Below are 72,089 nucleotides of genomic sequence, written 5' to 3'. Positions count from 1 at the left end.
AACGGATATGAGTGTTCGACTCTTTGATCAAACCATTAAGCACCCAGTTGGAATTGCTGACAACCTACCCGTTCAAGTAGGCAATTTAACCTTTCTAGTCGAATTCATTGTCATTGACATAGAAGAGGACCCAAACATTCCTCTAATTTTAGGTCGACCATTCTTTGCGTCCACCGGGGCGTTATTTGATGTAGGAAATGGAAGAATGACACTTAGTAGTGGTGACAAATCGATCACCTCTATGATTCGAAAGACTAAATCTCCACCAACCAAAACCGTTGAACCAGCAAAAACGATTGGTAAGAACCATGTTGTTTTACCAACTCCAACGGTAATACTTAGCAATAATGAAACGCCTAAGTGTGGGGAAAATGAAGTAACACCTAATGATGACATGATAACAAAGAACCCCGTTGTTGATACGAAATTAAATGATCCCGTAATTAATAGTTCAATGAAGAAACTTATTAAACGGATTCGCGATGCTAAAACCAAGGGGAACTTTAAGTTATGTAACCGGTTAGTATCCAATCTATCACCTAAAGAAAAGGAGAAACTAGTTGAAATTGTGGATATTACACAGGAATCCGACCAATGGCTTAAAGAAAAAGTCACGGATATGCAAGTTGATTATGGACCAAGAGAAATTGACGATGAAGTTAATCACAATTTCAACACCACAGCTACCTAAGTGTGGGGAGATTCGAATGTTCTAAAAAGATAATGCTGTCTAAAGTTATTTGTTCTGTTCTCGTGTAGTTCCGAGAATGGAATTCTATTGGTCTTTTCCGCTAGCAGACACTAAAGAACTAGTTTTCTCCCCCCATTCTGATTTTTTTTTTTTATTTTGTAGGTTTTAAATGAAATTAATATGCTTTTTAAATTTAAGTTTTGTGTGAATTTAAAAACAAAATTTACTTTATTTCATTAAGTAAAAAAATGATTTCTAAAATTCGTCGTGAGTTGAAGATTAGGTAGTTGAACCGAAATTGCTTTACCCGAGGGCGGGACGAAAAATTTTGTTATCATTATTTTTAATTTTATTGATTTAAAGTATGCCAAAAAAAATACTATGTTTTATAAATTTTTGAACGTGGGGTTATATACCCAACTTCAAAAATATGTATATATATGTTTGTATTTTATATTATGTACAAAACAGGGTAGAACAACACACTTTCAAAGACTAACATTAAGTTCAGCAATAGCTACTGATTTTGACGACAAGAAGCAAAATATCAAATGTGATGTAAAATAATATGCTTACAAACTGGGTATTTTTAATCACTTTTCTACACTAATCACCCTCATGAATTTATAATTATAGTCTGATTTCATGCAAATGAGGGCATTGCATGATCTCAAGTGTGGGGAAGGGTTATAAATTCTCTCGGGTTTGCACTTAGTCTATTTGCCAAATTTTGTGAAAATTTGAAAAAATTTTCAACTAAATGAATTTAAAATCATGTTTATATATATTTATGAACGGTGAAAACTAGGTGATAATACCGAAATTATCGTTACCTCGAAAAAGACATAAATTGAGAAACAACCTAAAATGCTTGAATTCATTTAAAATGGAATAAAGGAGAATAAAAAGGCAAAGAAAGAAACTAAGTGTGGGGAGAATGTACCAAGTTATTCAATTAAAAACTATCTATCACATATTTTTGTACAAGATTATTGCAGGTACTTTTGTTTTGGATGATACTAATCAGTTTTACCCGATTTACTATAATACTTTTGAAAGAAAGATGGATCTACACGATGAATCAATTCCATCATTAAAAGGAAGTAAAGTCTTCCGAAAAAGACACGCGCTTCTTGATTTAGGTCATGAAGTTGTCGTCCAGACCAGCTGTAGGTTGACGAAAAATCTAGAAAAGTCATCTCTAAAATCAGCAGGAAATCCACGGACCTCAGCATCAAACAGGGTCGCCAAGTGGTCAGATTTATCCTAACCATGAGAAGGATTTATCTCGTACAATGGGGAGGCACCGTGCAAATTAGCTTGATAAGACTAATGAATCAGATCCCCAGAAAAGGATAATCTCCTTAAAGATTAAAAATCAGCTTTTAAGACTGATGATACTCAATCCTAGAGATTGACCTTAAAGATTGAGAATTCAAACTCATGGAATTCAATGATATCTAAACTCGAGCTTGAACGAGAAAATATTTTGATCAAAATTGCAAACCGATTTGTTTTCTGAAAATCCATTTTCAATGCGTTCATTACAATTGAACGTAAAATCCTAGGAATTCACCTGGAATTCATTAGGTCACCTGAACTAAATCGGGTGTCAACCGTAAGAACGGTGGTTGCATAGCATGGTCGGAGACAGGACCTTGTGCCAGACCGAAAAATCATAGGATGATCTTTACTATCGCTCCTACCAAGGATAGTTCTAGCATCCGACACGTTAATAAGACCATAATCATCTGCATGTCACGGGACATTGCCTTAACAGTTTCTTGTTCATCGCTTTCCTTTACAACCGGACGGTAGTTTACCGAAAGGTAATATACGGAACAAGTAAACTGGATGTGTGCTTTTCGATACCGGGATAGCAGTGGATTACACGAACCTAAAAGTTTTAGCCAAAATATTGATCCACAAATATATTTTGCAACACCGATGATGGATCAAATCAGAAAACTTATCTAGGGTAAAAGCTAGAATGAATTTTCAAAAGATCAAATGTTTTCATAAAGATCCAATTTCCTTAATGGATCTAAATTTTTATAGTCATGTGGGACTGTAAACCATATCGTTACTACCATTGTTCATACCGCCATATCAAAATCACTGATGTACAAAGTGTGAAGAATAAAGAAGTGATTCTAGTATTTCAAGACTATATTGCTTGAGGACAAGCAACGCTCAAGTGTGGGGATATTGATAAGGCTAAAAAGGAACATATATTTCATAGCATTATCCCCCAAGAAAGACAAGATTTTAGTTGCAATTGTTCCATTTTCAAGTGATATTCGTTTATATTAAATAAGTGCGAAGACAAAAGGCAGATTCGACAAATTGAAGACAAAAAGGTCCAAAAAGCTCAAAAGTACAAGATACAATTAAAAAGGTTCAAATTATTGATGAAGAACGTCTAAAAATGACAAGAGTACAAGTTACAAAACGCAAAGTACAAGATATTAAATTGTACGAAAGGACGTTCGAAAATCCGGAACCAGGACATGAACCAACTCTCAACGCTCGACGCAACGGTGTAAAAATTACGAGTCAACTATGCACAAGAATAAAATATAATATTTAAATAATTCATAATAAGAATAATATTAAATAATAAAAAGTTGTTAATTGAGCATAGTTCAGGGGTCGTAAATGAAAATTTCAATTCTAATTTCGCCTATAAGATCGATGATTTACGATCAAAGTAGAGAGACCCTTTTCGATATTTTTTCTATCTTTTTCTTATTTTTCTATCTATCAATATCAATATCTATAATTTATATCTATAATTCTCTATCATAATGTTAATGTAATCAGATATAACAATAATCTTAATTTTAATTTTAAATTATGATAATAATAAGATTTATGATAGAGATCGTTTGAGTGTGTAAGTCGAAATTCTGTCCGTGTAACGCTACGCTATTTTTAATCATTGTAAGTTATGTTCAACCTTTTTACATTAATGTCTCGTAGCTAAGTTATTATTATGCTTATTTAAAACGAAGTAATCATGATGTTGGGCTAATTACTAAAATTGGGTAATTGGGCTTTGTACCATAATTAAGGTTTGGGCAAAAGACCGACGCTTGTGGAAATTGAACTATTGACTATTAATAGATGGGGGGTATTATCTAATTGAGTGACAACTCATTGGAGTCTGTCGAACCTATCTTCAAATTAATTAACCTAATAATTAATAATGATTATGGTTGTCCTATTTAGTGATGTTCATATGGAATCTGTTATAATCATTTAATTAATCAATTGGGTTGGGTAATTGATTATTCATTCTGATCAAGTGGATGAATTAATATTCATAAACTAATTAAAACAGGGGTGGATTACATACAGTGATAACTGGTGTAATTGTTGACAGAAGTGATAACTGCGTCACAGTTTAAATCCTTAATCAGTTGGAATATTTGACTTCGGGTATAAGGGTAATTTGACGAGGATACTCGCACTTTATATTTATGACCGATGGACTATTATGGACAAAAAACCAGATAGATGTATCAAATAAACCAGGACAAAGGACAATTAACCCATGGTAATAAATTAAAATCAACACGTCAAACATCATGATTACGGAAGTTTAAATAAGCATAATTCTTTTATTATATTTCTCATCGTATCTTTATTTACTGTCATTTTATTACTCGCAATTTTATTTACTGTCATTTTATTTATTGTCATTATTTTACGCACTTTAATTATCGTCATTTATCTTTACGCTTAAAATATAGAATCGACAAACCGGTCATTAAACGGTAAAACCCCCCTTTTATAATAATATTACTACTTATATAATTATATATATTTTGTATAAATATAGTTAAAAATATAGTAAGTATCACCAGCTCCCTGTGGAACGAACCGGACTTACTAAAAACTACACTACTCTACGATTAGGTACACTGCCTATAGTGTTGTAGCAAGGTTTAGGTATATCCCATCCGTAAATTAATAAAACTTGTGTCATATTTTGTAGTATTTTGTATTAAAAATAATACTATTTCGTACCCTCATGCTACATCATCATGTTGTAATTGTGATAATGGAATAGGTACATTCCATCGGCGAGTTGCAGATTATTCGGTAGCATTCATCAAGACGACAAGGTGAGTGTTAATATCCTATGTGCATATGTATGTGTAGGATGGGTGCGGGTCGGGTGCATATGTATGTGTATATGTTAATATCCTATGTGCATATGTTAATATCCTATGTGCATATGTATGTGTAGGACTTGTGTAATAGGTCCAACTGACACGGTTGTGCATTTTGGTTAACCACCGTTGGCGAGTTGCACACTTGTGTGTACGCTATCACATGGATTGTGATTTGGAGTTATAACCCCTACGGCGTAGGTTGTGGTGTGGGAAATGAATATCGGTTTGCACGTATTCATAATATTTTGGGTAGTGAATCTCGAGTAGTGCGGATTCATGATGACTCGGGTTGTTCGGTCATCTTGTTGATGAGGTAGTGAATCTCGGGTTGTTCGAATTCACTAAGGCTCGGGTAGTTCGGCCAACCTCGGTTGTTGAATTGGTGAAGAAGTGAATATCGGGTTGTGCGAATTCACTAAGGCTCAGGTTGTTCGGCCAACTTTCGTATGTTTGAGGTTAAGGGGTTAACCTTGTAGTTTTGGCTACCATATGTGTATGCTTATGTACTATTATTGTTGTAATTAATCTTGTGGTTTGGCTTGGTGGTACGTTAGGTATAACTTTGCTTAGTTATGCTTGGATTGCGGTATGTGATTACTATTTATGTGTTGGCGATGCGCATTTATTTTATGCATATATATGTATGTAGTATATTCTCACTCACTAAGCTTTAGCTTACCCTCTCGTTGTTGACTTTTTTTATAGATTTGCATGGATGCGGTGGATCGGGTAAGCATGGGACTAGTGGGCTCGCATAGTTGCTTTAGAAGATCTTGCTTTTGGATTGATTAGGATTGGGTAGCGTATCCCCAATCTCCATGCTCGGTCTTTATTTTGAGTTAAAAATCATGTGGTTGAAAACTTGTATTTTGTACGAAAGTCGTAAAACGGCCGATGTGGGCCCGGTCTCATAAAACTCATTTTATTATTGGAACGTGTGAGTTTTAACTAGTATTAATCGTTGTGTAAACTGTTTCGTCTAAAAATTTCGGGAAGTCGAAGATCATTAAACGAAAAATGAAAAATCCGGACAGAACTGAATTTGCCTTGTGCGCGCCGCGCACATTGAGGGTTGCGCGCCGCGCACCCTAACTGTATAATGGGTTGGGTTGTTACAGTTTGATACAAAATTAACCGGTTTGGTTTCAAAAGCAAGGAACCTAGGTTATGAGCTTGAAGAGGTAGACTTAGTGAAAAGGTTACTTGATTCTATGCCTATGTCATTTTTCAAAATTGTGGCTTCAATTGAGCAATGTTTCGAGTTGGATGAGATGCTATTTGATGAAGCGGTTGGAAGGTTGAAGGCGTATGCAGAACGAATCAAAGGAACCGATTAGATGGATGGCATTCAGGTTGGTTTGTTGTTGGTAAGTCAAGAGAAGACACACGGGTGTAAAAATGTGGCAGCGGGTGTTCAAACCGAGATGATTATGAACGTGGCCGAAAAAGAGGTCGGGTTTCCGGGAAGGGTCGAGATGGTGGTGAATGGGTCCGGGATAAGAGCCGCATTAAATGTTATTGGTGTGGTGAACTTGGTCACTATCAAAGCGAATGTCCTACATGGGAGATGAAAGCAAATTTGGTTGAGGAAGAACCTGCACTACTATGATTAACCAATTAGGGTGGAGATTGTTAGAAATAATTATTATATCATGTGTTAAATAAATGTGCATGGTTATGGGTTTAGTTTGATATCTTAGTTAGTATTTTAATTAAGGTTTAATAATGGCTTTGTATAATTAAATGATACTGAGTATTTTGAATCTATCATTTGAAATAGTATTTAACTAGTAAAATGGGCCCACGCGTTGCGGCGGGGTGTTTTGGTTGCGTATTCATAGTTAACGGAGCGTATTATAGGGGTGTATATGTATTGAATATAGTCTGAGGTATTGAGCATTTTTTTAGAAGGGTCTGTTTCGGGTATAGTTAGTCCCGTTGTATTCGTAAGATTTTTTTAAGTTGAAAGGTGGGTTCAAAAAATTTTTACGCGAGTTGAGCGGAAAGATATGTCCCGTTGAAAATATAGGTGAAATGTGTTCAAGATTTTTAATTAAAATAATAAGTTTACATTTTGTACCCCTGGTTTAGGGGTTGAACTTGAAAATTGGTCAAAGTTGGAGGGGTGTTTGGTTTTTGCTCCGCGATCGTGGGGTGTTTACCCCTTGTATCTCCGCGAGAGGGTGTTTTTTTTCACTGTTGTCGTTTTGACCGGAATTTGGTGGGGGGTTGGGGTAAAGCGACCAAAAACCTGGTGGCTATTAGTATGTAGTGGTAATGATGACCGAGTAGTAAGGAGAGTGGGTATTGACTATCGTTTGTTGATTTGGTAGTAGTATGAGCTATTTTTACGCAAACGTGTGTAATGGGTATTGCTATATATTTAGCCAGTAGGTGATGAAATAAAATACAGCTCCTTTTGATTATTTAATTTTCCTTTCCATTCAATTGCATACAACAAAACAGCCCTAATATTCTTTTTGTATATAATTTACACATGATTTAATAAGGGACTTTATCCTACATAATATGTGTTTTAGGGTAATCGATAATTTCTAACGGTGTTGCTTGCAGGGTTTGACCAGAAGCTACCTCGTTTTAGTTTTTTAGGTTTATTTGAAATCAACGAAAGCCCATGACTTCCCTCATCACATATGGTGTTTTTCTAGCTTTTTCTCACACCCCATTACATAAGGACCAAATCTCACAAGTGTCATCATTAAATTCTTATTTTTCTAACCACGAAATAAAATCAAAGTCCCCCGCTCAAATTCAGGTTTTGGAAGTTAAGAGTTGATGCAAAAGCAGTCACACTTACCGAAGGTAATTCATCAACTTTAACACCAATTGATGATAACCCAAAGTTTATTTTATACCTACAACTCATAGGATAAACTAGTATTGGTCGGGTTCGCGCTTCACCGTGGAGCCCAAATATATGTGATTTATTTTTCTGTTAACGATATTCCTTAGGGTTGCGGTTGGAAAAATTCAAAATGTTATATAAATCAAATGTTGTCCACGTTTCCTCATAGAGTGAAATAAAGTTTTTTTGCAATTAAAAATTCTTTAAGCACTTTCAAATAGTGTATGCAATTTCAAATAATGACAATGCAGTTTTAATAATTACTATGCAATTTTACTTAATAATAATTGCATTTCGAACAATAGCTATGAAATTTTAAGAATTGATAATGCAAATTCGAATTATGACTATATAATATCAACATGCAATATCAAATTATGACTATCTAAATTCAAATAATGGCTATGAAATTTTAAGTAATGACATAATGCTTATGCTATTTATTATTTATTTTTAAGTGATCATTCAGATTGAAACTGTATAGTCATTACTCGAAATTGCGTACCCATTATTCGAAATTGTATAACCATTATTTAATATTACATAGCTATTATTCGAAATTATATACACAATATTTGAATTTGCGTAACCATTATTGAAAATTTTAAACTCATTGCATATTTATTTCATTGTCATTATAGGGTTGTTGTTCGCAAAATCTTATTAACAATAATAATATGTAACAGTTTCATTATATTTATACACATATTTATATTTTCGGTCCATGCGATTGCATATTGATTTCATTGTTATAGGGCTTTCGTTAATAATAATAATAATAATAATAATAATAATAATAATAATAATAATAAGGCAGGTGAAGTTACAAAAAATACTCTCTTTGAATAAAAAATTCGAGTCTACAGGCCAATGTTCTCAATTGATTGAAGTCGTATTAAATTAATAGCTCTTGTAATCCGATCTCTTCTTCTTCTTATCTCCGGCAACACCGCCGGCTTCCTTCGGTAGCTTCTTTCCGGCCTTTGGCTTCTTCTCCGCCGGTGTTTTCTCCGCCGCAGATTTCTTCTCTTCGACAGGTTTCTTCTCCGCTGGCTTCTTCTCTGCCTTTGGTGCCATTGAATTGAATTGGAATTGAAAGATTGGGAATTCTAGGGTTTCAAATTTGGGAATTATTGAAATTGAAATATGATTTGTATGATAATGTCTGATCGAGACGCTTGAGCTTATGCTTCCTTTTTTTCCAAATCAGCTGGTGGATTCAACAGATCAACATCGTTTGGTAGAGTCTGCGTTATTTAGGTTCATTTTATATTATTGATCGTTTACTCTAATCACGTGCAAATCATTGAAGAAAAATGGAAAGAATCAGTAATTGTTGATTTACACTTTCCTTTTTTCAAAGTGCCCACCAACTGTTTGTGTTTTTGTCTCATAGACTTTGAAGAGCTTGTTGATTAATTACTTGGTCTTAAACCACAAGCAACCACTGTCATGTTTTGTGTGCATCAATAAGCATCAATCATTTTCTAATTGATAGAAATCAGTGAGTTTGCACGTGGATGCATCATTAATATATTCATTTCGGTTCCTAAAATTTGTGTCCATCTCTAAATGAGTTTTGTTCAATGATTCTTTGTCGCTAGAATTGCCTAGTACTGAGTTGTTGTACATTCTCGGCTTGTCTATCAAGTATGGGATGGCTCATCCTTTTTTGGGGTTCGATGAATTGCTCCAGTGGAATTTATTGAATGTTGCGTGTAGCTATGTCGCATGCCGCTGTGAAGTTTCATTGTCCCTTTGTGGGTCTTAGTGGCTGTCAAAATGGGAGTGGAAATGGGCTTGTAAGAAGTTCTCTTATCAAGCATCTTCTTGATCGTCATTGTTGTATCGATGCGCGAGATATCACTCGACATTCTCTTACTTCTAATTTGGCTGTTTATACTGAGGCTGATGTTACTTTTAGACGTATGGGGATTTGGTTATGTGGTGTTTGCTACAAAACACACACGGTACGTGCTAAGTGCCGTCATGGTAGGGGCCCGGATGTGCCGCCCCCCGATGAGGGAAATGGTGTTGTTCGTTTTGTGCTTCATAATTTCACCAAGCCACAAGCTCCCTCTTCTCCTGCTCGACTTAGTCTTGTGGATGGTTCGGTGCGAGATCATAACGATGGTTTTGACGTGGCTCTCCTTGATCGTTTGTTCTCTAAGGGGTTTCGCACGGTTAAGTCTATCCCTCCCAAGTGTCGTTTGGGGTTTTCTCGGGTTTTGAAAGGTGCTCTTGATAAGGTGATCTCTAAGCCTGATGACATTTCTACTTGGGTCTCTTTGTTGGTGTTACCCCTTTGTACCCTTAAAACCTTTCGGCCACGGAGTAGTCGTGAGTCTCGGTCTTCGATAAAGCGTCGGCATCAGGAAGAGAATATTTCCAGTGCTATTCGCTCTTGGGGGACAGCGGGTGGTAGTTTACAGCTTGTGGGAGAGTCTTTGGCAGAGGATTCTCCTATTTTGTCAGTGGTTGATGATGAGGGCCTTGATTTGGAACAGCGTAATATCAAACAGTGTCGTAGGAAGATTTGCGATGGCCATTACACCGCTGCAGCTCGTGTTCTTTCTTCATCAGGCGTTGCTCCTTATAATGATGCCACACTTGCGGATTTACAGTCTAAGCACCCTTCCTCTATAGCTCCATCATTGCCTGATATGCCGGTTGATCACATTCATCTCGTTACGACTTCTGCTGTTGTTTTGGGTCAGATTAAAAGTTTTCCTCGTGGCACATCATGTGGTAGGGATGGTTTGCGTGCTCAACACCTTATGGATTGCTTGAGTGGTGCTGCTGTGGCAGTCTCAGATGAGTTGGTTGACTCAATTACCGGGGTGGTTAATCTCTTTCTAGCTGGAAGGTGCCCTATGGAATTAGGAGAGTATATAGCTAGTGCTCCCCTCACACCACTTGTCAAGCCCGGTGGTGGTATTCGTCCTATAGCTGTGGGTACTGTTTGGCGACGTCTTGTTTCGAAGGTTGGCGCTGCTATGGTTGGCCAGTCATTGGGAAGTTACTTCGATGGTCTTCAATTTGGTGTTGGTGTTTCTTCAGGTGGTGAGGCCATTCTTCATGCTGTGAATCGGTTGATTGAGGATCGTGGTTCTGATGTTGGCCTTTCGATGTTATTAGTTGATTTTCAGAATGCATTCAATCTAGTTGATCGTACGGTCATGTTATGTGAAGTTCGTCGCCTTTGTCCGAGCATTTCTCAGTGGGTTGAATTTTGCTACTCTAATCCAGCCAGATTGTATTATGGGGACCACACCTTATGGTCTTCTCAGGGGGTGCAACAAGGTGATCCCCTTGGTCCGCTACTTTTTGCTTTGGTCTTACAACCCTTGGTTTCTAAAATCAGAGATAATTTTGAGGTATGTCTTCAGGCGTGGTATTTGGATGATGGCACTATTATTGGGGACACTTTGGTGGTGGGGAAGGTTTTGGATTTGATTATGGAGGACGGGCCTCGTTTTGGGCTACATCTCAACGTTGAAAAAACTGAAATTTTCTGGCCTACGGAGGACCCTCAAAGCAGGCTCGTAGGTGTCTTTCCTCCTAATATTGCTCGACCTTTAAATGGTGTTAAGTTGCTTGGGGCACCCGCTAGTTCCGATCCTGGGTTTATTGGTGATCTTGTGATGCAAAGGGTGACCAAGTCCATTGCGCTTATGGATAAGGTTGCTATGCTTGGTGATCCTCAGTGTGAGTTGTTGTTGCTTAGGGCATGTACTGGAGTTTCTAAACTCTACTTTTCCTTGCGTACTTGTCCTCCTAGTATATTTGAGGCGGCTCAACGCGCTTTCGATGGAGCCCTTCGATCTTCCTTGGAGCGTATTGTTACTGCTTCAGGGCCTGGGTTTGGTGATTGGCAGTGGCGGCTTGCCACCTTGCCATTTGCTTTTGGAGGGCTTGGTGTTTATTCTGCGGGAGATGTTCGTCATTATGCTTTCCTTGCATCTCGATTACAGTCTGCTGGGTTGCAGACCAAGCTCCTACGTCTTGCTGGTATTGTTGGTCTTGGTCGTGCTTTCGAAGATGCTTTGGGTCTGTTTAATCAAACGGTTGGGTTTGATTTTTTGGGTAATCAGAGTGAGGTCGCTGCCCCAATACTCATGAAGAAATTGGCAGATGTTTATTTCACAAAGGTTACCGCTTCTGCAGAATCCACTTTTTCCTTATCTCCACGACAATCGGCATTGTGGAAATCACAACAGGGGGATCACACCTCTGCTTGGCTAAGGGCAGTCCCTATTTTGGGGTTGGGTCAGACGATGAACGCAAAGACTTACCGATGTGTGTTGTGTTACCGGTTGGGTGTTCCTTTGTTCTCTGTCTCGACGGCATGCTCTGCCTGTTCACGGGTTTTTCATGGGGATACTTTCGGGGATCACGCGGTGTCTTGTGCTGGTATGGTGGGTATTAAGCATCGACATAATGTTGTTCGGGATTCCCTTGTTGATGTTTGTTATCGATCTGGGATTTCAGCGAGAAAGGAGGTTGACATTGGGTTGTCTGGAGGGAACGACAGGGCCCTCAGACCTGCAGATGTGTTACTTTATTCCTGGGATCGTGGTCGTGATGTTTGTGTTGACCTGACAGGGTCTTCTCCTTTGACACAGTCTGGGCTTTCTAACTTCGTCCCTGGACGTGCTGTGGTTGATGCGGCTCGTCGGAAGCGGGTCAAGTACGAATCTAGCTGTCAGGCGATTGGTTATGGTTTCATTCCTTTCTCATTTTCTTCGCTTGGGGAATTAGAGAAGGAGGCTGTTTCTTTGCTAAAGCGGGTTCAGAAGATTTCGATGGCGCAAGATATTGGTGCCGGTGCTGCTGCTCATATTTTTACTAGGATAGGTTTTGCTATTGCTAGAGGTGTGGGGGCCCAGATTGTCTCTAGGCTTCCCACTAATTTTTTGTAAGTTTTAAAACTTTTAAGTTAATATAATAATAATAATAATAATAATAATAATAATAATAATAATAATAATAATAATAATAATAATAATGTGTAAGAGTTTCGTTCATATTTATAAATATATATACATTTGGATCCCTGCAATTTTTGTTGTTTAAAAAATTTATTCCCTAAAAAAAAGTTAGTAATTTAGTTTTGAAAAAAAAAAGGTTAGTAATTCATTTTTAGTTTCATTTTGCACATCCCTAAACAACCAATCAAATTTAAATATGATACCTGAATTAGAGATATGTATAGTAATTTAGGGTAAGCAATAAGGGAGTGTTAGATGATAAGTGAGGCCCAACCCAATTGTGGGTTTAGATCTATTAGGGTTTCTATGTATCATTATAAACCATATTGATAAATAGAAACTCTAACGGACTTGAACTCACAATGGGGTTGGGCTTCACTTCTAATCTAACAAGGAATACCCTAATTTATTTATTAAGAAGCATTTAGGCATAGTTGTTTCAAATGATGATAACTTCTATGCTGCCTTCAACTCATCTGTATTTAGTGATGGATCTTTTGAAGACACTTATGTTGTGTATATATTTTAAGAAGCATTCAGCCGAGTACTCCCTCAAATGCTCAAACTGAATACTCCCCGAGTAGCAACTTTTACAACAACTAAACCAACTTGGATCAATCATCTTCAAATTTCGGATTTCTATTCGGTAATTTCTTCGTTCTTTCTAGCATAAGATGTTTAATTTTTTATTTCATTGGAGTGGATAATATCCTTAGTCAGCTACATTGATCCTATCATTATGGATAAAATTCGGATGTATAACTACTTATTATAGCCAAGAGTCCATTATTTGGCCATGTTAGGTTCTTTTGTTCCGGTTTGAGTTTTGGACTTCATTTAAATCCACATTTAAAATCCCGTATTCAATCCTCTTAGTCGTTTAAGCAATCCATTCATTGACAAGTGGTGCATATTGTGAATGGTGATTTCATTACTAAGTTGTAATTACGCAATAAAGGATAGAGTATTTTTCACAATTTCAATCATTAACAAGTGGTGTACACACGATTCTAATTGATATTGCAACAACCTATAGTCATTTTACTATATACAAAAAACAAACAAAATGCTAAAAAAGTTGATAAACAACTTATATGAATAGTTTGTACAAGTCTATAGATATAGCTGCTATAAATGGTTATTTATAACAGATAAAATACGATACAAAGTATATCGGAACAAAAGCAAACTTGATTCTTGCAGCTTCTGTAGGAGCCTGTCCTGCCATCATTACTCGAGTTAGTACTTCATAAATTTATATTTTGAACTATAAACTCTAAGTTGCACTACCAAAACTTCCAGCATGGAATAGTTATTAAATGTGTATAACTCTCTAACTACGTAGGCCATAGTGTAGCCTCTGGATACGGCATCACGGATGCAAACAAGTGCATTTCGGAGATCAAAGGGGCTTTGGGCAAACTCTTCATTTGATGGACTTGGTGTATCCATACTTTGAACTCTGCAAATCAGATCAATCACCTGCTAAATATGTACTTTTGGATTTTGTTATTGAACTATTATTGTTAAATTTTTCATGTGAATATAATAAAATCCGGGTGTTTTACTACTTGATCACAACCAGTGGCTGTACCAGGATTTCAAGTCACCGGGGGCAAAAAAAAAAAAAATTAAAAACCGTGGCAATTTTTTGGGCAAAATATGGAGATTTTGGGGCAAAAAATGGAGGTTTTGAAGCAAATTATGGAGGTTTTGGGGCAAAATTTTAACATTTGTGGACAAACTTTGAAGGTTTTGGGATAAAATTTGGAGATTTTTGGGCAAAATTTAAAGGTTTTGGAGCAAAATATGTAGGTTTTGGGGCCAAAAAAAAATTCACTGGGGCAAAGTCGAAAAATCCAAAAATTTTACACTGAAAATTGCAAATCTACTGGGGGCGGCTGCCCCCGCCCGTCCCCTTTAAAAACCGCCCCTGATCACAACACTTTTGCAATTGTTTGCTAACATATTAGGTAGCAATGTATCAACGTAAACCATTATTGAGTACTTGTGACTGGTGAGCATGTCATTAGTATTTATGATCCAAATATTTTCAGCAGGATGTTGATGCATTAATCTCAAGTTCTATCATTGTAATACATTATATTTGTTTTGTCGTTTACATTTCAGTCATGTATGAACAATGTTGGTTGATATATTTTGTTTGATATGATTAACCAATGTCGAGAAATGGTTTAGAGCTGTTTGGTTGGCAGCTCAGACCATCGACTGATGGTAGGGACCATCGGTCGAGGGACAAAGACCATCGGCCGAAGGTCAAAGACCTACGACCGATGGTCACTGCAGACTTATATAAATACGGTTGTTGGGTTCCTTTGATAGTTTAAGAACCCTACACCATGTGGCCGACCTATTCCGATTCTGCAATCGTCCTAAACCATATCCCAACCGAATCCACACCCTAAGGCGTCGATTTCATCAATAATTCGTTGGTTTCATTGATCCCGAAGCGTTACGTATTTGACTCGACCTAGATTAGTGTTTTCCGCCTCTAATCCTAGTATAACGATTAATCTAAGATCCCTATAGAGTCTACACAAATCAATAATTTGTACATTACTAAACTGTTAGGCTATGAATATTTACGTTTAATGTAGTGACCCGAACTTTTCCATGTTTATATATATATTAAAGAGTTGTAATCACTTACATCCATTAATTTGCTTGAAAACCAAGGGACCAATGAGAGCGCGACATGTGGCGCGAAAATCACATGTGATTGAAAAAAAAAATTCAAAAATATTTTTTTTCGAATTTTTTTTCGAAATTTTTTTTTCAAAAGTTTTTTACGAATTTTTTTTACAATCGCATGTGATTCTGCATGTCAATCACATGTGATTATGCATGTCAAATCCAATCACATGTGATTGTATATAATTCAATCACATGTGATTGTGCAGGTAATCACATGTGATTGTAAAGAAAAATTTGAATAAAAAAATTCGTAAAAAAAAATTTTCGATAATTTTTTTTCAATCACGTGATTTTCGTGCCACATGTCACGCTCTCATTGGTCCCTTGAATCTCAACTTAATTTATGGATTCAAATGAATATTCCTCATATATTAAATGAAATTGTTATTTACATGATTAACTGTTTCCAATATGTTAAGCAATCAAACTTGTTAAGACTTGATTAATTGAAATAGGTTTCATATAGACAATTGACCACCCAAGTTGACCGGTGATTCACGAACGTTAAAACTTGTAAAAACTATATGATGACATATATATGATTATATATATAGTTAACATGATATTATGATAAGTAAGTATCTTATTAGGTATTTTAACAATGAGTTATATACATAAAATTGAGTTTATTGAATTAAGAAACTCAAAACGATATGTATAACGATTATCGTTATAACAACGTCTTACTAAATACATATGAATCATATTAAGATATTGATACACTATGTTTAATCATGATAAATGATAAGTAAACATGTCATTAAATGTATTAACAATGAACTACATATGTAAAAACAAGACTACTAACTTAATGATTTTGAAACGAGACATATATGTAACGATTACCGTTGTAACAACATTTAACTGTATATATATCATACTAAGATATATTAATATATCATAATATCATGATAAGGTAATAATTTAACATCTCTTTAGATATAATAAACAATGGGTTAACAACATTTAACAAGTTCGTTAACCTAAAGGTTTCAAAACAACATTTACATATAACGATTAACGATAACTTAACGACTCAGTTAAAATGTATATACATGTAGTGTTTTAATATGTATTCATACACTTTTTAAAGACTTCAAGACACTTATCAAAATACTTCTACTTAACAAAAATGCTTACAATTACATCCTCGTTCAGTTTCATCAACAATTCTACTCGTATGCACCCGTATACGTACTCGTACAATACACAGCTTTTAGATGTATGCACTATTGGTATATACACTCCAATGATCAGCAATGATCAGCTCTTAGAAGCTCATGTGAGTCACCTAATACATGTGTGAAACATCATTTGGCAACTCATGAAATATCTCATAAAATTACAAAAATATTAGTAATCTTTCATGACTTATTTACATGTAAACAAAATTACACATCCTTTATATCTAATCCATATACCAACGACCAAAAACACCTACAAACACTTTCATTCTTCAATTTTCTTCATCTAATTGATCTCTCTCAAGTTCTATCTTCAACTTCTAAGTGTTCTTCATAAATTCCATAAGTTCTAGTTTCATAAAATCAAGAATACTTCCAAGTTTGCTAGCTTACTTCCAATCTTGTAAAGTGATCATTCAACCTCAAGAAATCTTTCTTATTTACAGTAAGATATCTTTCTAATACAAGGTAATACTCATATTCAAACTTTGATTCAATTTCTATAACTATAACAATCTTATTTCGAGTGGAAATCTTACTTGAACTTGTTTTCGTGTCATGATTCTGCTTCAAGAACTTTCAAGCCATCCAAGGATCCTTTGAAGCTAGATCTATTTTTCTCATTTCCAGTAGGTTTATCCACAAAACCTGAGGTAGTAATGATGTTCATAACATCATTCGATTCATATATATAAAACTACCTTATTCGAAGGTTTACACTTGAAATCACTAGAACATAGTTTAGTTAATTCTAAACTTGCTCACAAACAAAAGTTAATCCTTCTAACTTGACTTTTAAAATCCACTAAACACATGTTCTATATCTATATGATATGCTAACTTAATGATTTAAAACCTGGAAACACGAAAAACACCGTAAAACCGGACATACGCCGTCGTAGTAACATCGCGGGCTGTTTTGGATTTGATAATTAAAAACTATGATAAACTTTGATTTAAAAGTTGTTCTTCTGGGAAAATGATTTTTCTTATGAACATGAAACTATATCCAAAAATCATGGTTAAACTCAAAGTGGAAGTATGTTTTTCAAAATCGTCATCAAGACGTCATTCTTTCGACTTAAATGACTACCACTTACAAAAACAACTTGTAACTTATATTTTTGACTATAAACCTATACTTTTTCTGTTTAGATTCATAAAATAGAGTTCAATATGAAACCATAGCAATTTGATTCACTCAAAATGGATTTAAAACGAAGAAGTTATGGGTAAAACAAGATTGGATATTTTTTTATTGTTGTAGCTACGGGAAATATTGTAACAAATCTATATTAATCATATCCTAGCTAACTTATATTGTATTATACATGTATTCTAATATATTATGTAATCTTGGGATACCATAGACACGTATGCAAATGTTTTGACATATCATATCGACCCATCTATATATATTATTTGGAACAACCATAGACACTCTATATGCAGTAATGTTGGAGTTAGCTATACAGGGTTGAGGTTGATTCCAAAAATATATATACTTTGAGTTGTGATCTAGCCTGAGACGTGTATACACTGGGTCGTGGATTGGGTCAAGATAATATATATCAATTTATTTTCTGTACATCTAACTATGGACAACTAGTTGTAGGTTATTAACGAGGACAGCTGACTTAATAAACTTAAAACATTAAAACGTATTAAAAATGTTGTAAATATATTTTGAACATACTTTGATATATATGTACATATTTGTTATAGGTTCGTGAATCGACCAGTGGCCAAGTCTTACTCCCGACGAAGTAAAAAATATGTGAAAGTGAATTATAGTCCCACTTTTAAAATCTAATATTTTGGGATGAGAATACATGCAGTTTTATAAATGTTTTACGAAATAGACACAAGTAAAAGAAACTACATTATATGGGTGAATGATCGAAGCCGAATATGCCCCTTTTGCTTGGTAACCTAAGAATTAGTAAACCGATCTACTAATTGACGCGAATCCTAAAGATAGATCTATTGGGCCTAATGAACCCCATCCAAAGTACCGGATGCTTTAGTACTTCGAATTCATTTTTATCATGTTCGAAGGATTTCCCGGAATGATAGGGGATATTCTTATATGCATCTTGTTAATGTCGGTTACCAGGTGTTCACCATATGAAGATTTTTATCTCTATGTATGGGATGTATATTGAAATATGAAATCTTGTGGTCTATTATTATGATTTCATAATATATAGGTTAAACCTATAACCCACCAACATTTTTGTTGACGTTTTAAGCATATTTATTCTCAGGTGATTATTAAGAGCTTCCGCTGTTGCATACTAAAATAAGGACAAGATTTGGAGTCCATGCTTGTATGATATTATGTAAAAACTGTATTCCAGAAACTTATTTTTGATGTAATATATTCTTATTGTAAACCATTATGTAATGGTCGTGTGTAAATGGTATATTTTAGATTATCATTATTTGATAATCTACGTAATGCTTTTTAAACCTTTATAGATAAAATAAAGGTTATGGTTGTTTTAAAAATGAATGCAGTCTTTGAAAAATGTCTCATATAGAGGTCAAAACCTCGCAACGAAATCAATTATTATGGAACGTTTATAATCAATATGAACGGGACATTTCAGTTGGTATCCGAGCATTGGTCTTAGAGAACCAGAAATTTGCATTAGTGTGTCTTATCGAGTTTGTTAGGATATATTAGTGAGTCTGGACTTCGACCGTGTTTTCTTTAAAAACGACTGCTTAACACTTTTGTTGGAAACTATATATTATTAACATGTAAATATTATGTGATATATTAACCTCTTAATGTGTTTGATATTGTGTGATAGATGTCTATCACTAGTACAAATCTCATCGATTCACCTAATAATAATGAAGAGTCGAATATATTTTGGAAAGATTCATAAATTCCCGAAGAGGAACCGGAAGAAGAGGAACCGGAAGAGGAGGAACCGGAAGAAGAGGACGTTCCGGAGGAAGAAATATTGATACCTATATTAAATCGTTTAAATAAAAGAAAATCCTCAACCAAAGGACCAAAGTTAATAATGGTCAATGGTGTTTCCGCCGAGGAAGCAAAATATTGGGAAGATTACCAATTTTTCGATGAATCGAATCCCGATGAGGGTTCCGATGATGTTATAGAAATTACCTCGACCCAATTTAATAAAGCGAAAGAAAATAATAAGGGAAAAGGTATAAAAATAGAGAAACCAGATTCCAACCCCGATGAACTTTATATGTATCGGCAACATCCGTATTTCCTAAAATGTAACAATGACCCGGGAACCTCTAAACCACCAGGTTTTTCTAAACCATTGTGGAAAATGACGGCTCGTATTAGAGGAACACCATATATTCCTAGAAAATTAGGAAAACGAACCAAGTCCGAAGAAGAAGAAACCAGTAATTCAGATTAGAGGGTGGTAATCATGTTGTGTATTATATGTATTGTAGTGTGCTTGTACTTTTATGTTCTATGTAAAAATTGCTTGTATTGTTTGTTAATTATATTTTACGAATCTAATCCTTGTCTATTTTACAGTATAAAAACAAAATGGACGTTAAGGGTAGACAACCGAATATTTTAGAAGATCTACCAGAGGATATGATTGAGGAAATCTTGTCTAGAGTCGGTCAGAATTCATCAGCACAATTAATTATGGCATAATTAACTTGTCAAACATTTGAAAGACTTTCCAAAAATGCCTTAGTTTATAAAAGTCTTTCCTTTGATAGGTGGGGTATATCACATTGGGGAGACCGTAAGTTACGCCGTGTTTTCTTTAAAGCATTAAATGCGGGGAACTCAAATGCAATTTTATGCTACGGGTTAAGAATCTATTTTGACTCAACATATCCCAACATAGGATTTCGTGAATTATAAAGAGCTTCTAACATGCAATATAAAGAAGCATGTTATGCTCACGGGTTAGTGATGTTCGCTTCTTACCAAAGTGAGAAAAAGAACATCGGATTGCAACTTTTAAATAAAACCTTCCCACAAGTGACGGATTCAATAGTTGGGGTGAGAAACAAGGTTTTTAGATTATTACAGGGCTGTTGGACATTACGAAACCCTCGTCCTTTTGACGACATTACAACATGCTGCCTAGCCAATGGTCATAACGGTTATTTTCCACAAGACCAAGGATGGGAAGTCGTCTTAGTAAAACCAGAATGCATGACTTGTTTATGGACTTATGAATTGCGTGTCTTTATTTCCTTTGCTGAACAACTTGCGTATTAACAAGATTTATCTTCAAAACTGTCGTGTATCAAAGTGTACTATATTTCATGTTATATGTAATATAGCGATGTTGTAAGTTTGAAGAATATTTATATGTGATATATTATTATAATCAGTTTTTCATATGGAATTGTAGTAGTTGAATTGTATATTAGCTACTAAGTATGAACTTAACGGGTAGGTAGTACCCGAATTTAAACTTATAAAACGCTAATATGAAGAAAAAACTTTTATAAATGAGTTCATATTATGCTACGAAATACTATTGACTACTCTTAATATTCTGTATGATTAACTCGATTCAGTTGGCTATTTTGAAGGAAATGGAACCAACTACTCGACACACCATGAATATGAGAGAAGAGGAATTTCGTACCTTTCTTGCTGCAAACATAGCCGCAGCACAGGCTGCGCTACATACCAACAATAACTCTGAATCTAGCAATGCAGCTAACGGCGCAAGAAATCGTGTAGGATGCTCCTACAAAGAATTCACTGCCTGCAAACCTTTGGAATTTGATGGAACCGAAGGACCAATTGGATTGAAACGGTGGACCGAGAAAGTCGAATCGGTGTTTGCCATAAGTAAGTGTACTGAAGAGGACAAAGTTAAGTATGCTACGCATACCTTCATAGGTACTGCGTTAACGTGGTGGAACACCTATCTTGAACAGGTAGGACAAAATGCTGCTTACGCACTACCTTGGTCGGCATTCAATCAATTGATGAACGAGCAGTACTGCCCTAGAAACGAAGTCAATAAACTCAAGGCAGAACTTAGAGAGTTACGAACACAAGGGTTCGACGTTACCACATATGAATGACGATTCACAGAGTTGTGTCTATTGTGTCCGGGAGCATTCGAAGATGAAGAAGAGAAGATCGACGCGTTTGTAAAAGGGTTACCAGTATGGATTCAATAAGATGTGAGTTCACACGAGCCCGCTTCTATACAGAAGGCAAGTCGAATGGCTCATAAACTCATTAATCAGATTGAGGGAAGAATTAAAGAGCAGGCGGCAGAAGAAGCCAACATGAAACAACTCAAGAGGAAGTGGGAGGAAAACGGTGACAAGAGTCACCAGTACAACAACAACCACAATTACAACCACAATCGCAACAACTATCCCAACAACCGCAACAACAATCGCAACAATAACCGCAATCCTAACAATAACTACAACAAACATTCCAACAACAACAACAACTACAACAACCGTTTCAACAACAATAATAACCCCAACAACAACCTCAATAACAACAACGGTAACAAAAACCAAAAACAGCCATGTCATAGATGTGAAGAAAATCATCAGGGGTTTTGCACAATATTTTGCAACAGGTGTAAAAGAAATGGTCATAGCACGACAAAGTGTGAGGTCTACGGACCAAAGTTTAACAGAACTAAAGGAACAAATAATGTCGGAACAAGTAATGCCGAAATGAATAGTGTCGGAGCAAGTAATACCAACGCTGTTTGTTATAAATGTGGAAAACCGGGTCACATTATTAGAAATTTCCCGAATCAGGGGAATACTAATGGGTAGGGCCATGGAAGAGTTTTCAATATTAATGCGGCAGAAGCACATGAAGACCCGGAGCTTGTTACGGGTACGTTTCTTATTGACGATAAATCTGCTTATGTTTTATTTGATTCGGGTGCGGATAGAAGCTATATGAGTAGAGAATTTTGTGCTAAATTAAGTTTCCCATTGACGCCTTTGGATAGTAAATTTTTACTCGAATTAGCAAACGGTAAATTAATTTCAGCAGATAATATATGTCGGGATAGAGAAATTAAACTGGGTGATGAAACGTTTAAGATTGATTTAATACCAGTTGAGTTAGGGAGTTTTGATGTAATAATTGGCATGGACTGGTTAGAGAAGGTAAGAGCAGAGGTCGTTTGTTACAAAAATGCGATTCGCATTATGCGTGAAAAAAGAAAACCTTTAATGGTGTACGGAGAAAAGAACAGCGCGAAGTTAAATTTTATTAGTAGTTTGAAGGCGCAAAAACTAATAAGAAAAGGTTGTTACGTCATTCTAGCGCACATCGAGGAAGTTAAACCTGAAGAAAAGAACATCAGTGATGTTCCCGTCGCAAAAGAATTTTTCGATGTATTTCTAAATGAATTACCGGGATTACCCCTACATCGATCCGTTGAATTTCAAATAGACCTTGTACCAGGAGCTACACCAATAGCTCGTGCTCCATACAGACTCGCACCCAGCGAAATGAAAGAATTACAAAGTCAGTTACAGGAACTTTTAATGCGTGGTTTCATTCGACCAAGTACATCACCATGGAGAGCTCCTGTTCTATTTGTCAAGAAGAAAGATGGTACATTCAGGTTATGTATCGACTACCGAGAGTTAAACAAACTTACCATCAAGAACCGTTACCCATTACCGAGAATCGACGACTTATTTGATCAACTACAAGGCTCGTCGGTTTATTCGAAGATCAATTTACGTTCTGGATATCACCAAATGCGGGTGAAAGAGGATGACATTCTGAAGACTTCTTTTAGGACGCGTTACGATCATTACGAGTTTATGGTTATGCCGTTTGGATTGACTAACGCACCAGCTGTGTTCATGTACCTCATGAACCGAGTGTGTGGGCCATATCTTGACAATTTTGTCATTGTTTTCATCGATGACATACTTATTTACTTGAAGAATGATCAAGAGCACGAAGAACATTTGAGAAAAGTGCTAGAGTTGCTGAGAAAAGAAAAACTGTACGCTAAGTTTTCAAAGTATGCATTTTGGTTGGAAGAAGTTCAATTCCTCGGTCATATAGTGAACAAAGAAGGTATTCAGGTGGATCCAACAAAGATTGAAATCGTTGAAAAGTGGGAAACCCCGAAAACTCCGAAACACATACGCCAATTTTTAGGGCTAGCTGGTTATTACAGGAGATTCATCCAAGATTTTTCCAAAATAGCAAAACCCTTGACTGCATTAACGCATAAAGGGAGGAAATTTGAATGGAAGGATGAACAAGAAAAAGCGTTTCAATTGTTGAAGAAAAAGTTAACTACGGCACCTATATTGTAATTACCTGAAGGGAATGATGATTTTGTGATATATTGTGACGCCTCAAAGCAAGGTCTCGGTTGTGTATTAATGCAACGAACAAAAGTAATTGCTTATGCGTCTAGACAATTGAAGATTCACGAGCAGAATTATACGACGCATGATTTGGAATTAGGCGCGGTTGTTTTTGCATTAAAGACTTGGAGGCACTACTTATATGGGGTCAAAAGTATTATATATACCGACCACAAAAATCTTCAACACATATTTAATCAGAAACAACTGAACATGAGGCAGCGCAGATGGATTGAATTGTTGAATGATTACGACTTTGAGATTCGTTATCACCCGGGGAAGGCAAATGTGGTAGCCGACGCCTTGAGCAAAAAGGATAGAGAACCCATTCGAGTAAAAGCTATGAATATAATGATACACAATAACCTTACTACTCAAATAAAGGAGGCGCAACAAGGAGTTTTAAAAGAGGGAAATTTAAAGGATGAAATACCCAAAGGATCGGAGAAGCATCTTAATATTCGGGAAGACGTTACCCAGTATAGGGCTGAAAGGATTTGGGTACCAAAATTTGGAGATATGAGAGAAATGGTACTTAGAGAAGCTCATAAAACCAGATACTCAATACATCCTGGAACGGGGAAGATGTACAAGGATCTCAAGGAACATTTTTGGTGGCCGGGTATGAAAGCCGATGTTGCTAAATACGTAGGAGAATTTTGACGTGTTCTAAGGTCAAAGCTAAGCATCAGAAACCATCAGGTCTACTTCAACAACCTGAAATTCCGGAATGGAAATGGGAAAACATTACCATGGATTTCATCACTAAATTGCCAAGGACTGTAAGTGGTTTTGATACTATTTGGGTAATAGTTGATCGTCTCACTAAATCAGCACACTTCCTGTCAATAAGAGAAGATGACAAGATGGAGAAGTTAGCCGACTGTATTTGAAGGAAGTCGTCTCCAGACATGGAATACCAATCTCTATTATCTCTGATAGGGATGGCAGATTTATTTCAAGATTCTGGCAGACATTACAGCAAGCATTAGGAACTCGTCTAGACATGAGTACTGCCTATCATCCACAAACTGATGGGCAGAGCGAAAGGACAATACAAACACCTGAAGACATGCTACGAGCATGTGTTATTGATTTCGAAAACAGTTGGGATCGACACCTTCCGTTAGCAGAATTTTCCTACAACAATAGTTACCATTCAAGCATTGAGATGGCGCCGTTTGAAGCACTCTATGGTAGAAAGTGCAGGTCTCCGATTTGTTGGAGTGAAGTGGGGGATAGACAGATTACGGGTTCGGAAATAATATAAGAAACTACCGAGAAGATCATCCAAATTCAACAACGGTTGAAAACCGCCCAAAGTAGACAAAAGAGCTACACTGACATTAAAAGAAAAGATATAGAATTTGAAATTGGAGAGATGGTCATGCTTAAAGTTGCACCTTGGAAAGGCGTTGTTCGATTTGGTAAACGAAGGAAATTAAACCCAAGGTATATTGGACCATTCAAGGTTATTGATCGCGTCGGACCAGTAGCTTACCGACTTGAATTACCACAACAACTCGCGGCTGTACATAACACTTTCCACGTCTCAAATTTGAAGAAATTTTTTACTAAAGAAGATCTCACTATTCCGTTAGACGAAATCCAAATCAACGAAAAACTTCAATTCGTCAAAGAACCCGTCGAAATAATGGATCGTGAAGTTAAAAAACTTAAGCAAAACAAGATACCAATTGTTAAAGTTCGATGGAATGCTCGTAGAGGACCCGAGTTCACCTGGGAACGAGAAGATCAGATGAAGAAGAAGAAATACCCGCACTTATATCCAGAAGATACGTCAACACCTCCAACTGCTTAAAATTTCGGGACGAAATTTATTTAACGGGTAGGTACTGGAGTGACCCGAGCTTTTCCATGTTTATATATATTAAATAAAATTATTATTTACATGATTAAGTGTTTCCAACATGTTAAGCAATCAAACTTGTTAAGACTTGATTAATTGAAATAGGTTTCATATAGATAATTGACCACCCAAGTTGACCGGTGATTCACGAACGTTAAAACTTGTAAAAACTATATGATGACATATATATGATTATTTATATAGTTAACATGATATTATGATAAGTAAGTATCTCATTAGATATTTTAACAATGAGTTATATACATAAAATTGAGTTTATTGAATTAAGAAACTCAAAACGATATATATAACGATTATCGTTATAACAACGTCTTACTAAATACATATGAATCATATTAATATATTTATACACTATGTTTAATCATGATAAATGATAAGTAAACATGACATTAAGTGTATTAACAATGAACTACATATGTAAAAACAAGACTACTAACTTAAAAATTTCGAAACGAGACATATATGTAACGATTATCGTTGTAACAACATTTAACTGTATATATATCATACTAAGATATATTAATATATCATAATATCATGATAATTTAATAATTTAACATCTCTTTAGATATAATAAACAATGGGTTAACAACATTTAACAAGTTCGTTAACCTAAAGGTTTCAAAACAACATTTACATGTAACGACTAACGATGACTTAACGACTCAGTTAAAATGTATATACATGTAGTGTTTTAATATGTATTCATACACTTTTGAAAGACTTTAGGACACTTATCAAAATACTTCTACTTAACAAAAATTCTTACAATTACATCCAAGTTCAGTTTCATCAACAATTCTACTCGTATGCACCCGTATACGTACTCGTACAATACACAACTTTTAGATGTATGTACTATTAGTATATACACTCTAATTATTAGCTCTTAGCAGCCCATATGAGTCACCTAATACATGTGTGAACCATCATTTGGCAACTAGCATGAAATATCTCATAAAATTACAAAAATATTAGTAATCTTTCATGACTTATTTACATGTAAACAAAATTACACATCCTTTATATCTAATCCATATACCAACGACCAAAAACACCTACAAACACTTTCATTCTTCAATTTTCTTCATCTAATTGTTCTCTCGCAAGTTCTATCTTCAAGTTCTAAGTGTTCTTCATAAATTCCATAAGTTCTAGTTTCATAAAATCAAGAATACTTCCAAGTTTGCTAGCTTACTTCCAATCTTGTCAAGTGATCATCCAACCTCAAGAAATATTTCTTATTTACAGTAAGATATCTTTCTAATACAAGGTAATACTCATATTCAAACTTTGATTCAATTTCTATAACTATAAAAATCTTATTTCGAGTGGAAATCTTACTTGAACTTGTTTTCGTGTCATGATTCTGCTTCAAGAACTTTCAAGCCATCCAAGGATCCTTTGAAGCTAGATCTATTTTTCTCATTTCTAGTAGGTTTATCCACAAAACCTGAGGTAGTAATTATATTCATAACATCATTCGATTCATATATATAAAACTACCTTATTCGAAGGTTTAAACTTGAAATCACTAGAACATAGTTTAGTTAATTCTAAACTTGTTCACAAACAAAAGTTAATCCTTCTAACTTGACTTTTAAAATTAACTAAACACATGTTATATATCTATATGATATGCTAACTTAATGATTTAAAACCTGGAAACACGAAAAACACCGTAAAACTGGACATACGCCGTCGTAGTAACACCGCGGGCTGTTTTGGGTTTGATAATTAAAAAATATGATAAACTTTGATTTAAAAGTTGTTCTTCAGGGAAAATGATTTTTCTTATGAACATGAAACTATATCCAAAAATCATGGTTAAACTCAAAGTGGAAGTATGTTTTTCAAAATAGTCATCAAGACGTCGTTCTTTCAACTGAAATGACTACCTCTTACAAAAATGACTTGTAACTTATATTTCTGACTATAAACCTATACTTTTTCTGTTTAGATTCATAAAATAGAGTTCAATATGAAACCATAACAATTTGATTCACTCAAAACGGATTTAAAACGAAGAAGTTATGGGTAAAACAAGATTGGATATTTTTTGATTGTTGTAGCTACGGGAAATATTGTAACAAATCTATATTAATCATATCCTAGCTAACTTTTATTGTATTATACATGTATTCTAATATATTATGTAATCTTGGGATACCATAGGCACGTATGCAAATGTTTTGACATATCATATCGACCCATCTATATATATTATTTGGAACAACCATAGACACTCTATATGCAGTAATGTTGGAGTTAGCTATACAGGGTTGAGGTTGATTCCAAAAATATATATACTTTGAGTTGTGATCTAGCCTGAGACGTGTATACACTGGGTCATGGATTGGGTCAAGATAATATATATCAATTTATTTTCTGTACATCTAATTATGGACAACTAGTTGTAGGTTACTAATGAGGACAGCTGACTTAATAAACTTTAAACATTAAAACGTATTAAAAATGTTGTAAATATATTTTGAACATACTTTGATATATATGTACATATTTGTTATAGGTTCGTGAATCGACCAGTGGCCAAGTCTTACTCCCGACGAAGTAAAAATCTGTGAAAGTGAGTTATAGTCCCACTTTTAAAATCTAATATTTTGGGATGAGAATACATGCAGTTTTATAAATGTTTTACGAAATAGACACAAGTAAATGAAACTACATTATATGGGTGAATGATCGAAGCCGAATATTCCCCTTTTGCTTGGTAACCTAAGAATTAGTAAACCGATCTACTAATTGACGCGAATCCTAAAGATAGATCTATTGGGCCTAACGAACCCCATCCAAAGTACCGGATGCTTTAGTACTTCGAATTCGTTCTTATCATGTCCGAAGGATTTCTCGGAATGATAGGGGATATTCTTATATGCATCTTGTTAATGTCGGTTACCAGGTGTTCACCATATGAATGATTTTTATTTCATTGTATGGGATGTATATTGAAATATGAAATCTTGTGGTCTATTATTATGATCTAATAATATATATGTTAAACCTATAACCCACCAACATTCTTGGGGACGTTTAAAGCATGTTTATTCTCAGGTGATTATTAAGAGCTTCCGCCGTTGCATACTAAAATAAGGACAAGATTTGGAGTCCATGCTTGTATGATATTATGTAAAAACTGCATTCAAGAAACTTATTTTTGATGTAATATATTCTTATTGTAAACCATTATGTAGCTTTTTAAATCTTTATAGATAAAATAAAGGTTATGGTTGTTTTAAAAATGAATGCAGTCTTTGAAAAACGTCTCATATAGAGGTCAAAACCTCGCAACGAAATCAATTAATATGGAACGTTTATAATCAATATGAACGGGACATTTCACTTAATACTTCACATACAACACATAAAAACATTCGATGTGAAGCGTAGGCCTCAGTACTAGTTTCACCCAAAACAGGAGCATCAATAAACTCTTTTAATTTGACACCAACGTCTAGGACTTGATCCACCGAATTATCAATATCAAAATCATCTATATTACCAAATTTTAAACCCGAACCAGGAGCATTTATGTCCTCCCTAACAGCTACAGTAGTAGCCACTTCAGCTTCAACTATAGTACCACGAATACCAATTGACTCCTCGGCAACTAGAGCGACTTGCACTTTATCGATTTGATTCTTATAAAATGGGTGCATAACGATCCTATATGAAATAGCCAAAAGATAGGGAGGAAAAGTGTGGTTTAACCAATTGGCAACTACGATCCAAGGATTCACCTCGTTTACCCATATAGTTGTGTTCCAGAAACGCTCATCATCTGAATCCACTTCTGAAACGACCCCAAATCCGTTTACCAAAAACGAAGCACATTTTTTTTATATAAGTTAGGTCCCATTAAAGCTTTCATAATACATAACAATTTCCAACTCTGTTTTAACCAAAAACATAATATCGTAATGATACATTTAACAATTTATAATTACTCTTGGTATACAAATGACATATTACAAAAGCATTTGCAATAATGACTCAATCACACAATTTATTGGTTAATACTCAATAACTCAACCCGATACCAAGAGCATAATCCCGGGGACTACCAAATCCCCAATCCGCATCCAATTATCCAAAAGCTAATCCTCCAAGCTTAAGCAACGTCTATCAACCCTAGTCTAGCAACTAAGTAACTCCGCATCAACGATACCTATAAAAAGGTAAACAACGAGAGGGGTAAGCATAAAGCTTAGTGAATGCAATAATTATACATATACATATATAATGTACCTACTTGCATACACTTACACACATACCGCATACATGCTAGCAATATAATTAGCATACCGTCTCAAGTATAAAGCTAATAACCTCCAATACCGCAACTAGCATAACCAATAGCATATACGCCAAACAATATAATATGCTACACTACAAATCATACAAAAACCACATGGTTAACTATACTCGCGTCATGGAGCTACCGGCTCCGTGGTTCACACCATACGCATTGTCATGATGCTACCGGCTCCGTGGTTCACATCACAACTCGAGTCACACTCACGTTAAGGCGCTACCGGCTCCGTGGTTCACACCTCGACAACTCGTGCTATAGTGCTACCGGCTCCGTGGTTCACACTACAACACATATACCATAGTGCTACCTGCTCCGTGGTTCACACTACAATACACGTACCAAGATGCCACCTGCTCCGTGGTTCACATCAATACTTGAGTCATACTCACGCTAAGGCGCTACCGGCTCCGTGGTTCACACCTTAACAACTCGTGCTATAGTGCTACCGGCTACGTGGTTCACACTACAACACACGTACAATGATGCTACCTGCTTCGTGGTTCACATCATCGCACACTCGCACATACTATGGAACTTCCGGCTCTATGGATCATGCCATAGCATACAAATAAATACACTATATACATACATGCATAATTATTCCACTCACCTTGGAATGCCCGCACAAGTAGTGTATTACGATCTCCGTCCTCATATCCGAGCCAATAGTTACATATATCGCACATAGGCACAATATACACATAAATATACATTCTCTAAAAGAGAATCCAACACAATTATCCCTTAGCCGAGGGATCACACATTGCTCGCCAAAACTCGCCCATTTAACACCTAATGGACACTAACCAATTACCACTTCGGGTGGTAATTCAAACCTACTCTACAAAGTACAATTTAACCGAATTTATACTTTACACCAAACCCCAACACGTGTAATATTTAACTATTTTGCGTTTGACCACGTTTGACTTATGTTAAAATATCATTTTAACCCAAGATTACTTCTCGCGAGTAATTACACCTAAAAACATAATTTAACACTTAACAAAAGCGTTTAGCATCCATTTAATCCAAATTAGTGTCATCATCAATTTTGACCCAATTCAAAATCAACCCATTTTGACATAAGTCCCAAAAACGCCCAAAATCACTAACGGCTAGTGATTATATTTCCAAAACACCAATTAACACCTAAATCAAGTATTTACATACTTGATTCACCAAAACTTAACTCAAAACTCATATTGACACCAAACCAAGTCAACACCCATTTTGACTAGCAAACTTTGTTCTTAAGAATATCAAAATCACTAACAACCTTTCAATCTAGTAATTTAACACCCAAACCATGACAAATACTTCCAAATTTGTCATCAAACCCTAAACCCACAATAATCGGGTTCACATACACTAACAATACCCAAAACCCCCAAATTTCACAAGAAGTGGGTTCTACAACTCATCACTAACATAAACCATAACCCAAACAAGAATCAAACAATGAAAATCGGAGTTAGAACTTACCACCATTACCAAAATGTAGCTAGGAACGAGATGGACAACTTTAACACTAGCACTTTGGTGAGATTTCCACTTCTTCTTCTCCAAATCAAGCTTTCTCACTCTAAAAGTCACCCTCTCTCTCTCTAAAATAAGATGGGAGCGTTTTGTGAGGGTAAGAAATGAGCTAGAGATAAGGCTTGATCAGTTTTGAGGCTAAAAACACGTCCTTAAAGTGAACGGACCAAAACACCCTTCAAAAACACCTTAAAAACGAGTTCAAAAAGGTCATTCAGCACTTCTGTCGCATTTCGCGACTACCTGTCGCATTTCGCGACACCTCAAACGTGATACACCCTACCAAAATGCGACGCGACAAGTGTGCTCTAAACGCGATAACTGTAGTTCTCAGCTTCCATTTAAAAGTTCAGGGACTGAGGTTGACAGATTCTGATTCTGATGTAAATTCTGAAAATGCATAAGTGTTAGGTTGACTTTCAGTGGCACTTCCTGATGCACACTTTTACTGACACTTCTGATGTATAAAATTCAGGGTGTTACAACTCTCCCCCACTTAAATTGGATCACGTTCCCGTGATCTCCGTCACTTAACAAACTGGACTCACACTCTATGGTCCTCCGACACCCATCCAACTCGATGTCCACAACGATTTCCATTAACTCGAATATCTTCCCACACGCTAATAATCACTAGCGTGCATTACCGCAACAAACGGTATCTCATACACCCGACGTCCAAATGCCCACTTAGGAAAAATACGGAAAACACCATTATCCCTTCAAGTTCTCTCGGCTACAACTCGCAACGAGCTACAACCATAACTACATCACCAACGCGATCTACTAGGTCCATTACGCTGTGAATCAAGTCTTGCATTAATCCAAATCGAGAAGGATCCACGCCGCGTTAAACTCCATACTTCATTGCTTCATAAACACATTACTCAACAGGTCAATTACGAATGTTCTCTGAATCAAGAACAAACTTCCTCGTCTCCACCACCGGGTCATTCCTTCAATGAAGAAATTTAGGTATGACCAATAATCACACTAGGGACACAAACTTTCCTATCAATCGATCCGCACACGACCATCAGTCTCTGGATTAATCCAAGACGACAATAATACACCACGAGTTAAACAAATCATCAACACTCGACACAGGGTTTCTCCTCCAAACTCTATAACATAACCACACAAGACGGCCCCCTAGTACTAGCATGGAAGCTATTCGTATACTAGAATCCCGTCAACAACGAATTATCATCACAAAAAATTCGCAATTCGCCACACGACCCACAAAATATTCACCAACGCCGGGTGAATCCTCCTACCTAGACCGTCCATTAAGGATGGCCTCGACATTTCAATGCAACCAACGGGTCACATCACTAGGGAACACACCCTCGCACACAAACAACATCCGCGTGTCTCGACATGAGACAATCAGAACCGGCGCTCCCCGCCTCACAATCATCCACAAAGTGGAATAATCCACTGAAAATCCTAACGATCACATTTCCCGACAGGGAAAATACAGTATTCACCACCATATCGAACTCGTACTCACTGGATAGTACTATCCGTGTTTCACACCAAACCATTTTAACATCACGAGAGCACTCGCAACGACAGTTTCATTCTCTCACTTTCGTGATCTCAAACTTCGCACCTGGTCTCACACTACCCTTTGGGTACTACACGACCACCCTACATAAGAAATCTTTACACTTCACTTGATCAAACACCACTATAGCTTCCTCGGGCGGTAGTAAAAACTCCTCCACTTAGGATTCAGTTCCACATTCTCACCGCCAAGATGATAACACCCCGAGGAATTGTCATTCCACGAAGCACATGACCATTCTCATCATCGGTCATATACTCCAAATCACCACGAATTCACTTCAGGCTCTCAGAGCCGACATACACATTCACTTGAAATGTCGTACATGCGACGACATCGCACCTTCATACCACAAATCACAATCAACTGCCTTAATCGTTCACAAAGCGAACTCCACCAAAGTCCCACATAAGTCTCTATGCCTAAGCATATGCCACTCTGCTTAATTAGTCGTGCACGTCAGTTGAGATCACCCGACCCTCTACGCAACGAACCTCTATCAACAATTGCCCACTCTCATGGAGAAGAGTGACCAATCCGACACAATAATTGCATCGACCGCAATATCAATACTTCATCATAAAATTCGTCCTAATCGAACATTAAGTCCGTCACCGGCTCACCGGTCATCTTTACCTGTCTATCACTTAAGAACAACAAGATTCGCTCATCCGTCACTTCATAATAAGTTTTTACCGCAATGCTCTTAAACTTCGACTTTCGCAACCGTCGAATTACTATCGCCCGTCGATTACTATTATAATCTCCGCTGCTTCTAAGGGTAACTCACGGTCACCCTAATCACAAAGTGATCACACCACTACCGTAGTTGAATATTACACTAGCAGGTATAAAGGGGCACCTGACGCAGTGTCATGCAGACTCCCACCACAATCTACCGAAATTTAGAAACTCGATCTTTAGGTTCCATACACCCGACGTCACCCATCTCTCCACAGTAATGACCCGAAGTCATACCTACCCGACAACCTTACGGTTTATTGTCTTATCGAAAGTTCCTAGCGATCACGCGCTACCCACAATTTACACAAGGCCAAAACGATATAGCCTAACGAAACCTTTCATCCAACACTAAGAAGATGCTTGGAAACACCAAGTCTTACATCCTTCCACACCTCGATAAAACCACTACTACAAGGGACATTCCATTAGGAATGTTACCTTATAATCCACAACACACTAACGCAATAATCATTATACAGGTCCCACTCCCATGAGTTTAAGGACCCGAAGACTCCTCGATTCGCCAATTCCAAGGCGACTCACAACAAGAATCCTAACATGATTCTCTAACCACACACTCTACCGAGTGTAACTCAAGTCGCATTCCATTACGGAATTCAAGTCCTCGTCGCACACACGTACACGTAAATCGATCATCCTAGTTACGATGGGTAACTAAAACTAATAACAATCTCAACAGTGCACCCACTACTTAGGGTGACTAAGCACGCACCAAACTCGTGAGTTTGCTCACTCACCTTAACTAATCGAAACCACCGTAACACTTCCCGACTTACAAAGAACCCGATGTGACAACAAGTACATCACTCGAGACCACTATATCCTAGGAGCCAATAAAAGATTCCTAATTCATCCCGTTCTACCCCAACCATGCCACGTTTCCTCCGTTCTATACTCATCATGTCATGCTTGGTGTCAAGATACACTTTCGTAATAATGGTAATCAGTCACTATTACAATTGCGTACCTTACCATTTCCACATGGTCACACAAAGTACTTTACCCAGACTGACGTAACATTCACACAAAATAACACGCAATAACTCCTAGTACACGAATGACCAAAGTCCTTACCGTGAACTTGATCACTCAAACCGCCAAACATGCGAATCTCTCCAAAAGATTCGTTTCTAGGACACCGCACCAATAGATACCTGTATATACACACATATATACAATATAATAATAAATATACACAAGTACACAACAACACCAAGTCAACCTACAACCTAGGTGACTATCACTAAAACGACATCCAAGTTTGCCTACTTACGTTAGGCACTAGCAATCTAAGGCACTAATTTACACACGAAATAAGGCCCCACATAATCTCACATTGGACAAGCACAAGTCCTAGTTAGTCACCTACTCTAAGGCACTAACAAATCTCAATCCGACCTGTATTCCTACAAGTCCCGCAAATAACGCACCACTGTCAATTAGTCTAAGACTAGGTACCTATTCTAAGGACACCTAGTTCCCTTATACTATGCTCTGATACCACTTGAAATGACCCCAAATCCGTTTACCAAGAACGAAGCATATTTTTTTTATATATATAAGTTAGGTCCCATTAACGCTTTCATAATACATAACAATTTCCAACTCTGTTTTAACCAAAAACATAATATCGTAATGATACATTTAACAATTTATAATGACTCTTAGTACACAAATGACATATTACAAAAGCATTTGCAATAATGACTCAATCACACGATTTATGGGTTAATACTCAATAACCCAACCCGATACCAAGAGCATAATCCCGGGGACTACCAAATCCCCAATCCGCATCCAATTATCCAAAAGATAATCCTCCAAGCTTAAGCAACGTCTATCAACCCTAGTCTAGCAACTAGGTAACTCCGCATCAACGATACCTATAAAAAAGTAAACAACGAGAGGGGTAATCATAAAGCTTAGTGAATGCAATAATTATACATATACATATATAATGTACCTACTTGCATACACTTACACACATACCGCATACATGCTAGCAATATAATTAGCATACCATCTCAAGTATAAAGCTAATAACCTCCAATACCACAACTAGCATAACCAATAGCATATACGCCAAAAATGTAATATGCTACACTACAAATCATACACAAACCACATGGTTAACCATACTCGCGTCATGACGCTACCGGCTCCGTGGTTCACACCATACGCATTGTCATGATGCTACCGGCTCCGTGGTTCACATCACAACTCGAGTCACACTCACGTTGAGGCGCTACCGGCTCTGTGGTTCACACCTCAACAACTCGTGCTATAGTGCTACAGACTCCGTGGTTCACACTACAATACACGTACCAAGATTCCACCTGCTCTGTGGTTCACATCAATACTTGAGTCATACTCACGCTAAGGAACTACCGGCTCTGTGGTTCACACCTTAACAACTCGTGCTATAGTGCTACCGACTCCGTGGTTCACACTACAACACACGTACAATGATGCTACCTGCTTCGTGGTTCACATCACCGCACACTCGTACATACTATGGAACTTTCGGCTCCGTGGATCATGCCATAGCATACAAATAAATACACTATATACATACATGCATAATTATTCCACTCACCTTGGGATGCCTGCACAACCTTTATATCTAGTGATTTAACACCCAAACCATGACAAATACTTTCAAATTCATCATCAAACCCTAAACCCACAATAATCGGGTTCACATACACTAACAATACCCAAAACCCCCAAATTTCACAAGAAGTGGGTTCTACAACTCATCACTAAAATAAACCCTAACCCAAACAAGAATCAAACGATGAAAATTGGAGTTAGAACTTACCACCACTACCAAAATGTAGCTAGGAATGACATGAACAACTTTAACACTAGCACTTTGGTGAGATTTCCACTTCTTCTTCTCCAAATCAAGCTTTCTCACTCTAAAAGTCACCCTCTCTCTCTCTAAAATAAGATGGGAGTGTTTTGTGAGGGTAAGAAATGAGCTAGAGATAAGGCTTGATCAGTTTTGAGGCTAAAAACCCGTCCTTAAAGTGAACAGACCAAAACACCCTTCAAAAACCCCTTAAAAACGAGTTCAAAAAGGTCATTCAGCACTTCTGTCGCGTTTCGCGACTACCTATCGCGTTTCGCGACACCCCAAACGTGATACATTTAACAACCTCACTTTGAACCTTGGAGGTAATGACGTATTTACCCTTCTGTGTTATTAAATTAATTTTAATAATTATGTGTTTTATAATTATTTTGTATGGGATAATGTGTGTTTTGTGACAAGGGTCACAGAACATATTTTCTTTTGTGAATTGGACTTAAAATGAATAAGTTATTAAAGATTTTGGGTCTCAGATAACTGGTAAATACCCGTGTGTTATACGGATTAGGGTTTCCTAATGATGAAGAAACCCAATATAGATATATATCTGTACGTTCCATTTCTTGCTATGTTTAGCAAAACACAGACCCTAAACACCAAATTGCTCTCTAAATCCTAAAATCAAAAATTTTAATTCGAAGCTTGTGATTTCTTGTATCTGATTCAAGTGATTTCAAGCATCAAAACAAGGTATAAATCTCAGATTTTGAAGAATTAAATTGAGTTGTAAATGGTTTTTGAAAAAGTTAACTTTTATGCTTGATTCTTGCTTTGAATGTGTTTGTGATGCCTAATTGAGGTTAGAAATAGATTATATATGTGTTATATAGTATTCTTGGGTCATTGGATTGATCAAAACTTGCAGAAATCGAGTTTTAGGTGAAAAAAACTCAAAAACAGCGAGCTGAAAGTGTTCATCAGCACCCACACTTTTGACAGCTCAACCACATGGTTGAGCACACTTTTGAGGGCTCAACCACACGGTTGAAGGCTCAACCGTACGGTTGAGGGCTCATCCGTGCGAGTGAACAGTGGCCAGTTTTTGGTAAAATTGAAAAGGGTGTAACTTTTAAACCGTAACTCTGTTTTGACAAATAAACTATCATTGGAATCGTCTTGAGGTGTAGTTTCTAATGATAAGGTTTTAAAATCCTAAATCAAACTTTAGGTTGGGTGTAAAAAGCTCTAAATGCAATTGTGCTGCTGTACTTGCTCAACCGTGCGTCTGAGGCACTCACTCGTGCGAATGAAGTTTCCATTCGCACGAGTGAGACACTTAACCGTGTGAGTAGGTTTTATAATCACTATTATTAAGTGATAGGTTAGTCGTGTGAGTGAGGATACTCATCTGTGCGAGTGAGCATAGTCAGTCGCACGAGTCAGACCTCATCCGTGCGAGTGACAGTGTTTGTATGTTTGGATCAAGTGCAATTCTGACCCATTTACTGTATTGCTGTGATATTTATGCTAATGAGTAATTTGATTGAAAAGTGTACTAACTATAGAACTGATATTCTCAGGTGATAAGCGGAAAGGTGAAGGCTCAGTGATATAAGACAACTAAGTACTTGTGCTTCCAGGTGAGTGAGATTATCTTTATAGATGTGATAATACAGTGACAAGTATAGTGATCCGTACCATGCTTAATTAGACTGTGTAATGAGTCTGTGACCTGTGCAGTGACTATATGTGATTATGTACGCACGCAGTGAACGTCGAGGTGTTTTGTGCGATGTAAGAGGTCAATGCTATTTACCTTGTGTATTTAGGGTAATAGTATTGGGTACAAGTGTTACTGATTAGTGGTATAGTATGAATGACGAGTGCGTCACGTCTGGAAGACTATACCAGTGACTCAGTAGTGTGGACTATCGGTATATTCCAGCTTGATCAGCTATGGGTTTCCGGTCCTCATGTGTATGGCTTTAAGTGATTAGTGACCAGTGCCTATAAGCTGTGCTTGATGCTTGTAGTGATATCCACCTAGATATTGCTATTCACTTAGCGTTATACTAATTCCCCCACAGTGTTTTGCCCTGCAGGTGTGTATTAGTAGCCTTTGGTGGGTTTTGCAGGACAACCGAAGATGTTTGACACGGTGTAACTCTGATGTGTTTTGTAATAAACTATATGGTTAAATGGCTTGTAGTAATAACGTAACACCAGTGTTTTGTGTAATCATATGTTTCTGTAAATAATATATCATATGTAAATTAATAAGTCTTCCGCTGTGAGTACCTTTAAAAAATGTGTATGTAAAAAGTACGGTATTACAAGTTGGTATCAGAGCATACGTTTGGCAGTATGTGCACTGTGTACATGACCTACTCCCAAACTTATGAATGTGTGGTGTCAAAAATCCGAGTGGGGAATAGGTGAATGTAGAGATATGTGCCTAGGTGATTGTGCTTAGTGATAGGTGCTAACAGGTTATCAACTAAGCTTTTATGAGAAGATCTGTTTGCAGACATGTATGCCTAACCAGACCAGAAATAACAATGCTCCTGTAACTCCTGGACCCGGAATATTTAGAGCGCCATCAGTGGAACATAGTCCGGAACGTGATCCAGATGAGTATGTTTTACAGTTAGAAAGCCAGTTACAGGAAACTCGAGAAAAAGTGAAGGAACTAGAGGCCTAAATCAGGCATTCAACTGTGGTGTCTGAAGCAAGTGATCCACTGATACCCTCAGGGTTTACTGGTACTCAGTATACATCTGGCCCGTCGGGTAGTGCTTCCCAACCGCTTCAGTTACAACCTCAAGTTCAACCCCAAATGCCATATCAAACTTCCAAAAAATACCAGTACCCGACAACGAATCCATTTCAAACTCCTATGTTTTAGCAAGTGGTGAAGGAGAAGAAGAAGTGAACGTTTAAGCAGTTTATGGATTGCAAGCCCTCTGTGTATTCGGGTCATCGCGATCCGATTGTGACAATGAATTCGTTAAGGGAAGTGGAACGGGCATTGAAAGCCTGTCAATGTGAACCAGAATTATGGGTACTTTATGCTAGCTGACTGTTAAAGAATTGATCTATGGTTTGGTGGGATACAATTACTGCTCCATTGTCCGAAGAGCAACTCAATCAGGTCACATGGGAACAATTTTCTGCAAAGGTCCAGGAGCAGTACTGCACCGCATTTGATATCAATCGATTGAAGCAAGAGTTCATGCAAATGACGATGACTGAAGACATGACAGTCGATGAAGCATTTGAGCAATTTATGGACAAGTTAAAGTTTGTGCATCAATGGATACCTGATGAACAGTCCAGAGTGCAACGGTTTGTAGAAATTTTGTGACCTGAGTATCACACAATTGCAAGACTTGCTACTACTTTATCACAAGCGCATATGTTGGCAAAGGTAACTGAAAGTGACATTAAGGCGGCTAAAAGTGTGAAAACTGAAAGTGTGTCGCAAGTGAAACCAGAGGCAAGTCAGTCTAGCCAGCAATCAAAAAAATTAATTTGGTTTAAGCCAAAAGGGCAATCTAGCCAGGGTGGATCAATGTCAAGTGGTCAGAAGACATGGTGTAAAATTTGTAAGTCTCTACATAGTGGGTAGTGTTCAACATTGACGAAACGGTGTTTGCGTTGTGATATATTGGGACATGAGCCTCAAGATTGTTCGTTTAACAATAATGTGTGTTGGAACTGTCATAAAGAGGGTCACAAATCTGCAGAGTGTCCAGCTGCAAGAAAGAGTTATTCTGGGGCGGGGTTCGGGTCAGGAGTACGTGCCGTGTCAGCTTGGGGATCATCTACTTCTTCTGTGGGGCAGAAGTGCAAGAATCCTCCACTACCTGAAGCTAGAGCCTTTTAGATGTCAGTAGACACTGCCACTACTACTGACGATGCAATCACTGGTATGTTCTTAGTAAATTCTGTGCCGGCTCGTGTATTATTTGACTGTGGAGCAAATCGCTCGTTTATGTCAACTACATTTTGTGATAAGTTAAATGTGCCTGTTAGTGTATTGAATGAACCCTTAAGTGTCGAAGTGGATGACGGTAGAACAGTTCCAGTCACAAAGTTTATGTCTGGAATTACTATTGATATAGAGGGTAGTCTTTTCCCTATAACTTGCCTAGTGATGCCTATACCAAGCTTTGATGTAGTGCTAAGCATGAATTGGCTTAGTGACTATAATGCCAGTATTAAGTGCGATAGGAAAATTATCTCTTTTTCGGTGGCTGGTGGGAAACGGGTAGTGGCTCGTGGTGATCGCGGTGGGTTTTGTTGTCCATTATTGTCGATGATGAAAGCTCAGAAATCTTTGGCCAAGGGCTGTGATTCTTTCTTAGCCTATGTGATCGATGTAAAGAAGGAAAAGAAAGTAGTGTCCGATATTCCGGTGGTGTCTGAATATCCATAAGTGTTCCCAGATGAATTGCCAGGCTTACCGTCGATCAGGGAAGTTGAATATAAGACCGAGTTAGTGCCTGGGGCTACGCCGGTTGCTAAAGATCCGTATAGATTAGCTCCTTCAGAAATTCATGAAATGATGTCCCAAATTCAAGAACTGTTGGACCGCGGGTTCATTCATCCGAGTTCTTCGCCGTGGGGTGCACCAGTGTTATTCGTGAAAAATAAAGATGGTACGCTCTGAATGTGTATAGATTATCATGAACTAAATAAAATAACAGTGAAGAATAAGTATCCGCTTCCTAGAATAGATGACTTATTTGATCAACTTCAAGGAGATTCGTTCTTTTTGAAAATAGATCTACGTTCGGGATACCACCAGGTTCATGTTGCGAAATCTGACATTCCTAAGACTGCATTTCGTACTCGTTATGGTCATTATGAGTTCTTAGTGATGCCGTTTAGGTTAACCAACGCTCCAGCAATTTTCATGGATCTCATGAATAGGGTGTGTAAATCGTTTTTGGATAAGTTTGTTATCGTGTTCATTGATGACATCTTAGTGTACTCCAAAACCGAATCCGAGCATGCTGAGCATTTAAGACAAGTGTTGGAACTTTTGAAATGTGAACAATTGTATGCAAAGTTTTCAAAGTGCGAGTTCTGGTTACGTGAAGTTCAATTTTTGGGTCATATTATCTGTGCAGAAGGTATAAAAGTGGATCCGTCTAAAATTGAAGCTGTGATGAATTGGAATTCACCAAAGAATCCGACAGAAATCAAGAGTTTTCTAGGATTGGCTGGTTACTACCGACGGTTTATTAAAGATTTTTCAAAGATTGCAAGTTCTTTGACAAAGTTAACTAGAAAGGATGTGTCTTTTCAGTGGGGTAATGACAAGAAATTGTGTTTCAGACTTTGAAAGTTTGTTGTGTCAAGCACCAGTGTTAGCCTCACCCGAGGGATCCGACGACTTCGTTGTGTATTGCGATGCGTGTTTATCCGGTTTGGGCTGTGTATTAGTGCAAAGAGATCGTGTAATTGCGTATGCGTCTCGACAGTTAAAACCAAGTGAAAAGAATTATTCAGCACATGATTTAGAAATGGCTGCACTAGTGTTTGCGTTAAATTTGTGGAGGCATTATCTTTATGGTACGCATTGTGTTATCTTCACCGATCATAAAAGTTTACAGTATATCTTTTCGCAGAAAGAGATGAATATGCTCCAGAGACGGTGGCAAGAACTAATCAAGGATTACGACTGTGAGATCAGATATCATCCTGGCAAGGCAAACGTCGTGGCTGATGCGTTAAGTCATAAGAAATCTGCTGACAGTCTAAAGTTTATGCGAATTGAGATTGTATCTGATTTAGTGGATCGACTAAAGATAGCTCAACTCGAAGCATTACAAGATGAACATTTAAAATCTGAGTTAATGGTGAAAAGAAGAGTAGAATTGATGAATGATTCTCGTGGATTAAAGACTTATCGTGAACGATTTTGGGTGCCGTTATTTGGAGGATTGAGGGATTTAATCTTAAATGAAGCACATAAATTGAGATTATCTGTGCATCCCGGTAGTACATAAATGTACCATGATCTGAAAGTGTTATATTAGTGGCCAACTATGAAAGCAGACATAGTACAATACGTGAAAAAGTGTCATATTTGCGCCCAAGTGAAAGCAGAACACTAGAAACCGTATAGGTCTTTGCGTCAATTAGAGATTCCAGAGTGGAAATGGGAACAAATCACCATGGATTTTGTGACAAAACTACCCAGAACCCAGAAAAGAAATGATATGATTTGGGTAATAGTGGACCGTTTAACCAAAAGTGCGCATTTCCTAGCTACTAGTGAAATAGCTTCATTGACCAAATTAGCTCAGTTGTACCTAAATGAAATAGTATCATGACATGGTATACCGCTGTCTATTGTGTCAAATAGAGATTCCCGATTTGTGTCTATTTTTTGGAATAGTCTACAAGAAAATTTGGGTACTCGTGTCAACCTTAGTACAACTTATCATCCTTAGACTGACAGTCAAAGTGAACGAACTATTCAGACTTTAGAGGATATGTTAAGGGCTTGTGTTTTAGAGTATGGGAGATCGTGGGATTATCATATGCCATTGATCGAACTTGCTTACAACAACTCCTATCATTCAAGTATTGGCATGCCGCCTTATGAAATGTTGTATGGTAGAAAGTGTCGAACTCCATCGTGTTGGTTGGAGGCAGGTGAGAAATAGTTTGCGGGTCCAGAAATTGTGCAGCAGACTGCAGAAAAAGTGGCTATCGCACGTGAAAAGCTGAAAGCTGCTAGAGATCGACAAAAGATGTATGCTGATCCTCGTCAACAACCAATGACATTTACTGTGGGTGAACGTGTGTATTTAAAAGTGTCACCGTGGAAAGGTGTAATTCGATTTGGTAAACGAGGAAAACTAGCTCCGAGATACATTGGTCCTTTTAGAATTCGTCAAATTCTGAATGATCAAACTGTAGTGTTAGATCCCCCTCCAGATTTAGCAGGTATTTATGACACGTTTAACATCTGCTATATTTGTAAGTGTAAAGTGGACGATGAAAGTCAGATTCTTCCTCTCCAAGATCTGAAAGTATATTCAAGTAAGAAATTGGTAGAAGAATCGGTGAGGATCGTCGACAGAAAAGTGACTAAGTTACGAAAGAAGCAGATACCAATGGTGCTTGTGGAATGGAAGCATAGTTTAGGCACCAATCTGACATGGAAGACTGGGGAGTTGATGACTTCTAGATACCCTCATTTATTTGAACTTGACTAAATTCCGAGGACGGAATCTCCTTTAAGGGGGGTAGATTTTTAACAACCTCACTTTGGACCTAGAAGGTAATGACCTATTTACCCTTCTGTGTTATTAAAGTGATTTTAATAATTATGTGTTTTATAATTATTTTGTATGGGATAATGTGTGTTTTTGACAAGGGTCACAGAACATATTTCCTTTTGTGAAGTGGACTTAAAATGAATAAGTTATTAAAGATTTTGGGTTTCAGATAACTAGTAAATACCCGTGTGTTATAGGAAGTAGGGTTTCCTCACGATGAAGAAACCCAATATATATATATATATATATATATATATATATATATATATATATATATCTGTACGTTCCATTTCTTGCTATGTTTAGCAAAACACAAACCCTAAACACCATATTGCTCTCTAAATCCTAAAATCAAAAAGTGTAAATCGAAGCTTGTGATTTCGTGTATCTGATTCAAGTGATATCAAGCATCAAAACAAGGTATAAATCTCAGATTTTGAAGAATTAAATTGAGTTGTAAATGGGTTTTGAAAAAGTTAACTTTTATGTTTGATTCTTGCTTTGAATGTGTTTGTGATGCCTAATTGAGGTTAGAATTAGATTATATATGTGTTATATAGTGTTCTTGGGTCATTGGATTGATCAAAACTTGCAGAAATCGAGTTTTAGGTGTAAAAAACTCAAAAACAGCGAGCTGGAAGTGTTCATCAGCACCTACACTTTTAACAGCTCAACCATACGGTTGAGCACACTTTTGAGGGCCCAACCACGCGGTTGAGGGCTCATCTGTACGAGTGAGCAGTGGCCATTTTTTGGTAAAATTGAAAAGGGTGTAACTTTCAAACCGTAACTCCGTTTTGACGAATAAACTATCGTTGGAATTGCCTTGAGGTGTAGTTTCTAATGATAAGGTTTTAAAACACTAAATCAAATTTTAGGTTGGGTGTAAAAAGCTCGAAATGCAATTGTGCTGTTGTACTTGCTCAACCGTGCGTCTAAGGCACTCACTCGTGTGACTGAAGTGTCCATTCGCACGAGTGAGACACTTAACCGTGTGAGTAGGTTTTATAATCACTATCATTAAGTGATAGGTCAGTCGTGCGAGTGAGGATACTTACCCGTGCGAGTGAGCATAGTCAGTCGCACCAGTGAGACCTCATCCGTGCGAGTGACAGTGTTTGTATGTTTGGGTCAAGTGCAATTCTGACCCATTTACTATATTGTTGTGATATTTATGCTAATGAGTAATTTGATTGAAAAGTGTACTAACTAGAGAACTGATATTCTCAGGTGATAAGCGGAAAGGTGAAGGCTCAGTGATATAAGACAACTGAGTACTTGTGCTTCCAGGTGAGTGGGATTATCTTTATGGATGTGATTATACAGTGACAAGTATAGTGATCCGTGCCATGCTTAATTAGACTGTGTAATGAGTCTGTGACTAGTGCAGTAACTATATGTGATTATGTGCGCACGCAGTGAACGTCGAGGTGTTTTGGTCGACGTAAGAGGTCAATGCTATTTACCTTGTGTATTTAGGGTAATAGTATTGGGTCCAAGTGTTACTGATTAGTGGTATAGTATGAATGACGAGTGCGTCACGTCTGGAAGACTATACCAGTGACTCAGTAGTGTAGACTATCGGTATATTCCAACTTGATCAGATATGGGTTGCCGGTCCTCTTGTGTATGGCTTTAAGTGATTAGTGACCAGTGCCTATAAGCTGTGCTTGATGCTTGTAGTGATATCCACCTAGATATTGCTATTCACTTAGCGTTATGCTAAATCCCCCACAGTGTTTTGCCCTGCAGGTGTGTATTAGCAGCCTTTGGTGGGTTTTGCAGGACAACCGAAGATGTTTGACACAGTGTCACTCTGATGTGTTTTGTAATAAACTATATGGTTAAATGGCTTGTAGTAATAACGTAACACCAGTGTTTTGTGTAATCATATATTTCTGTAAATAATATATGATATGTAAATTAATTAGTCTTCCGCTGTGAGTACCTTTAGAAAAAAAATGTGTATGTAAAAAGTACGGTGTTACAATACACCCTAACAACTTCAGTGGCACTTCCTGATGCACACTTTTACTGACACTTCTGATGTATAAAATTCAGGGTGTTACAACTTCAACGATGTCATGGACATGCTTGACGCATCCGGTTTTGATGAATGCAAACGAAGAACCCACGTTACCAAGGTTCGAAGTAGAATTAGCCAAAGATACAACTTCGGCAGATAAAAGACGCCACTTTCGTAGAGTTGCAATCAGAGCCATGTGTAACCGGGATTCTAACGATTTCCAGCTAAGTAAACCTTAAAAAGCTACGGGCCAGGTTTCGTTCGGTCCCTGGTGTGCTAAAAAAATGACGTGGACACTTCCTATATATAACTATTAGACCAAATCTAATGCAGCGTCAAAAGAGGAAAGAAACGCCTCAAAAAATGACATGACATATGATTTGGCAAGAAATCTGACGTCCTTAACCCTGACGCCCCCTGACGCCTCGGGGGCGTTAGTCAAAAAACTGACGGAAACAAGGTACATGTCAAGGATGTATGGACCAATCAGATTTCAACATTAATATTTATATATTATTAATTAATATATTTTATACCCAACTAGCAATAACAATTTACCACATCACCCATCACAAATTTAACACTCCCCATTAAAAAACTTCACTTCTTGACCTTGCCACATCACCACATCTGCCATTAATGTCACGGGCAGGGTTATATATGGTCTTATAGATTCTTTTTTGTTAACAAGATATTTGTCACACTTGTGTAATGTCTTTACCTTGAGCTTATTTGGTTCGATCTTACTTGAAGTCATAGATTATTCTACAAAAAGTTTGAGAAACGTACACACACTTATATATCAACATACTGATTTCAACAATTATAAAGAAGGCACTTTATTATTGGTGAGTCTAAAAACCGCGAGATTAATAAGTCTGGCAAATAAGTGACATGAAAAATATAGAAGCAAATTAAAAAAAAAAAAAAAAAAAAAAAAAAATACCAAATGGTAGTAGGTACTTAGGTATGTCAAATAAAATTGATAACTTGATAAACCAGAGTTCCAAGTCTGAACTGAGACATTTATGTACAAAGAGTTACTAGACACTATTCAAATTCAGACGATGAAATTCTGATACTTGTTTGTCACTTTCCCAGTGCTCGATATATGAGTTGATGATCCCCATACATACAGAATTGCGACTGTAGTGATCAGCAAAGCGACCTGAATGATCATCAGGACCACCAGGTATGTTGTTAGGTAACAATTTTGTTATTCGTATAATTCAACTATATATGTTAAAAAAATTCTCAATTTAAAGTTGAATAGTTATTAGTACTAGTACGCCTTTTTTACACATCAAAACAAGAGTACATAATCGAAGAAAAAAGTGTGTTACCAAAGCTCGGCTCAGTTGTAGTTTGGGTGACTCTCAATAATGTAAGAATTCCTGATCATAAAAATGCAACAATGAAATACATAAATTCCTTGGTAAAAATGGATTTTAACAAAACTAATCATATATTTACTATCATCATTGACAGACCATTTGATTAACGTTCCCGAGTCCCTGCAAAGTTTTTGAATTGCTTCTATCCTGCTAATTGTAGTTTCGGCATTTGGATCCCTCATATCAACCGATAAAAAATTAACATAGACGCTTCACATTGCGGCCCTTCAGTTTCCCTGCATATTTTATAACAACATCATAAATAAATAAATTTAATACCTTGAATCTAAGAACCGAAGAAAAATCGTAGAAAGCCCCATAGACATCGGCCATTGTCTTCGTCTGAACAAACACTTTTGCCTTAAGACCTATACAACATAAATAAATTTGTTAGAAAGTAAAGCATATACATATTACATATTGCCTATATAACATAATTTTGTTACAAAACTAAAGAATGAATAAACGCTTGAAAAGTTACCATCTGTCATTGATATTCCTGTTCTAAAAACCTGGATGTTATTGTAGCAATGCAAGATCTCCCATTGAAATATATAATCTGATTAAAAAATAACACCAGATAGATCATCATCATCATAACGATATAACTAGATGAAGTATTAAACACAATTTGATAGTTAATTAACTGCAACCAATGAAGGTTTTTTGTGTACCTGCAAAATAGCAAAAAACCTAAATGTTGATTGATTACGGAACTGAGACAGAAATTCGAAACAATCACCAATGTATTGTAAATCATTCGTCACCATCTCATTCACACATCGAATAGCATCCTCCGAATTCTCTCCGTATGTCAAGTCCTAGAGTGAAACATTTCATATACTAAATTTTGTAACCAACAATTTTTTAAATTAATGTGAGAATATAATCTTGTGAAGTATCCAAAATGTTACCTGGAGAAATAAGCCGAGAGCATCTGGAAACAAGTTTTCTTCTCCGGAAATATAAAAGAGTTTTGTAAACGCCGTAATAAAAAGTGAACCAGCGTTATAGCACTACTCATCGTAGTCATCGATTGTCTCAATCTATAGAAATATAGATGAATTTTGCAAGATGATAGATAATTTTACCACAACAACAAAATGATACACAACCATACGTACTGGGTATGGTGTTAGAAATTGTTTTGAATATGAATCCAATCTCATGAAAATAGCATTAATTAAGTACCTCTTTATTTATGAATTTTGCCATTCCTGCACCCATTTTCATTGCAGTATTTTCAATTACTTCTTGGTAACTGCAAAGTAGTTTTGAGTATTGTAAATCAGCTTATAAAATTTTACAAGGAAGCTCAAACACACAACCTAAAGCTATTACCTGTTTAAACACTTGAAATTATAAGCTACTTACATATGAACACTTGACCTGAGACAGTAAGTTTATGGTCTGACAATTCTCACAATTAAATCGGATATTAGCTCACTTTAATTAGTACCCCTAACAATAGTGTCCTATTTGCATATTAAATTTTTTTGAAGGGGCACTTGGCCCATGGTCGGGCCCTTTATCCCGACATGTTGGTGAGTAGCATTTCATATCAGTAACTACTTGCTCATTGTTGTAATTTTATACCACGTACTAGACTTTCAAGATTTGCAGGCACGACCAAAGTGGCATGAGTAGGTAGATTTTCATTAATAGGTGAAAAAAATTATGCTAATGGTCAGTGCATGGTCCATGTGTTATATTTGACTCAGGATGGTCCTTCACTTATAACACCGGTGGTCCAGTAATGAGTGTTTATATAATTCCGTTAAAATCTACAGTCACAAGCCTAATGTGATGCTTCCAATGATGATTTGGGTATACTATTGGTGTGGATGGCGACGGCGGCGGTTGTGGTGATGGTATTGTCGGAGAATGGGAATTATGTGTCAGATTTATGTGATGGATTGTGGGAACTTGAAAATGAGGGCTGCTAATTTTAATAATCTGTACTTTGTTGCAGCAAGCCAGCAATCACATGCAAAAATTAATATTTTCACTGGCAATTTTGATAAATCCACCATTATCACGCACTAAGGCCCCATTTGGTTGGAAAGATGTTTTTGAAAGGAATATAATATGTCAAAGGAATTGGAAATGATAAATTTCATGGAATGTGAAAAAAATGTGGTTTTTTATATGGAATGGAAATGAATTACATTCTATAAAATAAAATAAAAAAGTTATACAAACCAATTTTACTTTTCCAAGTTTCAGTTTTCATTTTTAGACTCAAGTTCCGGTTTTCATTTTTTCACATTTGCGAATAAAAAACGCAAGCTGAAAACTCGCGCTAAATACGCGACTCGAAAACGTGCGTCGAAAAGATGTTTTTGAAAGGAATATAATATGTCAAAGGAATTGGAAATGATAAATTTCATGGAATGTGAAAAAAATGTGGTTTTTTATATGGAATGGAAATGAATTCCATTCTATAAAATAAAATAAAAAAGTTATACAAAACAATTTTACTTTTCCAAGTTTCAGTTTTCATTTTTAGATTCAAGTTTCGGTTTTCATTTTTTCACATTTGCGAATAAAAAACGCAAGCTGAAAACTCGCGCTAAATACGCGACTCGAAAACGTGCGTCGAAAACGTGCCACGAAAAGCGCGTCGAAATTCGTCCTAAAACGTGCCACGAAAAAGCAAGTCGAAAACGCCCCACGAAAAGCGCGCCGAAAACGTGTTTCGAAAACGCTCCTCGAAAACGTGTATGGAAAACGCTACTGGAAAACACGCATTGAAAACACGCCTCAAAAAAACCGCGTCAAAAAAGGAGACCCGCCTCTAAAATGCGCCAAATAAAGAGTCTTGAAAACATGTGTCGAATACGCGCGTCAAAATGTATGTAAAACTCAAACAAAATATTTGAGGATGTTCTGATTTTTCATATATTCAATATGGAAGGAACTCAAAAATTCAGCTCATAACTCATCATAGAGGAGGTATAATCTTCTTCCTTCTTTGTTATATGTAAGCATTATTTCATGACTTAATAACTATATGGAATTCATCTAAAGTGGTTTAACATATTAACATGCTTTCTTATATTTTGCTTCCGCTTGTTGTAACTCTTAATGAATTGGTTTCATGAATAAGTTAACATTAAGAACTTGTTGAAATGTTGAATTCCATCAATGGTATCAGAGATCTCGAATGAATTAATATTTCATAGATGAAGGAATCTCAAGATTTCAAGGAATTTAATTTGCTTTCAAAATATGTGTACCAAACGGATTGGTCTAAGATATTCAATTCGAATTCCATCAAATTCCCTTGAAATTCCGTGAACCAAACGAGGCCTAAGTACTCATACTGTACAGGTACTAAATGCATGACAAATGGTGGACTTATCAAAAACTATGAGTGGAAATATCACTAGTCGTAAATATGAGATTGAGAAATTGGTTGGAAAGTGTTAGCCGATATTTCGGATTGGGTCATTATTATATTTATACATTTGTAAGCTGATCAAACTAAAATCATACTTGTGAGATAGATTTCGGATTTGAGTGCTGATTTGGAGAAAATATGATTGATCCATTATTTAATCTTCAATAATTGTGCAAAACACGTTCGGAATCTGGATTCCGAGGGTGTTAAAGAATGAACGGAATAATCTACTCAATTAGATTGAGTAATTAGTATCTAAAAATGTAGTGAGAGATATTGGATCTCTTCTTTGATGAAGATGGTGAAGAGAGAGAAAGTAGATCTCTCTAAGCGTCATGTGGATAATCAAGAGAGAGAAAGTAGATCTCTCCTTGGTGAAGATGATGAAGAGAGAGAGAAAGGGATTCTCTCCAAGCTTCATGTAGATAATCAAGAGAGAGAGAAAGTAGATCTCTCCTTAGTAAAGATGATGAAGAGAGAGAAAGTAGATCCTTCTAAGCTTCATGTAGTATGTGTGAGTAAAATGATTCGGGGATCCTTGTTTGAGTAGTAGAATGCCTTATTTATAGGAAGATGTGGTAGTACAAAGTGTACTATAAGTGTAGTACAAGTAGCTGACGTGACAAGTGCTCATGGTAAAGGGCTTACATACAAGGCAGCCTTCATCCTTCTTCAATCCTAGACGGCCTGATTGTAGTCGGCCAATCCTAGACGGCGAATTCTAAACGGCCTGATTGTAGTCGGCCAATCCTAGACGGAAAATTCTAGACGGCCTGATTGTAGTCGGCCAATCCTAGACGGCCAATCCTGGTCCGAAAATCCTAGAAGGAAATTCCTAGACGGAAATTCCTAGACGGAAAATCCAAGATGGAAATTCCTAGACGGAAATTCCTAGATGAAAAATCCTAGACGGAATTTCCTAGACGGAAAGACCTAGACGGAAAATCCGAGACGGAAATTTCTAGACGGAATTTCCTAGACGGATGCCTGCTTGCTTCTAGCCTGCTCCCTTCTAGCCTGCTCCCTTCTAACATGCTCCCTTCTAGGATGCTAAAATTTGTTTTTACTTGTTAAATATATAATTCTTATGAGAATATGAGTTATTTGATATGGATCCAATATGCGTATCATCAAGTCCCCCAGTTTGGTAATGCTAGCTGGCACAGGTACTTTATCAAACTCAAAATAATTCTTCTTGACGCCACATCATCTTCTTGGATCATCTATCTCTTCTCCGGGTGATTCTTGCTCTTTCATGATTTAGTTTATACTAGTAACATGTGAGTTTGTAACATGATGTCGTATATTGGTTACTTAATCTTTTCTTCTTCTTCTATTTTTTATTAGCGTTATGTCTTCATGATTTTATTTAAGTGAACGTCGAGGAGGGCTTATGTATGGCATAAGTTCTCAAATGTTTCCTTCCAGTAAGTTATATTCGGACAATCTTTTGGACAACTTGTATGTTTGGGAGCAGATTGTCGGATAGGCGGTGTGTTTACCGGGTGAAAAGGTGGCTTACATGTAAACGCAGCCTAGGGTCTTCAGACATTTCTTCATGGTGACTTATACCGAGTAATCTTCTGGACGGCTTATGCGTCCGAGAGCAGATTACTAGGTAGACAGTATATTTATCCGTGTGAGAGGGCTTATATGTAAACATGACCTGGTCTTCAAGTATTTCTTCCTGACAACATATACTCGGATAATCTTCTGGACGGCTTGTGGGTCCGGGAGTAGATTATTGGGTAAACAGTATATTATTCGGGGTGAAAGGGCTTACATGTAATCATGGCCTAGTCTCCAAGTATTTTTTTCATGGTGAATTGTTCCTGGATAGACTTCTAGGCGACTTCTGTGTTGCCTATTTAGTTGTCTTTCATTCGAGAGCGTGTCGCTCATCTTTTAGGACGAATAATCCGGGAAGGATTATCCGATAAGCTCACGACTTGTCAGGACGACTATTTGCTCTTGTCCTGGACTTTGGTGACTAATTGTCCGGTTAAGTGACATTGAAATTGTATGTTGAGTTTACCAGATGTTGTAAACTCCAAACCAGGCGGCGAAGCCCGGAGTTGTCGCGAATCATCATGATTTAAGCAATTATTAATCCGGGACCGCGATATGTTTAAAATGCACGTGATGAGTACTGAAGCCAAGAACCGTTTATTTCTAAATGTGAAATCATGGTTTACAAACTTTTTAGTGCATCCAAATGGATACATCCCGGATGCGTCAATGTTACCATACCGGATGGTTGTGTTTAATTTGTTATGCCCCGTATTTCTATCAGAGTAGATGAGGCGTACCTTTAGAATCTGTCGTTTAAAGATTTTTCTCCATGTTTCTTTGTTCTTCAACCGTTGGTCGAATATGTAGTTTTGTCTAGGAGCAATTCTGTAAGTAGAGTGTATACTATGGGAGCGACCCATAATATTCTCCATAGTTTTTCACGATAACTTTTCATAGATCGCGCATCTTGATAATTGTGCGGTGATTTACATGAGTGATTGTATATTTTTCGTAACCCGGGGGTGTTTGTATGGAAACTAGTTTCATATAGAAGTTGTGTGCCGATTGTCATGACGAAACGTAGATATCTAGACTACGCGTGAGCTTGGTTGAGATGTTTATACGGTATTACCGGACCAACAAATTTATGGCTGGACGTCCCCTTTTATCCGAATTGGTTCTTCTAGGGAAGGTCCTCCTACCAACGAAAGCTAGAATGCATTTCTTAAGGCGGTAGGTCTGAAAATATATTCAAGAACTGTTTGTCATTGTTCTTGCAATATATCCAGATTAACTATGGTCGCAAATGTGTTGCTGTAAGACAAAATTTATGAGCAAACAATGCTCGACATAAATTCTTGCTAAATTCGCTGACAATAAAGTTCATATATCTATCTTAACAAAGTCTTTGAAACGAAGTGATCAATTTCATCCCCAAGTTTCGTTTAGAAAATATGAATATCGTTCGTATCCATTATGATGTTAGGTTCATTCCGGTAGTATGACCATGCAAGTTTTTTACTCTTTGTAGAAGTAATGAAATAATGGGCTTATAATGTAATGCCATTTACACAAACGTGAGTTTATCGGGAATAGTTTTACTAACAAAATGTTCCGATATTAGAAGTAAGAAAAGAAAGAATTACTCCACCTTTCCTTAAATTTTGAGACGCTGTAAATCACTTTTTATATTGCTGAGAGATGTGCATTTGTTCCTGGGTCATTACATTAAATGTGACCAAGCGGGTGTGGTATCTTTATCTTGAGAAGTTGTAAGATAATATGCTTGATTTTATGGTTGTAGATGTACCTCTCTTGCAATTTCTCTTCTTTCACATGATTGTCTTTCTATACTCTTTTATTTATGCGTGGTCTAATTGTAGACTCAGGTGTTTTCTTTAAATATTTTTATTTCCATTAAAACGTGGGTTTAATTTCCTTTTTGTCTTCATATCTTCAGTCCGAACTAAAGGAAATTATCTCTTGTTGAAGTTTTGAATAATAACTTGCTTTTTCTTCCTAGAATCCGGCCATCGTATAGTGGCCTTGTGTCGGAGAACTTGTAAGATACCTCCTTATTTAAAGGGGTAGTTGATTCATACTGATTATTTTAGCAGGAGTGGCGGTGTCCGGCACGAAGTCTATCCGGCAAGGATTCTTTCCAGCACTAATTGTTGCACCGCAAAGTCTACCCGACATGCTTTCTAGCCGGCATGAATGCGGTCTAACTTGGTGATTCCCTTTAGCGAAATGAAATAAGTTGTTGAATATGGCTCCCGGATTACAATATACCGGAGCATGGTACGTATGGTTGAGACGGCGTCTTTGAATATGGTATTCAAAATCGCAGCCTTTATTTGTGCCTCATAGAAATCTTCAACTCGGTTAGATGAACTGTGATGAAGTTCAAAGGAGTGATTTGTCTCGACATCCTTCACACGGAACTCGACTTGATTAACGCATTCGTAATTATTCCGACGATCTGATCAGGGAACAGAGATACCAGAATGACCACACACTGCATTTTCCTCCCGGAGAGGTAGTAGAGCGTCAAAGCCTATGTAGTATTATCTTTATTTAACCTTTCTTATTGAATTTGAACTTGGATTATTGAAGGGGTATCCCCTTTTTAGTTTGGAGTGACCAAGCAATATTGTTGAGACAACGTAGCATTGTTATGGCTACATTGCTCAGCTCGACTAAGAGTGCGTTAAACTTAAGCACCTTGTGTTAAGTACGAGATCTTGCCATGTGTTGATGTGTAGCTGATTCCTTTTTTCGAATGAATATGGATCCCAAATTCTTGTGATGTTCTTTTTTTTTAGAACTTGCACTTGCTTATTATCCGAAACGAACAAATGGCACCGTTTCTATCCGAGAATGAAATACTAAGACTCATGCCCGAAACAGGTAACAGAATCCTTAAACGCTAACATTCAAACCAGAAAGTGTAATCTGAGGAATTGAAGTCCATAAATTTTTTTCAGTACTCTTCATGACCTGGACCCGAAACCTTGTGTTCGGTTTTAAAGGAAATCTAAACGCCAAACTTTGTTTGAATGTCATCTTGAAATTATGTATTATATAATGTGTTTCCGCCGGACGATAGTCTTTAAATTGTCAATTTTATATCAGTGAGCACAGAATTCGAAGTAGCATTCCACAGTACTGATCAGGTGTGTCCTAGATTGGTTCAAGTGAATTTTGAACACTCAGTGAGTATAGAACCCGGCACCAATCACTTGCATTGTGTGTATTCACGTGATAACTTCCTTAAGCATGCATTATCATGTTTGAAGTGCATCCCTACTCTCGACACGTAAATTATTTGTGGGTGATTACCTTTTCCTTCAAGTGAATATCTTGTGTAAAAAATTCTTCCCGGGGGCGATGCATAGGACCGACTAGGGTATAGGCCAAGATTACGTCATGGGTATGTATTCCCGCGTCCAGAATTTAAAAGCCTAAAGGTTGTGGCATGTGTCTTGCCGGCAACTGTTGTACGGCCTTTGTAAGTCGGACAGTGGTGGTTAGCTTCTAGCCGGTGTCCAGTATGTGGGGATGAAAACTTTCTTTTTCTTCTCCTGTTTATGATTTACGTTGTCCGGGAACGTGGCTAAAGTATACCGGAGTTTGTTTCATAAAGTCATGATGGTGATTGTGTGAGGCGGTGGCCATCCGACATCCTGACCGGTGGTAACTTAGCTTGCAAAATGCTTGTATCCGGTAACTTGTATCTGGTATCCGATGACAATATATGTTGCTTGTATTATGGCTATACACTTGGTTTAATGGTTGTAACCACCATTCTATTAGGAATTATGGACCCAATCAAGACAGGTGATCTATGCTAATCACCAAACCCACAACGACAAACGAAATAGCTAAAGCAAGAACGATAAATATAAACGACACAGGGATTTAACGTGGTTATATCTCAACTCCAAAACACGGAGAAGGGTTTACTCCACGGGCGCAAACCCGAGATTTTTACTATAATTTTCGAGCACACATGTTAATGTTACAATATGATGCTTAAATAGGCAAAACTCACCAAGGAAACACCTTGGAGAACAAAAAAAACGTAAATAAGGAAAATGTCCGTCAGACAATCCGCGCCGCGTCCAGGAAGGGACGCGCCGCGCCTCCACAGCTAAATCCAAAACAGCAACTTTCCTTCGACTTGATCCCCGTTCACATCCTTGTTTAACTCGCTTCGCACTCCAACAATCTCCCACTCGAAGAGACGTTAAACAACACCCAATCTTCATCAACCCAACAACTACGTTAAACAAACCTACAATAGCTCAAGATTAGCTGATTATCAACTCCTTTTGATACCGCCGAGTAAGCTACCCGAATCACACCGCATTTCACTCGTTAAACTACGAGCAAGTGAATTATTTCGACACCAAAAACACCGCTGAGCGATAATCCAATCTTTTAGTTACTAGCTTGGGCCATCTCGGTTTCTATCGCCACCATCTTCTAACACGAAGATCATCCTCTTACACTAGAAGACCAATTGAAGTGAGCGAGACTTCAATCATAGGATTCTTTCATGAGACTATTCCATCTCACCAATCGATCTAGACACGTCCAATCACGAACACACATGTCAATGACCACCCTTGTATAGGATTTCCCGTCTATCTATGAATTCCTTCACCAACAAAAAGAACCCCAACAGACGCCTTTGTAGACTAATCTTCAAGATACCCTAATGCGAACGCCATCACCACCTTGAAGTCTACCATCTTTTTCAACTTTCCGCTTTCTCATTGGTACATTAACCTCCTCATAGCGCTATGAATTTCACAAACCCCATCTTCTCATCCCAAGAACGCTCCCACTGTACGAGTAAGAATTAATTCACAGCTTCGAGAAGAAACTTTGTTCGTATCACCGGTTAGTCACAAAGTACTTTGTCATCGAAGAGTAACAAGTATTCGAAGACCTAGTGTTACCGGAATTAACACACTAAACTTGAGATCATTGGAGAAACATGAAGGTATTTCGTATGCCCGAGAGACATATTAAATTAATGTGGCTAATATGTTATGATCCGAGTCGGGTCATACCCAATAACAAGCTTACCGACACCTTATATGTATTTAATCTTAGCGATTGGATCGTTAAATAAATACGCGACACTTGGATTTTAGAAAATCGGTTTTCTAAAATATTATCACTTGAGATAAATTATTTGGATAATTTAAATGATAAGGAATTAATTATTTATAGGTTTTAAATAATTAAGTTGTGTTATATTTTATAAAATGGTTTATAAAATATGAGTAACTTAACAAATGCATGGTTTTATGTCTTGTTTTATAAAAATTACCTTTTTTTATAAAACCCCTAAGGGTGGCCGGTTTTGGGAGGTCAAATGGGGACATGCCCATGCTTGGTTTTGTTACTTTTGAGATCACAAGTCCTTAGGTGCATGCTTGTCTCTTTAACCAAGTAATGGACCAAAATATAGTGGTGACTAGCTTGAAAACTCTTTGTGCTTCCTCTTGGAGCTGCTGGCCGAAATTAATACACACAAAAGAGAGAGTTTTTGCTTGCTAAATCAAGTGATTAAGTGTCCTAAAATCCTAACTTATCAAAGGTGGTGTTGGTGCATTAAAAGCTTGGGGTATTTTCACACTTGAGGCTTCAAGTTAGAGGCTTTCATTCATCATCTTCATCATCATCTTGCTCATTTGTAAACAGCCCTCAACAAGCTTAAGGAGGTATGAATCTTCTCTTCTTGTTCTTATATGTAAGCGTATTGTGATGACCCGGAAATTTCTGACCAAATTTAAACTTAATCTTTGTATGATTAACATTTCCTACACGATTAGCAAAGTCTGTAAAACTGAATCTCAAAATTTTTGAACTATTCAAATACCTTTAGGTTGTTCTCGACGATTCACGAACAATTATATGTATATAGATACATATATATATACTATAACTTGAAAACATAACAATGTATTAATTGTTTAATACCGTATATTAAACTTATTGGTTTAAATATTTATTTGAATATATATGATAAGTTGGAATATTAATTGTATGAATAACTTGCGATGTATATTTAAAACATGTTTATGAATGTTGAAAATATATATTAACTTGGTCATAAAACGATTTGTTATTATATATATATCAACAAATAGCGAGACAATGATTTATAGAAGTAAGTGACCAAAACACTCGAAAGTTTAAGATATACTTTGAGTGGTATAGTTTTGGGATAATTTAAGGCTATATTTTGACAAAGGTACGTGACACGAAACGTAAAATGCAAGTTTTCTCAGCGTACGAAAGGACATTTGAAAAACCGGAACCGGGACATAAGTCGAGTGATGACGTACGACTTATCAGAACAAAAATTACAAGTCAACTATGCATGTGAATTTAATATAATATATAATTAATTATATAAATTAAATATATTATATATATATATATATAATAGTAGTATAAAATTATGTCAACAAACAAGAAGTTAAAAATTTGTGAGCTGTCCCAGGGTGCCATGCGATCGCATGGCCTTGAAGCACAAATCCCATGCGATCGCATGGGGTACTTTTTCAGAAAAGGTTCTATAAATTGCTCAGTTTTCACACTCTTTCTCTAAATCATATATTACTCCGTATTTATTTTATTTAATATTATTATTATTATTATTATTATTATTATTATTATTATTATTATTATTATTATTATTATTATTATCATCATTATTATTATTATTATTATTTTTATTTTTACTATTATTAAGATTAATATTATTATTAATCTTATTATTATTAATATTATTAATTAGTATTATACATAAAATACTACGACGAGGTTATGAGCGTGTCACTTTCAAAATGGTTTTCAAGCGGGATAGAGCTAAGGAAATTATGGGTTATTGCCAAGGAGGTTATGGGTAATGTTCGGGGGTATATTTGTGAATCAAACCTAGTGTTTATCATCTCTGTTACGTCTACGTACTTTCCTACAATATTGAATCTCAATACTGATACGTAAGCACTCATATCTTATCTTTTATATATTAATTATGTTTCCATGTCTAGTACTCGAGTATATATATTTATATATGCTTGTATGCTAAATTTCATCGTTAAACAGTTTATAATGAATCACTAATTAAATACATATATTACTAGTAAAAGGTATATGATATACATGTTTTTGGAAAACTGGCGAAAAATCAATAACTTTTCATTTAGATATCGAATAGTTTCGATGTAGATATCGAATAGTTTCGATGAACGGATTAAAAGATAAGATCAACTGAATTATGATTGACGTTAATTGAAATTGCTTTTGAATCTGCAATTAAGATTTAAACAACTTGTATACGAGACTGATAAAGTGAACTTTTATATATTACCAACCGAGTAAATGAATCCTTATATAAGGCACGTCTCGTTTTGTTAAAGCAACTGTCAAAATTGACTTTTTGAAATGACTGTGGATAACTATTGTATGTCGATCTCGAGCATTAGGATTGTGATACACTATGACCTGACCTAGCTTGATAGACATTTATTGACCAACATATGTTCTCTAGGTTGAGATCTACAATTATTTGGTAATCCGAGTTTCGGTCACATTACGATGAACAGTTTTATGTGCTGCTAAGGTGAGTTTCATTGCTCCCTTTTTAATTGCTTTTGCAATCTATATTTTTGGGCTGAGAATACATGCAAATTATTTTAAACGCAATGGATACAAGTACATACTAAATTCTACACTGAGTTTGAATCGAAAATCCCTTAGCTTTGGTAACTAGTAACTGCCAGTTATAAGAACTGGTGGGCGCGAGTAGTAGTATATGGATCCATAGGGCTTGATATCCCCGTCCGAGCTAGAGCACTAGCCTTTTAACGGACGTATGCTATTTGAGAAGCGTACACGTTGGTTTGCGTGTATTATTAAGATGATTATACAAAGGGTACAAATTATATATACGTTAAGTTTAGTTACTAGGGTGCTCAATTTCGTAGAATAATTTGATAAACGTTTCGGATGAAACAACTGAAATCTTGTGATCCACCTTTATATACAGATTATGCGCAACATTAAAACTATGAACTCACCAACCTTTGTGTTGACACTTGTTAGCATGTTTATTCTCAGGTTTCCTAGAAGTCTTCCGCTGTTTGCTTATATGTTAGACAAGCTATGTTCATGAAGTCTTACATGGCATATTTTTCAAGGAAACGTTGCATTCACCAAATCATCACCATGTATCTTATTTTGACTGCATTGTCAACGGAAGTACCATTGTAAACCATTATTTTAGGTGATTGTCTATATGTTGAAAACCTTTGATTTAAATATTTATTTATGGTGTGCCTTTTCAAAAGAATGCAATATTTACAAAACGTATCATATAGAGGTCAAATACCTCGCAATGAAATCGATGAATGACGTGTTCGTCCATATGGATTTGGAGCGATCGTCACAGTTGGTATCAGAGCGTTGGTCCTAGTGAACCAGGTCTTGCATAAGTGTGTCTAACTGATAGTTGTTAGGATGCATTAGTAAGTCTGGACTTCAACTGTTTCTGCATGTCAAAAGTTTTGCTTATCATTTCTTGTCAGAAATTACCTGTCTATCATCTTAAGTCTAAACGCGTCTTATTGCATTGATTGCATAGATAGTGTATAGTCAAAATTCATATCTTGGCATATCTATTACAGTAAACTTTGACTGCCATGTTCCGAAAATTTCTCCGTAATTTACGGGATTTTGGTATTATATATACATATGTAAATTATGTATTGAAGAGTACCAATCAAATTCTATAATCTATTTCATATCAAAAATCATCTCTCTAATTATACAAGATGGATCCCGTATCTAGTTCAAATTCCTTAAATTTCGACAGCTATTCCGATATGGATATTCACCTGAACTCTGAAGAAAGTATAACCGAAATGGATCAACCAATCAGCCATTACCTATTCTGGATGAATTGGGGATGTGTTCGTAGCCTACTTAATCATTGGAGACAAGAAGAAGGTGATCCCTTCCATCCACCACATTCACCTCTTGGCGAAGAACCTGAAGCACTTACCGACGAACCTATTCGTAATACTATTTTCTCTCTCATTTCCAGAGTATCTCATCATGATTATATACTATCCCATATTATAAATCTTATTTATCCGATCGTCCGAACCACCAATCATCCCGGTATAATAGAAGACGTCAACGAGCTTCGTGCTCGGGTAGTGGCTTTGGAGAATATGGTGCAAGGGTTACGAACACCAGCAGCAGCACCCGCAGCATAACCGGTACCACCATCATCCACACCAACAGGATCATTACCACCACCAACAACCACATCCGCATCACACGCCTCAACATCACAATTTGTACCTCGGATATCAACATCATACGCACCATAGGTACCAAGAAGTACCAGCAACGACAAACGATGAAGTATGGATTCATAACTTCATCGGAGAAACATTCTACGGCGATTATGTAATTTCTAAAGTTTAGAGATTATCTATTCTAGCCTTAACCCTAAATCAGATAGAGTAGAAACCTTTATCCGAATGGTATAAGATACAAGTTAGACTTGTTTTACCAACAGCATCAACAGTACCCTTAGCCTCACCAGCACAGTCAGTGCTGTCAACATCGTCAGAATCAGCAGCACCTCTAACATCACAAGCTCCGTCAGTTCAAGAAAGCACCGTGGACATCATTAGGAGTCAACAACGAGTATATTGTATCAATGAGTTATGAAGTAATAACTCAATTCATCTAAAGAATTTATATGTATATCTTATATATATAAATTTTAAAACCATCATGAATCTTTTCGTACTAAGCTATTACGTGTGAATTTTAAGGGGTAGATACTACTCGGTTAATTCATATTACTAATATGCTATGATGTACATCCTTCGTTAACAACTTAACCATTGTAAACTACAAATATCCGTTTCAACTCAATGAATTCCATTTCATAATGAACTTAGTGTATTAATCAATTACATGTTTGATTTTACACTTTTATCTTCGATGTACTCGAAACTTTCTAGAAAACATCATTTATATCTTATGAAGTTCATAAGAATTCCACGAGCATCAACATCCTTCACCGAGGAATAAGAATAAATAATGAAGTATTGATTTCATTAGTGAAATACTCCGCGAAGATTATGTAATCCTTAATGTTTTAGAGATTATTCATTCAATTCAAAAATCAAATGAGCTTAATATGATATTAACTCATCAAATCTGTATTACATCTGAAGAAAATATACATACATATATTTTTATAAAGACGGTAAAAAAAAATTCTTTTGTACAAAGTATTAATTGTGAAATCTTTAACGGGTAGGTAATACTCGGGAAATATATAAGTTCACAATTAATATGTTATACTGTACATTCTTCAACTTTGATTCAAAAATTATTAACTATGCTCACAGCGATATACAATCGTTTCCATACAAATTCAATTACATATTCTGATTTTGAAAAATCAGAATCCAAGCCAAGATTTAACAGAAAACATCACTCTTAGATTCTTACATCTTTCAAATGTTATACTTTAACTTCATAACTGTGCTAGAACATCACTTCTATTCATAAACCCAGAAAAAAAATTGTATCATTCAAAATTCTAGAACATCATATGTATCTTGACAATTACAATCTTCATGCAAACCCTTCAAACTTTTAAAAACACCTCGGATTGATAACCAACGATTCGGTTATGATAACTTTGAATGCTGATGAAGCAACAAAAACTGTAAACGACCTTAACAGCCAAAAGTTTGATGATAAAGAATAGTGTGTTGGCAAAGCTCAGAAAAAGAGAAGGTTTGGAACTGGAAAACGGATTGAGCAAAGTATGAAGGAGGCTGTGGATAAATCACAAAGACTAAACCTGCCTTCAAAGAATCCAAATTATTCAGTATCTGCTGAAGCCATTAATGAATACCTTGCTTCCGAATCTAAACCCTTGCAGACAATATTCTTCATCATCCTCTGATATTAGAAATTCTAAGATATCATCGTATCTTTCATTATAAATATCCTCCATATTTCTGGAGATAATTCCATAATCATTCTTATCGGAAATCAATTTTCTCCTTGCGATATCTGTGTAACATCATAAAAGAAACTATTTTAATTTCTAAATTCTGAAACCTTCGGGTTTAAAATATGAATATTTTTGAAGCGGTGTTGGGAACTGAAGCATGAGTTAGTATAATATAATGACATTTGATCAACGTGATTATATTACAGTAAGTCATGCTGAGTTTCTAATGGAACGTGATAAAGGTTCACAGATCATACCCTCATTATAAACCATGTTACATAACTCTTTCATTCTATTTAACCTCTAAACTATCAAGAAAATATTTTCTTAATGATTCGGTCTTTTTCGAGGTATTCTGGTAATTTGACAAGTCAGATTGTGCTATTACCGTTTCTTTTTTTTTAGAACATTAATTATGTTCATTTTGAAATTCATACCTACGAATTCTGGACCATTATTCGCTTGATTTAAAGTCGGGAAGATAAAACAAAAGCATGAAGCTTCAAAATATCAATGGGAGTATAAATCACAGTAAATTGGAGAGTATTAACTGTGGATGTCAATGATTATGGAAAGACATAAGCAGAGACATCTAAATATAAGGAAAGATATAAAACCCAATAACCACCCAGAAATTACAAACCGTGTATATCAATGCGTATAGCAATATAAAGACACGGGAGAATGAAAAACACTATAACCCCAAGGTAATGGTAGAAGAAAATAACTTCCTCCGGTGGTAGATGAAAAAGAAGAATGACGGATATGAAAGTTAGGAGTATATCAAGAATCAGAACTGGATGAAGCATTTTTACAATCTTTTAAAAATAGGAAATGAGGAAGAAGATGTAAGAGTGATGAAAATAATGAAACGGAAGAGGTCAATTTATAGCGAAATATCAAACATAGCAATCGAGGCAAATTACGTATTTAATCAAAAGAAATCTTAATTTCCTTAAATCCCTAAGAATCAAATCTTATTTAGATTATGAAGATTTTCTATTCCTTAAATTACGGAAATCAATCGTTAATACGTCAAGAGTTAAGACGAATCTCTATTCTTCATTTCACTTTTTTATGATAACTTCTCTCATACGCTTCGAAAAATCGGATTGTTTTATCCATATTATTTAACGGTGATAAAACTCTATTTATCAACACATATACGGCATGAAAACATTTTTATTGTTAGTCATGACGACCTCACTTAAATTTCGGGACGAAATTTCTTTAACGGGTAGATACTGTGATGACCCGGAAATTTCTGACCAAATTTAAACTTAATCTTTGTATGATTAACATTTCCGACACGATTAGCAAAGTCTGTAAAATTGAATCTCAAAATTTTTGAACTATTCAAATACCTTTCGGTTGTTCTCGAAGATTCGCGAACAATTATATGTATATAGATACTTATATATATACTATAACTTGAAAACATAACAATGTATTAATTGTTTAATACCGTACATTAAACTTATTGGTTTAAATATTTATTTGAATATATATGATAAGTTGGAATATTAATTGTATGAATAACTTGCGACGTATATTTAAAACGTGTTTATGAATGTTGAAAATATATATTAACTTGGTCATAAAACGATTTGTTATTATATATATATCAACAAATAGCGAGACAATGCTTTATAGAAGTAAATGACCAAAACACTCGAAAGTTTAAGATATACTTTGAGTGGTATAGTTTAGGGATAATTTAAGGCTATATTTTGACAGAGGTACGTGACACGAAACGTAAAATGCAAGTTTTCTCAGCGTACGAAAGGACATTTGAAAAACCGGAACCGGGACATAAGTCGAGTGATGACGTACGACTTATCAGAACAAAAATTACAAGTCAACTATGCATGTGAATTTAATATAATATATAATTAATTATATAAATTAAATATATTATATATATAATATAAAATTATGTCGACAAACAAGAAGTTAAAAATTTGTGAGCTGTCCCAGGGTGCCAAGCGATCGCATGGCCTTGAAGCACAAATCCCATGCGATCGCATGGGGTACTTTTTCAGAAATGGTTCTATAAATTGCTCAGTTTTCACACTCTTTCTCTAAATCATATATTACTCCGTATTTATTTTATTTATTATTATTATTATTATTATTATTATTATTATTATTATTATTATTATTATTATTATTATTATTATTATTATTATTATTAATATTATTATTAATCTTATTATTATTAATATTATTAATTAGTATTATACATAAAATACTACGACGAGGTTATGAGCGTGTCACTTTCAAAATGGTTTTCAAGCGGGATAGAGCTAAGGAAATTATGGGTTATTGCCAAGGAGGTTATGGGTAATGTTCGGGGGTATATTTGTGAATCAAACCTAGTGTTTATCATCTCCGTTATGTCTACGTACTTTCCTACAATATTGAATCTCAATACTGATACGTAAGCACTCATATCTTATCTTTTATATATTAATTATGTATCCATGTCTAGTGCTCGAGTATATATATTTATATATGCTTGTATGCTAAATTTCATCGTTAAACAGTTTATAATGAATCACTAATTAAATACATATATTACTGGTAAAAGGTATATGATATACATGTTTTTGGAAAGCTGGCGAAAAATCAATAACTTTTCATTTAGATATCGAATAGTTTCGATGAACGGATTAAAAGATATGATCAACTGAATTATGATTGACGTTAATTGAAATTGCTTTTGAATCTGCAATTAAGATTTAAACAACTTGTATACGAGACTGATAAAGTGAACTTTTATATATTACCAACCGAGTAAATGAATCCTTATATAAGGCACGTCTCGTTTTGTTAAAACAACTGTCAAAATTGACTTTTTGAAATGACTGTGGATAACTATTGTATGTCGATCTCGAACATTAGGATTGTGATACACTATGACCTGACCTAGCTTGATAGACATTTATTGACCAACATATGTTCTCTAGGTTGTGATCTACGATTATTTGGTAATTCGAGTTTCGGTCACATTACGATGAACAGCTTTATGTGCTGCTAAGGTGAGTTTCATTGCTCCCTTTTTAATTACTTTTGCAATCTATATTTTTGGGCTGAGAATACATGCAAATTATTTTAAACGCAATGGATACAAGTACATACTAAATTCTACACTGAGTTTGAACCGAAAATCCCTTAGCTTTGGTAACTAGTAACTGCCAGTTATAAGAACTGGTGGGCGCGAGTAGTAGTATATGGATCCATAGGGCTTGATATCCCCATCCGAGCTAGAGCACTAGCCTTTTAACGGACGTATGCTATTTGAGAAGCGTACACGTTGGTTTGCGTGTATTATTAAGATGATTATACAAAGGGTACAAATTATATATAAGTTAAGTTTAGTTACTAGGGTGCTCAATTTCGTAGAATAATTTGATAAACGTTTCGGATGAAACAACTGAAATCTTGTGATCCACCTTTATATACAGATTATGCGCAACATTAAAACTATGAACTCACCAACCTTTGTGTTGACACTTGTTAGCATGTTTATTCTCAGGTTTCCTAGAAGACTTCCGCTGTTTGCTTATATGTTAGACAAGCTATGTGCATGAAGTCTTACATGGCATATTTTTCAAGGAAACGTTGCATTCACCAAATCATCACCATGTATCTTATTTTGACTGCATTGTCAACGGAAGTACTATTGTAAACCATTATTTTAGGTGATTGTCTATATGTAGAAATCATCATATGTTGAAAACCTTTGATTTAAATATTTATTTATGGTGTGCCTTTTCAAAAGAATGCAATATTTACAAAACGTATCATATAGAGGTCAAATACCTCGCAATGAAATCGATGAATGACGTGTTCGTCTATATGGATTTGGAGCGATTGTCACACATATATTAAGACTTGATAACAATATGGAATTCATTTAATATGGTTTAACTTATAAACTTGTTTTTACAAACAATCATGCTTCCGCTTCCTTTAACTATCATAAAATGGCTTTGTGATTATGTTGACATTAAAAACTTGTTGTTATGTTGAATTCCATCAATGGTATCAGAGCCAAAGTCTATGGATTATGCTTCTTATATAGTCTTTAAACCCACTATATTTGCATTCTAAGTACATGCATGAAAATGGAATGCAAAAATTATCGGGTTTGGGTGGGTGTGAAGTGTTGGCCGAATTCATGGGAGATTCCAAATGGGTTTGGAACTTGCCATTTGGTCATATTTGTTGTATGTTGTTGTTCACAATCATAGCCAAGACCTTGTGTTTGAATGAATTTTTGTTTGGTTGATTTGTTAATATTTCATTGTGGTTGTAATATTCATTCAATTTGGTTTGTAATAATATTCATTTGGTAATGTAATTTATTTTATATTTGGTATGTAAAATAGATTAGGTTGTATTTCATTTTCTAGACAAAATGTATTAGGATATATTTTGTAATAAGATGAAGATACAAGAAGAAGACTTGGAAGAACACAAGAAGAAGCATTTGGATGCAAGATTAAGTGGGAGATTTAAAATCTCCTACTTTGTGTTATAACCCCTTGACCTATGGCATTTGTTTTCGGCTAAACAAATGTCTACCAAATTGGCTTGATTGTGAACATATTTGTTTTGCATGCATGGTTGTTTATTGTGTTTGTATGTTTGGTTGCTACAAGTAAATCACAAGTTAACAACAAGCAAAATGACAATTTAATTGGTTAAATTAGACATTATTAACGACATGCAAAACGACAATTTAAAATGGTTAAATTGAAATGGCAAAAGGACATTAATAAATGGTTATTAAGAACACTAAAAGGATTATAATAATTGGTTATTGAAACACATATAAAATGGTTTATATCAAGTAAATGGTTTATTTACAAGACATGAAAATGGTTTTTCATAAGTACCGTACACTAAATGCATGTTGGTGTATGGAATAAAAGTTTTCTTAAACTAGAAATAATGAAAACTTAAAATCCCTTATTAACAAGGCAAACAAGTTAAACGCCATCCTTTTGTGTGACACTTAAACATATTAGGGAACTCATAATGGGATAAAGGTCACCTAACCGTTATGAGCAAACTAATATGATTAAGGTGAATTTCGCACACTTGCGGGATAAAGGTCACCTAACCACTTGTATGTTAAATTTACACGTTTACACAAGTAGGACGGCTTGATTTGGGAATTATGAACTTAGGGTCACCGAAGCATGAGGAACAAATAGGCGTTGATGGGATAAATATGGCATGCAAAAGGATTGCATGATTCCATAACTTAGAAGTTGCAAAAGGATTGCAATTGTCATATAATGACTACCTAGCTAAATCAAATGACGGGATAAAGGTCACCTAACCGAAATTTGGTTTACCGTTGGATTCTAAAATTTAATAAATATCAATTGGATTTAAAGGGTATTGATTGTTAAATTAAAATTGATACTTAAACAACTTTGTTAAATTTTGTAGATGGCCGCCAATAACAACAACATTCCAAACGCACCAATCAACTTTAACAACCTATCGTTGAGGTCAATCCTCGAAAAGGAAAAACTCAACCATACGAATTTCATGGATTGGTTTCTGTGACAACCCGAAAATTTCCGACCAAATTTAAACTTTAATCTTTATGTTATTCCGACACGATAAGTAAAGTTTGTAAGTTGAATCTAAAGAATTTTAAACTGTGTTCATACATTCATTTAACCTCGACCAAATTCCAAAGATTCACGAACCATTATACGAACGAATATGATTATATATGAATACGCGTATATATTATAACTTGAAAACGTTAACGAAATATTAAGTATAAATACTTTACAATATAGTATTTGGTTCCATATGTTTGTCGATGGAATTCCATAGTAATCAATTGATTTAGTTTTCAACTGTACGAAAACACTTTTTCATATAACAGGACTTGTCTATCTAAACTGCGGTTGATTAAATAAACGTAAGTTGGAATATTGGTTGTAACGTGTATTTAAAACATGCTCATTAAAAATATATGTTTTAAAATTAAGTATACGTTAGTAACACCCGCCTAGTGACGCAATTGATATTTAAAAACGATTAGTACTTGTATCCATTTAAATTCTTAAAAAGAAAAACGTTACGCGCTAAACTATTTTCCTAAATGAAATGAAAATAAACTTTGAAAAATAAATAGTTTTGAAAAACTAAATGTTATATTGTTAGATGAAAGATTTTGGATACAAAATTTACATTTCTAAAAAGGTATATATATATATCTATATATTTTAATCTCGTCATAAAACGTCATAATTTAAAATAAAAAATTTTGGTAAACAACGAGTCACTGATTTATAGAAGCAAATGACCACGACGCTCAAATTTTATAAGATACATTTTTACAAAGTAATTTATTGATGAATAAATCAAACTATTACTAAAGGTACACGTCGCGTAACGTAAAAGGCTAGTTTTCTAAACGTACGAAAGTGCGCTCGAAAAACCGAAAGTGGTACATGAGTCGTGAGACCACGTCCGTGTCATTTTTGTAAAAATTATATTTTTACCATGAGCGTAAATATAATATAATATTTAATTAATTCTAAAGATTAAATATATTATATATTAAATATATATATAAATTCTTTATAATGAACGAGTACTTATAGATATCAATTTCAATCGGATGTTTTAGTTTTTCTGTGCGTCCGTGACCTTTTGTCACTAACTAAAGTAAAATGGGGTAGTTGAGTGATATATATATATATATATACAACGCATATGATCTACTTCTGGTTTAATTCATATTCTTACTCTGTATTACTCCGTAAAAGTATCACTCTTAATTATTATTATTATTATTTTATTTTATTAAGATTATTAAGATTATTGTTAGTAATTTTATATAATTATTTGTATTATACATAAAATACTACGACGAGGTTATGGGCAAATTATTTCAAATAAGTTTTTTCGAGTAGGATAGGGCTAAGGAAATTATGGGTTATAGCTCTGGAGGTGATGGGTATGGTTTATGGGTATGCTCGTGAGGTCAATCTAGTGTTTATCATCTCCGTTGCGTCTACATACCTTTCCTGCAATATTGAATCTCAATATTGATACGTGAGTACTCGTAAATTAATTTTTACATATCAATAGTGTATCCCTGACTAGTGCTCTAGTATTTAGGATTATGCATGCTTGTACTTTTGATATTGCCCTTAGTTAGGTTATGTTTGAATCTCGAGTTAGTTACACCTGCGATTGAGATAAGGTATAAGGTATGCATGTCGTTGGAAAGCTAGCGAAAAATTAAGAACTTTTCCTTTAGATGTCAAATGGATTCGATGAACGGATTTGAAGTTATAGTCAATTGAATTTTTGATATTATTATTAAAAATGATTATTATTATCGTCGTTATTATCGTCGTTCTAATTTTTATCAAATTATTATTATTATTATTATTATTATTATTATTATTATTATTATTATTATTATTATTATTATTATTATTATTATTATTAATTATTATTATTATTATTATTATTATTATTATTATTATGATTGTTTTCCATAAAAAGTATTATCATTAAAAATTGTTATTTTTATTATTATTACTATCGTTATTATCATAATTATTATTATTATTATTATCATTAAAATAGTTATTAGTATTATCCTTATCTTAATATTTATTATTATTAGTATTATTATAATTAAAACTAATATTAGAAACACTTAATTATTAAGATTATCATTATTATCATTAAAATGAGCGCGATATAAAAGACGATTTAAAAGCTACTAATAAATCGATTAGGAAATAATGAGTATGGGTATCATGATGAAATTTAAAATATTGTAAGAAATTGATTTAGACAAAATTATCATTTTTTTCATTATTTTTATCACTATTATTATTAAAAGTATTATTAATATTAAAAATATCATTTTTACAAAAATTATTATTTTTAAAAGGAATATCATTGTTAATATAAAATTTCATTATTATTATGAATTAGAACTATTATTTTATCATAACATCATTTTTAGTAAATATAAAAATTAATATTTTTATTAATAGGATAATAATCATTATTATTACAAAATAATACAACTTTTACTTATTATTATTACCAATGTTATTTTATCAAATAAGTATGTAACACAAATAATATAACTACCTTAATAAAACCTATCGTAATATTTTTATGATATCAAATGAACTTTATAAATTTTATTTAAGATATATAAAAGTATATTTTTATATAAAATTTTATTTATTAATAAATGAATTATATTATTTACTTTAATAAATCATTTAAAAATATTTAAAAATATAAAACGATGATATTTTAATATTTAAAATGAATTATATATTTTAAATATCGTCGTTTTATATTTTTAAATATATAATAATCATATATAAATTTTTGGAAATCATTTTTTTAGTCAAATTGACTTTTGTTTACTTCTGCATATTAGTCTCGAGCATTAGGATTGTGG

General features: G+C 35.6%; 1 protein-coding gene and 1 pseudogene across 1 annotated transcript; one reads left to right on the top strand and one right to left on the bottom strand.

Moving 5' to 3' along the window:
* The first annotated feature begins 40,786 nt into the window (after positions 1-40,786).
* Positions 40,787-44,135, top strand: LOC139849534 (uncharacterized). Its single transcript, XM_071839180.1, has 6 exons — positions 40,787-41,252; positions 41,361-41,561; positions 42,244-42,443; positions 42,537-42,906; positions 43,594-43,716; positions 43,837-44,135. The coding sequence occupies exons 1-6, from the start codon at positions 40,787-40,789 to the stop codon at positions 44,133-44,135; spliced, it is 1,659 nt and encodes a 552-aa protein (XP_071695281.1).
* A 3,084-nt stretch (positions 44,136-47,219) lies between these two features.
* Positions 47,220-49,851, bottom strand: LOC139849533 (squalene synthase 13-like; annotated as a pseudogene).
* Between the last annotated feature and the right edge of the window lie 22,238 nt (positions 49,852-72,089).

The sequence above is a fragment of the Rutidosis leptorrhynchoides genome, chromosome 5 (genome assembly GCF_046630445.1).
Source record: "Rutidosis leptorrhynchoides isolate AG116_Rl617_1_P2 chromosome 5, CSIRO_AGI_Rlap_v1, whole genome shotgun sequence".
Lineage (NCBI taxonomy): Eukaryota > Viridiplantae > Streptophyta > Magnoliopsida > Asterales > Asteraceae > Rutidosis > Rutidosis leptorrhynchoides.
Note: the sequence above shows the minus strand (reverse complement) of the source record. Positions and strands in the feature narration are given on the sequence as shown.

What these genes read in the sequence shown, in the direction of transcription:
- LOC139849534 (XM_071839180.1), top strand. Translation starts at nt 40,787, where the DNA reads ATGTCAGTAGACACTGCCACTACTACTGACGATGCAATCACTGGTATG. An exon ending in GAAATCTTTGGCCAAGGGCT is followed by an intron (nt 41,253 to 41,360) that starts GTGATTCTTTCT and finishes ATGAATTGCCAG; the next exon opens with GCTTACCGTCGATCAGGGAA. An exon ending in GAGATTATCTGTGCATCCCG is followed by an intron (nt 42,907 to 43,593) that starts GTAGTACATAAA and finishes TTGCGGGTCCAG; the next exon opens with AAATTGTGCAGCAGACTGCA.